Below are 72089 nucleotides of genomic sequence, written 5' to 3' on the forward strand. Positions count from 1 at the left end.
TTCTGAGGATCCCAACCAGCCAGCACACTTCCCTCAGTTCTCCTACTCTGCCAGCATACGAGAGTGATGCCCCCCCACCCACACACACACGCACACACACATATACACACACACACACACACACACACACATATTGAGGAGACATGGACAGAAACAGCTCTGATAAGATCACACACACACACACGCTCACCGAAGACTGGAATCTCCAAGCACCATAAACCGATGGATTACTGGTCACAGCGGGATCTAAGTGCCTAGACTGGCAGCCATCTTTATTCTGTATAAACCGCGCCCACACTACTGTCACGCACAAAGGCAGCCTGTACTGCACCTGCTGAGAGCGTGAGCACAGCAGCTCACAACCAGCACCACAGGAACATGGACAGCACTAGATCTAGCCCCCCCCCCCCCCCCCGGGCGTGCCCACGGAGACCTAGAACTAGCCCCCCCCCCCCCCCCGGGCATGCCCACGGAGACCTAGAACGAGCCCCCCCCCCCCGGGCGTGCCTACGGAGACCTAGAACTAGCCCCCCCCCCCGGGCGTACCCACGGAGACCTAGAACTAGCCCCCCCCCCCCGGGCGTGCCCACGGAGACCTAGAACTAGCCCCTCCCCCCCGGGCGTGCCCACGGAGACCTAGAACTAGCCCCCCCCCCCAGGCGTGCCCACGGAGACAACTACTGCTGCTCTTCTCCATATGGCTTCTCTCTCACACACACACTGATGGCACTCACTCTTTCTTTCTTTCTTTCTTTCTCTCTTTCTCTCTTTCTCTCTTTTTCTGTCTTTCTTTCTTTCTTTTCCTCTTTCTTTTTTTAGGTCTCTCTGTTTCTCTCTTTGTCTCTCTCCTGTCTGTCTTATCTGTTCTTCGCACCGTCTCGCCACCCTGCTGGAGAGGAAGGAACACTCTAACACATGCTCTTATTATTTTTTGAAACAATGTTGTTGTTGTTTTTTTTGGATCTTTCTACTGTGATTGTTATGGTTTGATAAGGAGCCATACGGTGTCTGTGTGACAGTTACCAAGTGCTCTTTCTTTTCTGGAACTAGCTGTTACCAATGGTGTTGGAATTGGTCCTACGAGAAGAGAGGGGAGGGGAGGGGAGGTGGTCTGGAGACCGTGTTCTAAATCAACGTGTGTGTCTGTGTGTTCAGACGAGACAAAAGGGTGCGGAAGAATCGAAAATGAATGTCAGCATTTTAATCTACAGTAAGTGAGACTGCGTGAGCGAATGAGAGAGAATGTTTGTGTGTGTGTGTGCGTGTGTGTGCGCGTGCGTGCGTGTGTATATATACTCGTGCTTAAATGTATGTTTGCCTGATGTGCGGTGGCGACTACACATGAATTGTTGACGACAAAAACACGGGCGTCTCCATCACAGAGGTGAAAGGTCAGCATCTACGGAATTTGAGATGCCATGCAAGAGAGAGGGCAGCCTCTTAACCGCATGCAGGGACGTGGACTAGTATAAGGCCCTCGTCTCGGGACTGTGACGCTCAATAGATCTAGATAAGTGCTACACAGAAATGAATGGGAATTGGGAATCCCACACTGCACAAGGTGTACAGGTAATTTTTTTAAAGAAACACGTTTTTAATTAATAATGAAGCGACGCCTCATTGGTCTTTCGAGCGAGACGCACACCAGCCATGCGATTTAGTAAGTGGGTCAAAATAGCACGTAGTTACTTAAACGGACCTCATTTTACGCAAAATTGCGAGACGCGTGCATGTTATCGATGTGATCGTTTTGACTCGCAAGGATTTTTCAATCGTCTCAAACATCTGCTGTACTATCTAAGATGGTGTGTGTGTGTGGTGGAAGGGGGGGGGGGGGTGGGGTTCTTAAGGTGGCACTGTTTGGGGTCACAACACCAGGGGTGTGGTGAATGTAAAACACACACCTGTATGCCCACCTGGCATCACACTGCTGACACTGACAGTCGCTGTAGGTGAGAGCCTTTCGGGGTGGGGGGGGGGGGCAGGTTATAGTACTCTGTTCTGTCATATATGTATACCATGTGTTTGAAATCATTTCTGAAAAGGAACTATTATGTTTTCGTCTTGTTTTTTGTTCTGTCGTTTTTTCATCATCGCCCCTCGCAGCCCCCCCCCCCCTCTCCCCCACCCACCCGTCGTCATGACGCCCTTTTGAAGACATTACTCTCATTTAAGAACATTCATAAAATGGTTCAAAGACAAATGCCTCTGTCTTTAATTCATCGTTCGACTCGAATGGTCCCATTTTATCTCATGTCTTTGAATGTTATTTTAAGACGATGAATGAACAGAGGCATGTCAACATTTACGTGTGTGTGTATATGTGTGTGTGTATACCTATCCATAAAGGGTTCTCTGTACATACCTCATGCCAATGCAACATTCAGAGAAACCCTGTCTGCCTTTTTGGCCATGTCGGAGTGAGGGAGAGACTGCAAAAGAAACAACAATCGAGAATGTCACTGAATTTCACACATACACACACACCCTTCCATGTGGGCTCTTCACATCCATTCATGGGTGAAAGGTCCTTGGTTAGGATGGATGGATACAAAGGATGGATGGATACAAAGGATGGATGATGCAACAGGCAGATGGATGTAATGGATGGATGGAACGGCACCCTATGCCCTTTACCTTCAGCAATCTCCAAAAGCTAGTGAAATATGACATGGAAACTCTAGTAATATTGCACTGTTGTGGTGAGGACCTGTTTTCTGGTCAGCAGCAGACTACTAATGCAAACCATTCATCCATCTGTTACATTAACCATCTGTTACATTCATCCATATAGACGACGGAGAATTGCCAGTTTGGGAACCTTTCAATGTCTAGCTGAGTCCCGACTGGAATGAGGAACTGATTACCACTGATAAAATACTGTAAGGACAAGCAATTACAAGAATCCCAATGTACATGTTCCTGTACTTGTTACACAAATAAACTTTCTATTCTAACGGAAATGGTCTGGTCAGAAGACTGAAGAAACTGATGTTTAGAAAAGTAGATTCAGATGACTTGTTATGAACAGTGTTAAAATTACACCTGTTTGACTTGTTGAACTTTGTTTGCTGTAGTCCATTTGTGTTTTCAACATTCATTGATAGATAGATAGATAGATAGATGGGCCATGGTCAGAACTTTGCCTTCAGCACTAGATTATGGCTCTTGTACTTGTGAGTTCAGGCAAGTAGCCTAGTAGTACATTGGCTTTTCCTACGTTAAATGCATAGTCGCTTTGGATAAAAGCGTCTGCTAAATGACTGTAATACATCGATAATTTGGGAGATTGTGTTACAGCAATAAGGACAACAAAAAGGCACGATCAGGGACTAATTACAACAGGCACTATTCCAAGTATATACAAAGTCTACAAGCTCAAACTGTACAAGAGTGCAATGCCTATAGTGTCAAATCAAATAAGGAGTGTATTGATAAACAATAAGTGAAGTATAAACTGTCCTGGCCAAGAAAAGAATGGGAGCCGAAACCAACTGTCTTTCCAAGCTGACTCAGATCCATGGTGCCCAGCCAGTGAGCGGATGCACTGAACAGTCTGACGGCAGCTGGTAGGAAGAACCTATGGAGCGGAAGTGCTCTGTGGAGCCCCGTGGCAGGATCAGTCTGTATCTGAAGCTGCTCCTCTGCCTGCCCAGTGTCATATACGGAGGACTTTAAAATCAAAGTCAGTCTTATTTGTCACATACTCCATTCATGTAGGCCTAGTGAAATGCTCCTAAGTGTGCTTAATAAGTAAAATGTAGAGTAAGTAAAAAGATGAAGTAAATACAAAATATAGAGGAAAAAAACAACAAATACAAAATATACAGAATAATGGAATGGGTTGAAATATTCTTTATGAGTCATTATTTCCATAGTCTAATAGCCTATCAAATTGTTGGCATGGTTCTGGCCATAGCCTACACTTTACAAGGTTTACTGCATTTAAAATGTTTATTTAAAACTGCATATGCACACTTAAATGGCGTTAAATGGCTCTCCACACTGATTAAAAGACAGTGCATGGTGAATTTAAAAGGACCCGTTCCCCAATTAGTGTAATTGAAAGCTAGCTTTGTCCAACATCAATTAAGACGGCTGACACAAACACGCACAACCTGCTCCATGCAGGAATATAGTGAAGGCTTTCTGCACAGTACTGCGAACATTTCTCACATGCTTATAAAACACACACACACCTGCCTGTTTTATCTCTAGGCTACTTCTCCCACTCTAAACTCTCTCTCACACACACGCACGCACGGCTTCTTCGCTTTAATCAAATTACATGATGTCCTTTCAGCAATATCGTGAGATCAATCGCTCTTCTAGAATCTGTTACTCATTCACGATCTCGAATTACGCAATGCTTATGGTGCGTTCGTTTAGAACTGGGAGGTGGCAAATTGCGACTTGCTACTAGGAATTATTAAATAAAACACCGCATGAACTCGCACTTCCTCGTCGCAAATTCGGATATGTTTCTCAGCCCCCAGTTGCTCGAATGCACTAGATATAACTAGGTAACTGTGATATAATGGTATATAGATATAACTAGGTAACTGTGATATAATGGTATATAGATATAACTAGGTAACTGTGATATAATGGTATAGATATAACTAGGTAACTGATATAATGGTATATAGCTCGAATGCACACAGGTCGGAGGTAGGTATTTTGCCACTTGCGACTTGCCACCTCCGACCACAAACGAACGCACCATTAGTCCCATCATCGGGCATGACGTCCAGGAGACACGAGCGAGCCTCACGCGGTGGCTCTTTACGCACTCACCGCGAGGAACATGTGCGCTTGAAGAGCGACCACGCCTCTATAGCCGTGTCACGTGTTGCCGCACACGTTGCCGCACACATACCGCTTCGACCTCCACAGTAGATGAAGCTGTCAATGGGTCTCTAGTGTCCACACGTGGGTCTGTCAGTGTTCCTGCGTCATGGTAGCCTACACTTGAGTGTGGCGAATGTGGCCGGCTGTTTCCACACTCACATTTCGACACGCATTCATGTAGGTACGCCTTCACGTAGACTTGTCCCCGAGGGAGCAATAACAAAACTCATATAGCCTATTTGTCGGCTATGATGCAGTCATTTGTCTGCATGCATTTCATTTACAGTCCTGTCTAAAGAAATTAGTTTTTAAGTGTATCCGTATGCCTACATTTGGATTGTAGAAGCAAATGTGGAGAGAGACAGTGTGTGTGCGCGCGTGGTCAGTGACAGACAGACACATGCACGAAAATACAAGCCGCTCTGATTTTAGCTTCGTTCCGCCTCTAACCAGTAGACCCTCACGTGGACTCCACAGTGTCGCCGCCCCCACACGTGTTTATGCACGGGATTGGCCACAATGCTGCCTGTCTTCGCTGGCTACGTCACTGCTGACCTGGGCAACGCCACTGGGCTATGACTATTCAGATTAGGGGGCGGGTCTATGCGTAATGCACATCATGGATGCTTTCTGTTCAAATCAAACGGGAAATGTTTACTTGACAAGGGCACACAGGTGCACCACTGAAACAATGTATCAACTTTATAATTTACTGGCAATATTTATGGAGTTTTGCTTAATTCTTATTATGGGCGAAGATGCCTTACGGAGCAGGAAATACATTTTTTTTCTATAGGAAGAGCTTGAACTAGAAACTAGAACTTGAATCTTGAAGAAGATATTTATTTAACCGATCCGGGGATAATATGGAGGGTGTCTGTGAAAACTAAACTTGTCAAATCCAAGGACGGAGTTTGACAAGGCAGAGAGGAGGACAGATTATTGGTACGTAGCCTACTCTCCAAGAGATCTCAAACTTTCTTATCTCCAAACAGTAGGCTAATGCGAGTCCTGAATGTTCATTCAATCATACATTTAGTTAGTGAGCAGTTATCAGTGAGATGTGAGCTGTGTTGTAGATAAACATACATGTTTTCTTATAGCATTTTTGTTTTGTAGCCTATGGGAACATTTAAATCTGCCAAACATGCTAGAGAAAAAAAAGTTATCCCATCATATTTAATCCACTGTAGGTATCATATAATACCTATGCATTATAATAGCCAAATGTTCTGGAAAACTGTCTGGCTTTGTTAGGCTGTTAGCATGTAGCAGTCATATAGCCAGCAGGCTATTACATAAGAGGAGGACTGGGGGAGGGACGCGACAGAGCCCGTCTAGCCGCAGATCATTTTACCACCAGGTTACTGTACTCCCGTCTCGTCCTGGTCTGCTCCCTCCGCTGTAAACACATAAGGCTGGGGTTACTGTGGCTTTGCAAACGCTTGGAAAACCCGTATTCGGCGGTGCTCACATCACTGCAGTAACTATTCACATAGTCATGATGAATGGAAGTTTGGGTAGCTCGTGAGTCGTGACATTGCTGGGATAGGCTTATATCGCCATTCCAAACTGTCAAAATGGATTGATAATGATAACAAGTGTGCCTTTTGCTATTTGTTTAGCTCAAACAAAGTATGTTGACAGGACAGGCTATTATTGGATGGACACAGGCGAAAACAATCACAATTGGCATATAAGATATCTTGACTCATGGTTAGGCATAGCCTACATGTTATTTTTTATGAATTTATTGTGGGATAAAAGTATGTGTTTATTCTCAACATTATGAATATAATTAATCACCCAATTGAGTGGGCATAAATTGCATTACGAATGTCATTTTATCTTTGCTTTTGCATTTTTCACTTATTTCCTTTGCCTGGATTCTCTGTGATGGCCTGTTCAGAAGGTGGACTGTTGGAAGATTATTATTTGATTATAAACTGGCATCTATCCAAACTCTCCAAAAATGTCCTCCCAGTTTCTCAGTTCAGCTTACTCATTATCCTCAAACTTTGGCCACCTTATGACCACTGGTTCTTAATTTAGATATGGGAGGGAGTCATCTAAATTGGCCAGTGTTTTACTCTGACCAACCAGGTCAAAGATTGAGTTTGGGTAAGAGATAGCTTGCGAACCAGTCCAAACAATAGACACGGGCGGGTTGTTTGTCCCTCTGGCTCACCCTTAGTCCCACACAACCTCTATAATCCTCAGTTTAAAAAAAAAAAATCATTAATAACACCTCGTCTAAATACACACATTAATTTCATTACATAACTGTCATTTAGCTGACGCTTTTATCCAAAGCGACTTACAATATTGTACTTCGTACTGATCATGAAATCAGGGTGGTGTTACACCTGTTGTATTCTTTCATCTCCTAATACAAGATCCAGGATGCCAAAGGAGCAGGACCACCACGGGGAGCGGGTACCCCGCGACACCTCGAAGAAAGCCAAGGATAAGAGCAACAGCGCCACCCTGCTGGCTTCCCAGGGCAAGGGCATGCACAGAGCCCCGCAGGGCATGGGCACCAACCGGAGGATATCGCGGTGTGACTCGGAGAAAGATTCTGGATATTCCGGTGAGCAGGTGTCCACTTCGGAGAGAGGGCGTGATGCTTAGTACTTGGTTAATTACAGCCAGCTGGCTGAACGCACACATGTGACCGAGTGAAACAAGAGTCCTCGTGAGTTCCGAGTAGGTAGCGAGCGGTTGGTCAAACTCACTGTGTTAGACAGTTACTTTCGGAGAGGGGCGGTGCTCCCTCTATCGCTGTCCCAGTCTCACCGTTTTTTTTCTCATCTTTTCTATCTGTCTCCCTTCTCTCTCTCCATCTATTCTTCTATCCATCCATCCATCCATCCATCCATCTCCTCCGCTTCCCCAGAAGCTGGTTCGGACTCCGTGCAGACGGATTTCGATGACCAGCGCAGCAGCGTAAGTGGGCGTCCTTGGGGTCACAGGAGCAGCAGCGTCGGCGGCGGCGCCACAGGCCCCGCCCTCCCCGCCTACGAGGAGATCACCCCCATCTACGTGATCAAAAACCTGGTGGTCAAGTCGGTGAGGAACGAGTTATTACAGAGTTATCACAGGGTTATCACAGAGTTATCACAGGGTTATCACAGAGTTATCACAGAGTTATCACAGAGTTATTACAGAGTTATCACAGAGTTATCACAGGGTTATCACAGAGTTATCACAGAGTTATTACAGCTATCACAGAGTTATCACAGAGTTATCACAGAGTTATCACAGACTTATCACAGAGTTATCACAGACTTATCACAGTTATCACAGACTTATCACAGACTTATCACAGAGTTATCACAGACCACCATCTGGAGTCTTTTTGTCTTTCCACGCATCCTGTAAAATCTGGAAAAGAGGTGACCAGTCATGGAAAACACATCATTCACGCATTTTAGCCAATACATATTTGGGTTAGGGTAGTCTGAATTCTCGGATGTAGGTTTTGGAGATAACCCTTGTCATCAGGAGGCGGGAGCATCTCCCTGCTCTTATTAGATTCTCACTAACCACTCCCATCGCCACTGATTGGGTCCGGGAGATTCAATCCAGACTCCTCCCCTTATGCTATCTGTGTTTAGGCCCAATCCCAATACTCCTCCTTAGCCCTAGCCCCTAGTTATGGAGTGCTCTCGACTGGGTAGTGGCCCTTCAGAACGGAGCCACAAGGCATAGGGGTTGAAATATTTACCTAAGAAATGGGACACCACTCACTACGTCTTCAATCAGAATTTTATTAGTTGCCTGATTTTCTGTTGAGTCCTTGGGATGTTACAGTATGACTATATACTATATATATTATATTACCGATTCCACCTATAAGGGTTTCAGCTTTGTCCAGAGGCTACCCTGATTCTTGTAAAGCGTCATTTCAATGCCTCTGTGGATTATGGGTATTTCCTGTATTTCCTGTCTCTCATCTCTGTGAATTTAACCCCTTTCCCTTCCTTTTGCTTTTCCAAAAAATCTGGCCCTCCGCTCGTTGCTCTCAAAACACCCCTGCGCACAACCTCCTGGTGGTACAGTCCGGACAAGAGCAGCTCCTGCAGAGCCCCCTGGCCTGGGGGGGAGGATGGCACAGTCTGTCCGGCTCCCAGGCAGCACCTGGCCAGCTCTTGCTCATCCAGCAGCCCGCTATACCGGGCCCCAGCCCCGCCTGCGTCACCCCGTCCTCCGGTCAGCCTGGTCAGCCTGGTCAGCCCGGTCAGCCCGAACCCCAGGGCCAGTCCAGACAGACGGTGGGGGGGGGAGGAGTTGGAGGAGGAGGAGGGAGGAGCAGCAGCAGTAAGAACCACAACAGCGGCGTGGACTCCTACCTGCCCATCCTCAACTCCTACCCCCGCATTGCGCCCCACCCCAGGAAAGAGGGCTCGGAGCCGGCCCAGGTCCGGGCGACAGACAGCGGCGCTGAGGGGCAGAGCCAGCGCAAGAGGGTGTGCACGGGGGAGGAGAGAGAGGCCGTGTCCACCACCACCACCCGGCCGCAGCGTCCCCAGAAGACTGGGAGACCCCACCCCCTTTACAGCCCCTCCCCCCAGCCCCCTCAACGCTCCCAGGGAAGCCACGCCCCCCCCACCTCCTCCTCCACCACCTCCTCCTCCTCCAACAACAAACAGAGGTCTCGTCACCGCGCCAGGCCCAGTCCCTCCGCCTTGCGCTCCGACAGCACGGGCTCTCCCTCCGTCTCCAGCTCCCAGAGGCCGTCTCCGTCCTCCTCCGCGGGCGGCACCTCCTCCTCCACCTCCTCCTCCTCCTCCTCGGCCGGCAGCCTGTGTCCCCCGACCCCCGAGGCAGCGCGGGGCGGGGACGGCCTCTCAATCGGCGCGTCGGACCGCTCCTCCGCACGCCGGCGCCACTTCCTCAACACCACGGAGCTCCTGAGCCGCTCGCAGCTCCTCGCCGTCACGCTGCGCACCAAGGAGCTGCTGCGCCAGAACGCCGCCACCGAGAGGGACATCGGTCAGCTGCGCCAGCACGCCCAGCTGCTCTGCCTGGCGGCCCGGGACCAGGCCGGCCAGCAGGGCCCAGGTGAGAGCACCAGAACCCTGGACACGCTCCTCGAGACCATGGCTCAGTCGGGGTCCTACCCCAGCCTGGACTGGGGCCAGGTCAAGCCCCTCAACCGCCGCCGCCGCCACCTGGGCCAAACGGGAGACGAGACGCAGCGAGAGAAAGACAGCGGCGGAGGTCGCGGCGGCGACGCAGAAGACGACGGGCGGCCTCCGGACCCCGCGGGCGAGCGCTACGACGGGACGACGTCGCCGCCCTCGCCTCTTTTTGCCCCGTCGCCCAACCCGGAGTGGGCGTATCTCGACCACGCCCTCTCCATCTCCCCTCCTCCTCCTGCTGCTTGGTTACTCCCGGTCCAAGAGCAGAGACGCAGGGGCGGGGCCAAGCCCGTGTTTGACCTCATCATGCCCCCTGATAGCTCCACCCACAAGCAGTATCTACTCTAGGGAGATAATTAACAGAGATGAGAGGGAGTGGTCTCTCGTGAACTGGATTGTGCAAAATGTGAATATCCTCTTAACTGTATTATATCTGAATGATTGTTTGAAAGGGTTTGTTTTTTTTATTCTACTGCCACACTAAAGCGATGATACAATACAACATCATGAATATACATTCTGATTCATTTCCATCATGCAGGCACTTTCATCATGTTTTCCTATATTTCAGGCCTTGCAGAGTACAGGTCAGGGTTCACCCAAGAGCACAATATTATTCATGGTTTTATTAGTATTTAGTAATGTTATTCGAATCCAGTATCTCTTTTACGATTGTATATAAATTTCATCGCAATTTCATCCCCCAGCCCTAACTTAAATTTTTGTTTGCTTTTAATTATCAGTCTCTGTAGAAATGGAAGGACAGTATCCATTGTTATTTTTTTTCCTGATAAGAGTTCCAATCATTTTTTTCAGTCTAAAAATTGTACTCAATAACAGGGCTAGGGAAATTAATATGAGTAATGTTTTGGCAATATATACTGTATAAATGTATGTATAGGCTTCTAGATGTTGCGCAGAAGAGAGTCAGGTAGGACATCGACACCCGAGTATGGGACCAGTCCCCCACTCAATGTGATGATCTACTCTTCATATGTACAAGGAAGGACATTACCGTTGCATATGAGCTTATGAGCGCATTGTGTTGCCTCTGTGTATGAAATGTGCTATACAAATAAAGCTTTGATTGATTGATTGATAAACTTGTTAGACTATCCCGCCATGAATGGCAGTGCAATCTTGTGGGCTATACGGTATGTTTACATTAGTTTGCTCTGTCAATCCAAACTTTATGTGTGTGTGCATGTGTGTGTGTATGTTTGCAATATGCTGCATCAAAGTGTTGTAGAATATAAGGGGATTTGAAGATTATATATTTCATGTAATTGTGTCAAACTCAGTGTTGTTTTCATTTGCTTCAGTCACATGAGCACAAAGGCAGTAGAGAAATTGACATTTTTAATATGTTGTAAAGCTGTAAATGATGAATAATAAACTCAACTACAGTAGGGTATATTGTGGAATACTGTGGGCACAAACTGTAATAGACCACAATAGAAGCTCTCATCCTAACTGTAATAGACTATGATAAAAGCTCTCATTCTAACTGTAACAACCTATGATAGAAGCTCTCATCCTAACTGTAACAGACTATGATAGAAGCTCTCATCCTAACTGTAACAGACTATGATAGACGCTCTCATCCTAACTGTAACAAACTATGATAGAAGCTCTCATCCTAACTGTAACAGACTATGATAGAAGCTCTCATTCTAACTGTAACAAACTATGATAGAAGCTCTCTTTCTAACTGTAATAATACTATGATAGGATATTCTAACTGTAATAGACTAACTGTAATCTTTCATCCTACCCAAAGTATGATTAACATAACATCAGTAATATTATGTAAGAGAAATGCAAAAAACATACTGTTGGGCACTCCTAACTATGTTTGCCTTTCATCCAAATAGTTTTCAGGGACAGATACAGGTCTTGTAAAGGGCTATGATTAGATAGGACAGATGCAGGTCTTGTAAAAGTAATATTAATGTACTGTATGAACCAATATGGATGGAAGACAGATATACATTTACCTTGACTGACACTGAGAAGCTAAGACATTTACCTTTACACTGAGACACTAAGACATGTCCCTTGACTGACACTCTCACACTTAGATAGTAATTTACCTTGACTAACACCGAGAGACTAAGATAGATTTTTACCTTGACTGACACTGAGCCACTAAGACATTTACCTTGACTGACACTCGCACACTTAAGATATACATTTACCTTGACTAACACCGAGAGACTAAGATATACATTTACCTTGACTCACACCGAGAGACTATATATTTACCTTGACTGACACTGAGACACTAAGACATTTACAGTACCTTGACTGACACTCGCACACTTATTTACCTTGACTGACACTGAGACACTAAGACATTTACCTTGACTGACACTCCCACACTTAGATATAAATCTACCTTGACTAACACAGAGAGACTAAGATAGATATTTACCTTGACTGACACCGAGCCAGTAAGACATTTACCTTGACTGACACTCTCACACTTAAATATACATTTACCTTCACTGATACTGCGACACTAAGAGAGATATGCATTTACCTTGACTGATACTGCGACACTAAGAGAGATATACATTTACCTTGACTGATACTGTCAACATTTTGATCTGAACCATTGTATATGATCATAAGTAACCTTAAAACGGGGCTAAACATGCATTTTCCCTTTACTACTCCTTTAAGGTTACAGCTAAAAAAAAAAAAAGGTTTAAGTAACACTAACCGAATCGATATTTAATCTAATCTAATCTAATTGAATCGTGATAATCGATTCTGAACCTTGTGAATCGGAATCGATTCTTGACATTCGAATCAATACCCAGCCCTAACACAAACACATGTGCAATGGGCGACACATGGTACAAACACAGACAGACACACACACACACACACGCATTTAGGGTCGCCGATGAAATGTTCTCTGCGCTTAACCCATCCCTTCGTCCTTCCTCCAAGGGCAGCCGGGAGCAGACATGTGTGCATGAGCAGCGCCCAGGGACCAATGTGCTAACCAGCGTTAGCATGTATTTCTTTACACCATTGCAGTGCTTATGCTGTATTTATTGAAGATTACACATGTAGGCACAAATATTCAGATAGCCTCTCAGATAGAGTGGGATAGCCAGTTAGCTCATGAGCTCACAACAACTAGCAGCAGCTTCCATAACATTAATGGTAGCGGTCAGTGGCTAAAGCAGTTACACTGATGATTCCTGTAACGTTAGCTATTTTGCTGCAATTGGTTCAACTTCTGTTCCTGGACAAAGGTTAGGGATAAACCAAGATAACACAAGGCTAGCGGACCTACAGCGGGTCCCCGATGGACGAGTTGGCGGACCTCTGGCGGAATATAACACAAGGCCAGCGGACCTACAGCGGGTCCCCGATGGACAAGCTGGCGGGTTCCTGGCCATTTGCACATCAAATGGCAAGCAGACCTCTGGCGGATTATTAGCATCAGGGACAGCGGTCCGCAGTGACAAAAAATCTCCCACACCAGGGCTTGAACCCTTGACCTTTGGTGTGGGAGTCAGGCACTTTATCCACTACACCACCAAGGATCTGGTAAGATCTGGTGTTCTGGGACTACTGCCTCTTGTGGTGGCAACATAGAACTGCAGGTCTACAACACAACAGAGAAAGGGAGGGAAGGAGGGAGGGAGTGACAACCGGACAAATGCTATCTATGGTGCGCTGGCTTACAGCCACGCACAGAAATGGAATAGGCCTATTTTGAAAAGTATGAAGGATATTACAGATATAAATATCTGAAAGGTACCCCGTAATTACCTTAAAGAGCTGAACATTTTGATACTTGAATGGTTTAAGTAGCTAAAAGTATGTTAAAGAGTTAAAGAGCAGCAAAAAACGTACGGAAAATAAATAAGAAAAAATACGAATAAAGAACTGGATAACAATAGTGTGAATGCTGACTCAGAATTCACACTAATAACCTTGTTTCTGTTGTAGCTACAAAGACCTTGCGGTTCACTTATTGTTTTAGCCTACAGCATAGGGTTACTGTGTAGGCCTACTGAATATAGCCTACAAGATAATAGGTAAATGTGGTAAATGTAGTCTTTATTCGCATTGTTAAAATGTAATTCAATAGGCCTACAGATGATTGAAAGCAAGAGCTGCATGGGTCATCTCTTTTCTTTTGCTATTATTTCCCTGTTTAAGGGCACAAACCCCCAGTTTGAAGGAACCACATTTGGAGGCATCACTGGGATGTTTGGCTTGAGGACTTCCCTGAGCTATAGGCTAAGTGGAACCCTCTCGTCGATCATCCCTTCAAACAACCCAGGTATTAGAGAAAATAGGTCGAAAAAAGCGGTCAGTGATCTTCAGTTGGCAACGTGTATCCTGAGGTGAGCAAAACTGACCACTAGAGGGCAGCAACGCACCAATCAAGTCAGAGAAACTTCATTTTACTGCTTATGTCCACTCTGATAAAATGGAGTGAATTTGAGAATCTGCAGCTGGAGGTTAAGGGAACTGACTGTAGAACAACTGATCGAAGTATGCAATACGCTTAAGGTCTCTGGACCAAGGAATGAACATGTGACTGGTAAAATTCACAGTCAATTAATTTCCTATGTCATAAAGCATCTTGAATAGGAAGAATTGGCATGTCAGTCAGAGTTCCTAAATGTTCAGGACATAATGTTCAGGATGAAGTCCAAGTGGCAGCAGATCTAAGAGAATGTGAAATTGTAAATCAAACTGACGGACAGGAAAACCTCCGGAAAGAGGTAGAGGCACTAAGGTTGTCATTAAAGAAAAATAGGATGCAATGCGTCACCTAAGCATGCACAAGCATGAATCCCCCCGCAAGTTCCAGCACTCCAGCAAAGAATAGGGCCCCACCGCCCCCTAATGGCTCCATGTGGCGCAAAGATTTTTAAATATCAGCCCAGATAGGCGAGCTTGGGCAAAAAATTGAGCTAACCTTTTGTGTGTGGCTGTAAGCCAGCGCACCATAGATAGCATTTGTCGGGTTGTCACTCCCTCCCTCCCTCCCTTACTCCGTTCAATGTTGACCTGCATTTCTATGTTGGCACCACAAGAGGCAGTAGTCCTAGCACACCAAAATAAATAATCACCAGGGACATTATTTTTTATTTTTTTATATGCCATTTTTTCTGCCAACACCCTATAAGAAGACATGCACCCTACATGTACATGGGCAATTTCAGACAGGCCGGACCTACGGCTGATTTTAAGTTAAGTTAGTTTTGCTCTAGTTTAGCCACATTTTTCACTTGCAGAAAAAAAAAATGGCGGACTTTATATTCTTGAGGCAAATTTATATATAAGCTATATATCCGGGCACATGTCCAGGAGCCATGTCACCGTTTTGTCATCCACAACCGTCAGGCCACGCATTCCATTGGGTGCCCAATATATCGGACAGTCCTGGATGACGTGGTCTGCGGTTTGTTCCTCGGTGCCACACTCGCACGCCGCACGGGATGCCAAGCCCCATCTGTGCATTGATGAGCGGAAGCATCCAACTCCGGTTCGGAGATGATTAAACCTCACCCCTGGGTAGGTCCATCCCGGTAGGGGAAAGACCGGTGGCCGGGATAAAATCACGGAGTCTGGAGGTGTTTGCCTCCTACTCCGCACGCCAGGTGGCGTCTACGCGTTTCGCAACCCAGTTAAGCCATAACACCATTGAGTTTAGGGTTAAGGAAGACCCTAACCCCTAACCTTAACCCTAACCCTAAACCTGACCCTACACCTGACCCTTACCCTCACCCTAACCTTAACCCTAAACTCTATGGTGTTAAACTGGTTGCAAATGAGGTATCAATGTTTTTATTATAAAACTAACATCTTCTGACGATGTGTAGCCAACTTTATGCATGCAATGGGACTACAGCCTACCATCAGAATCTGGGACCACACCATTACTGCTCAATAGATGAACCTAACCCGTGTGTACTCTTTAATGGTGGTTTGCTATACTCTTACCTTTGTGTGGACCAAACTATTCACATTTAGGATCACAGGGCCAGCAATTGGCAGGTCATGATTTCTGATAGCAGGATCTGTGACCACACCATACCTGCTTCATCAATGGGTCAAATCCTAATCTACTTTTCTAGGGTGGTTTGCCCTCCTCACACCTTTTTGCCATATGTATCTTTTGTGGCACTCCTTAACAGTACTAAAATAGGGGCATAGTTTGCTCATATGAACGCATAGAGAAAATCGATGACAAGAGTTAGAAATGTAATATTTAGAAGAAATAAGGAATAGTATGACTGTTAAGAACAAATAAATTACACTATAAAGAATATTAAGAACAAATAATATTAATAATATTGTGCATTGACAAGCACGTAGACTGTCAGTTTTCCTTCTTGCTCTGCTTTGACTCATGCCTTCGTTTGTAGCCTGCAATTGGCTATATAATAATATAATATAGCCTAATGTTATATAAAATATAATAAAGCTTAATATAATGTAATATATAATAAGCCAGATATAATAGAATAGATTGTGGCAATATACGCCCCCTGGTGGTCATATACCTGGCTTCAACCCACTATCTCGTTTTTTCCCATATTATTCATTCAGAAACAATACCATAGGCATAACACAGCCACAGGCCTCGCTCCATGAGTGATGGCATTATTGTCGCTGGTCACAAAATCCAGTGGTCATACTTTTCGGTGGTCACACATTTCGGTGTATTAATACACCGAAATGTGTGACCATCGGATTTTGTGACCGGAGGTCACACTTTTTGGTGGTCACACATTTCGGTGTATTTAACACACCGAAATGTGTGACCATCGGATTTTGTGACCGGTGGTCACACATTTCGGTGGTCACAGATTTCGTTGTATTAACATGCGGAAATCTACGGAAGAGCATTAGGGCCAACAACTGAGTTTATTATTTTTTTAAGCTTCTGAGTTTAAAGTCAGAATTTCTGACTTTAAAGTCAGAATTTCTGAGAAAAAAGTCAGAAATAACTTCTGACTTTAAAGTCAGAATTTCTGAGAAAAAAGTCAAAAAATAACTTCTGAGATTAAAGTCAGAATTTCTGACAAAAAAACTCGGAATTTCTGAGAAAAAAGTCAGAAATAACTTCTGAGAAAAAAGTCAGAATTTCTGATTTTAAACTCAAGGCAAGGCAAGGCAAGTTTATTTATAAAGCACATTTCAGCCACAGGGCAATTCAAGGTGCTTTACATGAGACATTAAAAGCATTAAAACAAAAAGCAAGACATTATAGACATTTAAAACAAAAGGCAGGACAAATTAAAAGCATTAAAACAAAAAGCAAGTCATTATAGACATTTAAACAAAAAGCAGGACAAATAGAATATAGGAATAAAAGTTACAGTGCAGTATACTGGTAAACATAGCTCCTCTTAGAAAGCAGTGGCAAAAAGAAAAGTCTTCAGGCTTGTTTTAAAAGAACCAAGAGTTGCAGCAGACCTGCAGTTTTCTGGAAGTTTGTTCCAGATATGTGGAGCATAAAAACTGAATGCTGCTTCTCCATGTTTTGTTTTAACTCCGGGGACAGAAAGCAGACCTGTGCCTCAGAAGCTTAAAAAAAAAAATTGTGACCACCGGATCTTGTGACCGGTCACAAAATCCAGTGGTCACAGAATTCCGCGGAATGTTTGGACTGCTCCTTTCAAGCAAGGCCCACCTTGGACCTAGACATCAGAATATATTCGCAGTCCAGTGGCAGTCCGGGCCAAATGGGAATATGGGCAGTTCCTAGCTTGCATGCCACGGTCACCTGCATGGCTGCTCTTGGAACGCTATGCAGCTTGGCAGGAGAAATGCTCTCAGTCTCCACCACCCTTCCCTTTGCTCCTTGCTTTGATGTCGCGCAGGAATTGTTGCTGCAAGCTTTCTATCCTCCGAAGGAAGATGCTAATTTGCACCTGTTGCTCCCAGTACATGCACTGGCACGGTATGTCGAGCGCACAGCTGCGGTCAGGACCACCCCCTAACTTGATTCGTCATGGCCCTGGGAGTGAGGCTGAGGCCTGGTATGTTACTGTGCGTAACCGCTCCCTGTCCAGTCCTCTCTCCACGTACCTTACCCTGCTCTCAGCTGGCAAAGTGTGGCGAGTTGGGCTGGTGCCAACCATGCCAACCATGGTACCTTTGATCTCTGGCCCTCGGCCTGGCTGCTAGTTCTTTGGAATGGGTTCAGCATGAGTGTATGGTGCGGTCGAGCGAGCCGTGTGGGGCAGAGCTCCACGAAATAGAACACTGGTTACGTTACATATTGGAAACCCAGTTCTATGAGTAGCCTAGAGCGAAGCCCCACGGGGCTAGGACCGTTTGCTGAACACCAGTCTGCTCGCTGAAAGTTTCAGTTCTAGGAGAAGATTGGTGGACTTGCAGCCCTTTTACATTGTATGCACGCACCTGACTCTGATTGGCTGCAGGTGCGTGCATGTGTCTCTTTTTTTTTCCAGAGGACGGTTGGTAATCCAATAAAATGAGCTTGTGGGGTTACAATACGTAACCATCGTTTCTCATTATTATGAGATTTTTTTTTTTGGTCTCGGTTAAGCATAATTTTTTTAGTGGCGGAAATGGGCTTCTATATAAGAGACTGAGGCGAACAGGAGAGAGAATCAGGGAGCTGGAGAGAAGATGGCCTGGGAGGAACAGGATGAAGAACACCATGATGTTGAAAAGAGGGATCAGTGGGTCTCTAAGACTGAGTATTTTTTAGCTACTGCTGGAACTATAGTTGGCCTGGGGAATGTATGGAGGTTCCCCTATCTCTGCTATAGGAACGGAGGAGGTGAGTAGGCCTATGCTAGATCCTTTGCAAATATGACTCTAAGGTCCTAAGATCCCAAATAAAGAGCGCAACATTGCGTTGGCAGTCCTTCAGATTGCACGTTTAGTTGGAATACATTTTGTAGGTGATCAAGGAAAATTGCGTGAATGACAACAGGAGCAAAAGTTTGAAGACAGCCCTATTTAAATAAGGAGTTTTGCGTGTTGTATCCCACAATTGCACCATGGAAGAGGAGCGAAAACGCAAAAGCAGTAGGCTAGGCTAGGCTTAACTATTAAGTTACTAACTATTTCATTTTCCAACACGCCAAAGGTGCGCTCAATGTTCCTCGTGCGGATTCGGGCCCCATTGTAGGCTATCTGCGCTCCCCGCGAGTGTTTGGGTACAGAACTGGAATCATGAAGAATGGCAGTAGGGGATACGCACTATCAACGCACTGTCACCTACTGTAAAAATAAACGAGATATGAACTGAGATGATGCTTTGGTTCTGTTTAAGGATAGGTTAGGTTAACCGATTAAACGTTAACTGAACCTAAAACGAAACACTTAGCAGGAGAGCATTGGCCTATGATACGACTGATTCCCCCTCCCTCGTCTCACACACCCATTCATTTATCCCGACCCACACCTGGGGAAAAAAGCATTGCATATAGGCCTATAAAAGTAATAGGCCTACTACAGTAAAAAGTCTACTGTTGCCTGAAGCCTGACTGGTGAACAAAAAGCTTTGCAAAACGATATAATAGTTAAGCCTGCAGCGCACAACCATAAAAATAATAAAATTATTCGATCTAGCATGACACCGTGGCACAAGACACTAGAAATAACCCAGAGCGTGGGGAAATAAAGTAAAATGAATCGATACAAAAATAGCACATAGTACACTTTTTTTTTACCTTATAGACTCAAATAGTTTCGAAATTGAGTTAGGCTACTAAGCCAGCCATCTCCTAAATTGCCATCTCGCAACTTGAAGAAGAGAGCACAGTTCTTCACAATGAAGGAATTAGTGCCTGCCCTTCAAACGTAGCCTATTAAATAGCAAACGCAAATACCATCACTGAAATTGCTTTCAGGATTGATAAAGTCACTGGGTCTCATTCATGAAACGTGAGCAGACCGAATTTGCGAGTAAACTGTGAGCAGGGGGAAGACGTGCACTTCGCCATTCAGAATTATTTTAGTAGCTCCGATCTTTTTGTAGCTATACAAAATCTACACCTACTTCTGACTGTGTATAGGGCTTGTGTAAATACCCAATGCGCATCAATAGTGCTTGCCATTATTAGAAATCACAATTTTAATTCGTATTGTGCTCTGTTAAGTTCACAATACGCAGATGTATTTGAAACACGTAGCCTAATTTAAACATGACAAATGATTAGACATATAACACTAAATTAATTGATAATAAGCAGGTTTAAGCTTTATATTACCACATTAAAAATGTGAATGGGTTGTTAAAATCTACTTGATGCATGTATTTTCTGGATGTTAAGTAATCTCTATGCACTCGAGAAGGTCTGCAAACTGATAGGCTATTGACCCGCTGTGTCCTGCACAACATCACCATGAAATGGGGACTTCCACTCCCTGAGGGCCCCCCATCTCTTGAAAGGTAACACTTAAATATCCAAATGAAAGAGAAACAGTAGCCTACATTTTGATTTTGGAAGTGGCCTACCCATTTTTCGTTTTCTACAGTTTTCAGTGTTCTGTCCAGTGGATACGACTGCTTGGTGACATTACAACAAGCCAGACGGCTACTTTTTCTGCAGGCAATTTGGAATTGCCTATTTGTCATTTGGCAAGTAGATTACTGCAAGTATTATGTAGCCTAATGTGAACCTAAAGTTACTAAAAAATAATAATAATAATAATAATAATAATAATAATAAAAATAAATATTCAGCTGAAGTATACTGATAGATTCACATGCTGTATCAACAACAAATTCTATCGACATTGGTCGTGGTGGTTAACGTTTAACGTCATTACGTTAAATCCATTATTAGGCTATACAACGGTTAGTTCTGGTTCTTGATTCTGATTGGCTGGAAGCCGTGTTAAAATATTTTGTAACACACCTGGGACCATATCATTCAATTTTCAGTATTAATGCGCCTCCCATTTGATCAGGCCCCCAGGATTCGAAATCTAATCTTTAAATTTCGAAGTTTTTTTCAAAGATGGCGTGAAGTGAAGCCCTATAGGACCGCGCTTTATCTTTAAAAAAAACGCGTAATTGGTACCTTTGACATGAGCAGTCAAAGGTAGGCTATCAATGACGCGTTCTTGTAGTCCAAGAACAGATGTGAAATGCAAATGCGCGTTCATGGCTCTCCCCGCTCTGAGTTAGCAATGAAAATCGGCTTGCTTATTAATCTACTTTTGTCAAATATATCCGTTGGAAAAGTTTTTTTTTTATCCAGGCATCTTAGTTTTAACAGTATAATTGTGACTGAACATGTTTTGTTTGCTAGTAGGTGGTATTCATTCTGTTCACAACATCGCGATGGGTAGTCAGGCGAAATAGCTTCAGGGGACCTGGTCCCAGGTGAGTTGAACAGCTGTCCACTCAGAGACGGGATCTCTCGTTGCAGCATGAAGTTTGCGGCTAACCCGCCGAGCTCGGGGGGCCTAAACGTGAATAAACCACGAGAGGCCGTGTGTTATAGTGATTTTATAACAGCTAGGGGGCGCTGTTAGGCACGACGCGAAGCGGAGTGCCTAAACCCCCCCTAGCAGTTATAAAATAACTATAACACACGGCCTCTCGTGGTTTATTGCTTAAATTGATTATGACTAGCACATTGACACAGCTGTAGCCGATCGGCTATTGCTAGTTTTGCGTCCAATGTCCCATTGATATCTTAGCCAAACACAACTATGCTTGAACTTTTCCACTTGCCAGCTTGTGCTTCTCGTCATTATCTTTGGGGGAGTTGCTTGTGCACTGGAGGGATTCTTTTGAGGGAATTAGCCGTTGGAATGTATTCAGACATAACGTAGGCTGGTACTGTCATGTGATGTCACAGCCGACTGATGCACCCTCCCCTCCCGCGACGGAGGGTTATTCGCCGGGCTGGAGTTCTGTCTCATCTCTGACCAGCAGCTGCCAACTTGGGCTAATGCTAGTTAGCTAGCTACATCGTAAATTCGTCAAACTGAATAATTACCACACATATAATAAAAAACAATACCGATAGCTAGTTCAATGATGATGTAACTAAGATATCTGCTAAAAATATTTTTTCCATCGACAGATTTAGCTACAATGTCCACAAACCATTAAGCTAGGTAGCCAAATTACTGTCGCCTCAATGCCCACCATATCTGTTGATAAATTATTGACCAACGTCACAGTCGCAAAGAGTTGTGGGAGCGAAGGGAGCAAAAGTGACCTGTTCACTTCAAAAATGACCATTATGAAGGGCCCTTCGAAAGGAGTAGAGGAGGCTCTTTTGCACCCTTCAGATTGGAACGCCCTTCAATATGGCTGAGGTGGGCGTGGCCCTGATTATGTTCTCTTAGGGTAGAGCCCTAGCATTTGGAATACAGCCAAATATTGAACAGGTATTTGTTCAACATTTGTTTTCAACATATTTGCTTCCAACGCTTCATGCTGTATTTCTCAATTATGCACTTGTCTTTGTTTGATGATATTCAGGGGCGTTTCTAATACCTTATGTGGTATCTGCTGTGGTTTTGGGCATACCTCTGTTCCTGCTGGACACAATAATTGGTCAGTACACCCAGGAGGGCATTGTCACCTGTTGGAGGAAACTTTGCCCACTTGCACAAGGTGTGTTGAGATCCTCATTAATCTTCTATTTGCCTAGAAAGTATTTTCAGTTGGTTTGAACAGCCATGAAGGCCCAGTCTTTATTTCTACTCTCAAACTTTCACTCGCAAACCGCTCCACTCTTTTCTCAACAAAGAACGAAAGTAGATCACGACCAGATAAGAACAAAAGAGAATATGTGATAAAATGCAAACGTTCAACTTGATCTACATCTGTTTTCATATCTCAAGGATTGGGCTATGCTGAACTACTCATCCATTTCTACGGTAGTGCTTACATCATCGTCCTAGCCTGGTCTCTCTTCTACCTGGTGTTCTCCTTAAGAACCGTGCTACCCTGGGCCAGCTGTGGAAACATCTGGAACACAGGTATTCCAGACTGAACAATGGTGCCCTGCCTCAGACGCGAACCCCTTACATAAATTATATAATAATAGTAATGCCTGAATCAATTCATAAGGGTTGATGCCCACAGTTACAAAATGCGAACAGAGACTGAATAGAGTAGGTTAACCCTATCCTAATCTCCCTGTTGATTCATGCTAAGATAAATGTGTGGACCTCACTGCAACCAATCACACAGTCAACTGGACCTCAGCAGTCAACACCACATCAGCTGCTATAGAGTTCTGGGAGTGAGTACTGTAATGGAAATTCTGTATTATTAGATCTTGGTTGAACCCCTTAATATATCATTATCATGGGAGTGAGTACATATCAGGAATGTGATGTGCAGCTGTTAACACCCTCGCCCAGACTCTTATTCATCCTTCCTTGTTAATTTTTACACACAACCCGCCTGCTCTCAACCGCAGGCGTCGGGTGTTGGCCATGTCTGGGGGCATAGAGGAGATGGGAAGTGTGAGGTGGGAGCTTCTGCTGTGTCTCTTAGCCTGCTGGGCTGTTTGTTACTTCAGCATCTGGAAGGGAGTCCGGTCCACAGGCAAGGTAAAGAACCATTAATTGAAAGGACTTGCGTTGTAAAGTGAAAATAAAAACATTTCCAAAAGTATAAATCATATCATCCTACAATGTGTCAAATGTCTGTAGCCTTCCTCACACAATTTTCTGTGATTCAAGCCTATTCTCTTTTTACTTGTAGGTGGTGTATTTTACAGCCACGTTTCCCTATGTGATGCTCTTGATACTGCTGGTGAGAGGGTTGACTTTACCTGGAGCTTGGGACGGTGTTTACTTTTACCTCTATCCTGACCTGGCTCGTCTGGCAGACCATCAGGTAACCCATCTGTCTGAAGGCACAACTGATTAAGATCTCAAATTTGGTACTAAAAACTTTTTGGGAGTCATGGTCTTGGCTATTAACTTTGCCTTGATGAACTCTAATCCCAATAGGTGTGGTTGGAGGCAGGAAATCAAGTCTTCTTCTCATACAGTGTTGGAGCGGGAAACCTACTAATTCTGGGAAGTTTTAACAAAAATAAGAACAACTGTTACAAGTGAGTGCAGACAACCATGAATGCACTGGAAAACACTGTAGGAGTTATGAGTCTGAACACAGATTATGTGTAGATATTTAGTGATTAGTTCGAATTTGAACAAGGCTACTGTCTTTTGTGTTTAGGGACTGTCTGTGGCTGAGTTTGCTGAACAGCGCCACCAGTTTTGTGGCTGGGTTTGCAGTCTTCTCTGTTCTTGGATTCATGGCCCAGAAACAGGGTGTTCCAATCGAAATGGTGGTCGAGTCAGGTATTGCAATACAATAACCTTGGATTTAATGTTCTGATAGGTTTAGAACATCTAGTGTAAATACTAAAGACATTTAGAAATTAGATTCTTCCACTTTATCGTGTAAATACCAAAAATTGGAGTGGCCATCCCTTGAGCTCAGGAGAATACAACATGGAGTCTTATTTACGTATAGAGCCCTCATTCCCAAATCACCTCTATACCTATCCAGACTCCTATCATTTCATGTTTCAAACTATTCCACTAGCTGCCATGTACTACAAGCATTAAACGTCCCTACAGTTAAAACAAATTGGGGAAATGCTGCTTCTCACATTATTGGCCCTAAACTCTGGAACTCGTTTCAGAAACAAAACAAGCTCCCGTCCCTTATTCCCCTGCAAACAAACAGGTACAGTAATACTTTACAATAAGGGTACATTAATAAGCATTAGTTAATGCATTATTAAGCATTAAGTAACAGTTAACTAATGTCTCTATTAACCATTTACTAATGTTATTTATGTTAACTAAGGTTAACTCACCTAACCCTAACCCTAACCTTAACGAAGGTATTAATTAACATTAGAAACCTAACCTAAACCTAAATAAGCATTAGTTAACAGTGTTTTTTGAGACCCTTATTGTAAAGTGTGACCAACAAACACATAAAGAGTTATTAACTGATACCTATCGGGACTGTAGTTTGCAAATGCCATTGATGCTAGTCATTTTCTTACTGTACTTTAATAATTATTCTACTCTGTACTAGGGCTGGGTATCGATTTGAATTTCAAGAATCGATTCCGATTCACAAGGTTCAGAATCGATTGATTCAAGGTTCAGAATCATTTGATTCAGAATTGATTAATCAATTTTTTTTTTACCCAGGCCTACTCTGTACCCCTGTACATTGTCACTATTTTTTGTTCTCTTACTGTATTACTGTATTCGTTGACTGTATGTTTGTAGATTGTCATGGATGTCTCCGCGCTGTCACTGTTCTTGTATTTTTCTGTACTCTGTATTACAGTATGTTGTCTGTAAGCAGGGCACATCTGTAAAAAAGACCTGGGCCCGTATCAAGCTTCTTAAAGTGCCATTTTAGTCTTAAGTGCTGAGAATTGTGTCTTAAGTGCTGAGAATTACACTGACCAATTATGTGAACCAAAATGAGACAGAATGCTTTTTTTCATTTCTGTGCGACTTTAAAGTGAGAGCTGGATGCTTGATAACTAACTTTTAAGCGCAGCTTTAAGCCACTTTTTTTACTCTCAAGTCAGTTCTTAGCAGTGATCTTAGGAGTAAATTTGAGAAGTTTGATAAATACGGGCCCTGGTCTCAGTATGTTCTTCCCTGTCTAAATAAAGGCTTCCTATCTATCTATCTATCTATCTATCTATCTATCTATCTATCTATCTATCTATCTATCTATCTATCTATCTATCTATCTATCTATCTATCTATCTATCTATCTATCTATCTATCTATCTATCTATCTATCAATTATTAATTGCAATAGTCACTGAACAGCATTACGCAAATGTAGGTTTTACAATTATACAATCAAATCAACTCACATCACAACGCACATGAAACTTATTGCTGTTGTCCCATTGTCTTAGAACAAAACATTGCCTTTGTTTTTTTAACATTTGTATACCATTCATTATCCTGTATACTCTTATTGCATAGGACCTGGTTTGGCGTTCATTGTATATCCCCAAGCAGTAGCCATGATGCCCCTGCCTCAGCTCTGGGCTGTTTGCTTCTTCATCATGCTTTTCCTGCTGGGAGTGGACTCACAGGTGAGAATGGCACATGACTTCAGCGGTCTCAACAGGGATTCAAATGTCTTGTTTCTTTCAATCAATTTTTGATTTCTTCTTCATCCTCAGACATTCAAGATAATAACCATCTTTAGATTTTTGTACCATTTTCATGAACCATTTGTACCATTTCCCCGTATATCACTGTCTCTCTCTCTATCTTTAGTTTGTGACTTTTGACTGCATTACAACCTCCATGACTGACTTGTTCCCCATGCTGCGAAGAAGAGCTTGGAGAGAACTCTTCATCCTCTTCTTCTGTGTCTCCTGCCTCCTCACAAACATGATTTACGTCACACAGGTTAGACGTGAAAACATAGACTTGAAAGGAAGATGTGTTTTTTGATGTGAGAACCAAAACTGACAGAGAAGGGCGGTTAAGTAAATACAGCAGATGTAATGAACTGTAAACAAACAGTCAGAGCAGATCAAGAGTTAACACACATGTCAATGCGTTCTCTCCAGGGAGGGATCTATGCCTTCCAGCTCATTGAATTCTACGCCTGCAATGGTGCTTGTATTTTCTTTATGGCTATGTTTGAGTCTCTGGTCATGGGCTGGATCGTTGGTGAGTTTTTTTCTAAAATACCAATTAAGTCAAAAGCACAAATGACAAGAATTACAGTGTGTGTGTGTGTGTGTGTGTGTGTGTGAGCGAGAGCAGTGTGACCCTTCATACCGTAACAACAAAGTGTTTTCTTGACATGTCACTAGAAAACTATACTCCTCAAAATAAAGTTCAGAAACATTATTTCGGTTGATTATTTCTCCCCTTTACTAATACCAATTGGTATTGTATTTTATATCGTTGGAAAGCCTGATTAGTCACCACAACGAGGTACAACTTGTAACGATCCTGCATTCGTGGAATGAGCTACACAGCTACACGTGTGGATAGCCCCCCAGGGGATTTTGGCACATTTTTTTGGCCGCTTCCCACACGTTTAGTTGTGTTGCTCATTCCACAAATGCATCTTTACAAGTTGTACCTCTTTGTAAAGGTGACTAATCAGGCTTTCCAACGATATAAAATATAATAACCTCAGTACCTCACCGACCTCCTCCACCCCTACACTCAGTCACGGTCCCTCAGATCCTCAGACATCGGTCAGCTCTCCATCCCCCGAACCAGACTGCGGACCTTTGGGGACAGAGCTTTCAGCGTGGCAGCTCCCACCCTCTGGAACTCCCTCCCTGTAGAACTCCGCAACGCCCCAACTCTGGACTGCTTCAAGAAACTTCTTAAAACTCACCTCTTTAACATGGCCTTTGACCTCTAGCTTCCGTTTCTTAATGTTGTGTGTCTCTGTCTACCATGTTTGTCTCTTGTCTGTTCTGCCCCCCATGTAAAGCGACCTTGGGTTTTATGAAAGGCGCTATATAAATGAAGAGAATGAAGAAAGTTATTATTATTATTATTATTATTATTATAATACCAATATGGTATTATTAAAGGGGAGAAACAATCGACTGGAATAACGTTTCCTATCTTTTATTGAGGAGTTTATTTCAATAGATGAGTGTGCTGTTTAGTCCTCTCCCTGCTACCATTAGGTGCTGATCGCGTGTGTGACATCATGGAGGACATGACGGGGCAGCGGCCGAATATTCTCTTCAGACTGTGCTGGCGTTACCTCACGCCACTGGCGTGTTTGGTATGTCTGAACTGTTTGTGTGTGTGTGTGTCCTTACTTAGATGACATTTTATAGATTCGATTTTTTAAATGTCCTCTTTTGTCAGGGCTCCATCATCTCCACCCTGGTGGACTACAGGCCTCTTAGGGTTGACTACTTGTACGTGTACCCAGACTGGGCATATGCGCTAGGCTTGACCATGGCTCTCTCCTCCATCCTTCTGGTGCCAGCATGGGGGATTGGCAAGATCTGTGTTGGCACAGGCAGCCTAAGGGAGGTTAGTGCTTTTGGATATGCTCATTTTGCAGTTACATTTTGAATGTCCTTGTCCTGCAGGTTGTCAATACATTTGACAGGTGAACAGGCAAGGCACCAGAAAGGAGGGGTGTTCGATACTGTCTGCTTTTTCAAACTATCAGACTGTAACTATGACGCACATCTCATGTACACATTATTGTTTTGTTTATGTTGACAGCGTTTGTCAGTCCTTTGTCGCCCTGAGGATGGGCTTCCTGCGATCCAGCCAGGAAGCGAGCCGAAACGCAGATATCAAGATCCCATAAGAATGGAGGCTGATCCACTCAGGATACAGGAGCTAGAAGCTGACGACAATTTGAATTCAGACTGAGAAATTACAATAGTCTGAATTCAAATCCAAGTAAAGGTGGCCATGATGAAGATTTAAAAACAAAAAACAAAGATAGATTAAACTAGAAAGGATGCTCAGACAGCACAGGCCTCCGTGCATTAATGCATTTTGTTGGTGTAACTCAGTTCAAATGGTTAAAATCACACCTCAGTTTATACGTAATAGCTTAACGCATGATCCAGGCTAAGAAAATGTAAATTTTCCTAATAGTGAATGAGAATAAGATATTTTCTTTTTCATGCCTAGAAAGCTGTTGGCTTCAGCAGCAAATAAATAAAGCTGATATATCTTAAGTTAATTTGACTTGGTCTGAATTTGTACCCAGGTCTACAGATCACTAGGCTACTGTGACAGCTTAATGCTCGGCTACCGCGCCAAAGCTAGGTAACAATAGTCTGTTAAGTGGGGGAAGAAAGGAAAAGAAGGGGGAAGAAGGGAGGAGAAGAAAAGAAAGGGGAAAAAGAGAGACCACCACTATCACCAGTTTTTAAATTATGTACGTCATAAATTATTTTAAAAACCTTATACTTCTATTTATATAATAATTCATGTGACAGGGGACTAGGATCCCAGTAGGGACCACTGGTTAGGAGAGGCTAACACAATAAGAGCGGGATAGCCAGTTAGCTCATGAGCTCACAACAACTAGCAGCAGCTTCCATAACATTAATGATAGCAGTCAGTGGCTAAAGCAGTTACACTGATGACCTTCTATCCTGGGTGCGCACATAAAACAAAAGGAGAAAAGCATACATTTTTGATGTGACTAAACTTGTATTTTCAATCAGCCTTTATTGTAGTACAACACAAAGGATAATGGCCGGGTTTCCCGATAAAGAACCTTCTTAAGGAACCCTTCTTAAGCAACCCTTTGGATGGGAGTTAAGAAGTACTTTGGAGTTAAGAAGCTTCTTAACTTGTTCGGGAAACCCGGCCAATACCAGTTTTTTTTCCGATTTGCTTCAACACTAAAATTAAGAAGAACACACAGTTAGTGAAACCTGACACTCATTGAGCAAAACCTCAGCCCAGATCTGTACAACTTTTAGCAAAGCCTCACACTTTTTGTATATCACTACACACAGTGTTTTGCAAAACACTAAACACACTTCTCTACATTAGACACAGTAATCTAACATGTTCTCTTTGCCATTGAAACATTACCTGTCAAAGACACTTTTATCTACAACACACAAAAAGAAAAGCATACATTTCTGATGTGACCAAACTTGTATTTTCAACTGTACCACACCCATGAACCAGCTGATCAAACACGGCCGTTAGGTGTCCAGAGACTTAGGTTTACTGTAACTGTAAACAAATGGAGAAAATCATGCATTTTTATGACCAAACTTGTGTATTTTCAACTGTACCACACCCATGAACCAACTGATCAAACACGGCCGTAGGTGTCCAGAGTAGGTTTACTGTAACTGTAAGCAAATTTAGAAAATTATGCATTTTTTATGTGACCAAACTTGTATTTTCAGCTGTACCACACCCATGAACCAGCTGATCAAACATGGCCAGTGTCTAGATACTTAAGTTCCCTCTTCCCGAGCGCGGCACCGCTGCTGCTCACCGCTCCCCCAGGGGATGGGTCAAATGCGGAGAACAAATTTCACACATTCAGGTGTGTGACAATCAGTGGGACTTAAACCTTTTTTTTTTTTTACTTTAGGTGAGGCTGGGTTTACAGTAACCAGACAAAAGCAGGAGAAGAGGGAGAAACACCATGGGCCAATAAGCTATTTTGAATGGTGCGAGCCAATGTGGTGGTAACATCACAATGTGCACTGCAATCTCACAGAATGGGGTCCTTCACCGCCATGCCAACTTACTGTAGGTCCGTACAACATGACGCACATGCTTACATTTATGTAACTTCAAGAGGGCTCTGAATGGCCAGAGCTTGACCCTCACTTAAATTTGAACATAATTAGAGTAGAGGAGTACTAGATGGATGTGTTACTGTTATACCACATGAGTTAGAGTAGATGGATGTGTTATTATTACACCACATGAGTTAGAGTAGATGGGTGTGTTACTATTAAAGTATACCACATGAGTTAGAGTAGATGGATATGTTATTATTACACTACATGAGTTAGAGTAGATGGATGTGTTATTATTACACCACATGAGTTAGAGTAGATGGGTGTGTTACTATTACAGTATACCACATGAGTTAGAGTAGATGGATATGTTATTATTACACCACATGAGTTACAGTAGATGGATGTGTTATTATTACACCACATGAGTTAGAGTAGATGGATGTGTTATTATTACACCACATGAGTTAGAGTAGATGAATGTGATATTATTACACCACATGAGTGAGAGTAAATGGATGTGTTATTATTACACCACATGAGTTAGAGTAGATGGATGTGTTATTATTACACCACATGAGTTAGAGTAGATGGGTGTGTTATTATTACACCACATGAGTTAGAGTAGATGGATGTGTTATTATTACACCACATGAGTTAGAGTAGATGGATGTGTTACTATTACAGTATACCACATAAGTTAGAGTAGATGGATGTGTTATTATTACACTACATGAGTTAGAGTAGATGGATGTGTTATTATTACACCACATGAGTTAGAGTAGAGGGATGTGTTATCCCTTCCATCTGTGCACTGCAATCTCACAGAATGGGGTCCTCCACCACCAATCATCAGCCAGAAGGTTGGGTCTTGGGCGCATTTGGGTCAAAAGTGGTATAAAAAGGAATGGCTAAATCAGTCAAGAATTAAGGTTTTAGAATGGCCTTCCCAGTCGTGGAGAATTTAAACCCCATTGAGAACATGCAGTGCTGAAGAAACAAGTGTCATAAAGCCAACAAATTTAGCTGAACTGCACTGATTCTGTCAAGAGGAGTGGTCAAAGATTCAGCCAGAAGCTTGTGGATGGCTACCAAAAGTGCCTAATTGAGGTGAAATGGCCAATGGAAATGTAACCAAATATTAGTATTGCTGTGTGTATTTTTTTGACCCAGTAGATTTTATCACATTTTCAGAAGACCCATAATAAATTCATAAAATAACCAAACTTGTTTTTTTGTGTTACAAAGAAGTAGGCCTATGTTAGCCTATATGGTACGGTACGACTTGCGCAGTTGAGCTTCTCTGGCCGACGCGCGTCCACGAAAAAGTTCACATTTATCTGAAATGTAGACGCGCGTTCCCGGCTCTCTCGGCTCTCCCCGCTTTGATTTAGCAATGAAAACCGGCTTGCATATTAACCTGTTTTTGTCAAATATATCAATTGGAGAAATTATTTTTTGATCCTGGCATCTTAGTTTTAACAGGTTAAATATAATTGAACATGTTTTGTTTGCTAGTAGATGGTATTCATTCCGTTCGCGATAACGTTATTGCAGCCAGGCTAAATTCCTCCAGGGAGCCAGTGACAGGCGAGTTGAAGAGCTTCACTCCCCGCCAGCAGGAGCATTGGCCGCGGCTACCGCATCTCGGATAACCCGCTGAGTTCCTGGCTGCTATTTCACACTCGCCCTTGATCAATCCCAATACCGATCCATGGTAATAATGAATCAATCGTTCAGATCAGATCGGCAGTGCTGCATGCATGTTACAACATCATTGTTAGCTTTATTAACATAACCATAGCCTACATTTATCTCTCTAACGTTAGGCTATCCATCTTACACCAGTCGGCCATTCGATAAATGGAAGCGGTCAACGCCAACGTTGACTGAAAACACCCAAACTCAGTGTATCGTTTCATCTTCATGCTACACATCAACTCCTTTACATTGTATGTGAATAAATTCCTGTTATTCTAAAAATATCCAATTTCTGTCCATTCCTGGAAAAGGCTAATAATTGCTGTCAAATGATCACTCCAGTTTATCACCGTATCCCACTACCATTTCAACTATGCACAGGAGGTTGTCTTGTGGTCATTTTCATTAAAAAATGATTAGCCTGATCAGTTTGTTGTATGTATTAAGCCCTTTTTGAGCGGTATGCTTGTATTAATAGCTTATAGCTTGCCATACTCACCAACCTTGGGACCTCAGAAATAGGGAGCATTTCCAAACCAAATTGCGGGGGGGGGGGGCATTAAAAGCATTACAAATTAGACATTAAAAGCATTAAAACGAAATGTGAAACATTATATATATATATATATATATATATGTGTGTGTATGGAGCAATTGTTTTTAATGTCCGACTTTTGTCTGTGCTGTTCAGTAAATGTGCATCTGTCCTAATTTATTGTAGCCTATCTATCTACTACACAACCTAGTTCAAATTTATGAATCTCCCGCGGAAGTCAGGAGGGTTTGCAAGTAGGCTATGGTCACTGCTCCCCAGTAAAATTGAATAATTGAGGGGTTACTTACAGTACAAAAAAGTACAGCATTTGTAGAACTCGGATGATACTACATAAATTGCCATGCAAAGCCAGAGACTGTTGCTTGTAGACGACAAGACTGCTGTAACCATTCAAATGTGGAGGCTACACTGCATTGAAGGTGGGTTGGCTTACTTGACACAGAACACAGAAAACGGACACCACAAAAAAGGGCTTAAAGCAGGTCCTAAACAGCAGCAGGTCTGGTTGAGGTGTGAACTGGTCTCCTAAAAATGGCTTGAGCTGTGAGGATAAGAGGAGGCACACTGTTTCTGTTATTACATTTCAATAATAGAATATGACACACAAACCACATACATACACACATACACATACAGCCCGTCTTGGTTTAAAGCCCACTCACCAACGTCAAGGTGCAAGCCTATCGAGTGGGAACACGAGACCAATCACGAACAGGACAAACTCAGACGGGACAACACAGCATACAAATAATCAAGGAATATGTATGTTGTCATGCTGTTTCACATTTCGTTTTAATGCTTTTAATGTCTAATTTGTAATGCTTTTAATGCCCCCCCCCCGCAATTTGGTTTGGAAATGATCACGCCGCGGGAGATTCATAAATTTGAACTAGGTTGTGTAGTAGATAGGCTACAATAAATTAGGACAGATGCACATTTACTGAACAGCACAGACAAAAGTCGGAAATTAAAAACAATTGCTCCATACACACACACACATATATATATATATATATATATATATATATATATATATAATGTTTCACATTTCGTTTTAATGCTTTTAATGTCTAATTTGTAATGCTTTTAATGCCCCCCCCCGCAATTTGGTTTGGAAATGCTCCCTATTTCTGAGGTCCCAAGGTTGGTGAGTATGGCAAGCTATAAGCTATTAATACAAGCATACCGCTCAAAAAGGGCTTAATACATACAACAAACTGATCAGGCTAATCATTTTTTAATGAAAATGACCACAAGACAACCTCCTGTGCATAGTTGAAATGGTAGTGGGATACGGTGATAAACTGGAGTGATCATTTGACAGCAATTATTAGCCTTTTCCAGGAATGGACAGAAATTGGATATTTTTAGAATAACAGGAATTTATTCACATACAATGTAAAGGAGTTGATGTGTAGCATGAAGATGAAACGATACACTGAGTTTGGGTGTTTTCAGTCAACGTTGGCGTTGACCGCTTCCATTTATCGAATGGCCGACTGGTGTAAGATGGATAGCCTAACGTTAGAGAGATAAATGTAGGCTATGGTTATGTTAATAAAGCTAACAATGATGTTGTAACATGCATGCAGCACTGCCGATCTGATCTGAACGATTGATTCATTATTACCATGGATCGGTATTGGGATTGATCAAGGGCGAGTGTGAAATAGCAGCCAGGAACTCAGCGGGTTATCCGAGATGCGGTAGCCGCGGCCAATGCTCCTGCTGGCGGGGAGTGAAGCTCTTCAACTCGCCGGTCACTGGCTCCCTGGAGGAATTTAGCCTGGCTGCAATAACGTTATCGCGAACGGAATGAATACCATCTACTAGCAAACGAAACATGTTCAGTTATATTTAACCTGTTAAAACTAAGATGCCTGGATGAAAAAATAATTTCTCCAATTGATATATTTGACAAAAACAGGTTAATATGCAAGCCGGTTTTCATTGCTAAATCAAAGCGGGGAGAGCCCGGAACGCGCGTCTACATTTCAGATAAATGTGAACTTTTTCGTGGACGCGCGTCGGCCAGAGAAGCTCAACTGCGCAAGTCAAAAGTCACCGGAAGGCCAGAAAAGCACAACTACGCAAGTCAAAAGTCACCGGAAATAGTCAAATGACTACAAATTTGCCAAGATGGCGCGGTTCAATAGGGCTTCATTGTTGATAGCGGCCAGTGAATGGAGTGGCTGTATCCAGTTATATTAATACATCCATGGTAACGACACACATTGGTCAAGCGGAAAGTTGTTATCGCGCCTCTAGTGGCGGGATATGGGCATTGCATTTGTGACATTGGCCATTTCCCCTCCTCTCCTATCTCTAGTCACGTTCTTTGGTCGCACAGCCCCTTGGTGCCCCATTTTCGGTTATTGCTCTCCGGCTGTACCAGAATTTCCCAATTTTGCCCCCCCCCCGGCCATTGAGCAGTAACACGTGACTGCAAACCGTCCTTCGGTCATATGACCAAAACAGGAAGTATTGTTGCTTGTCAAACGTGAGGCTGGCGCAGAAGAGGCGTAGGTGCTTGTGTGGACGTTACCCACAATAAATTTAGCTATTTAGTAGTCGACCTTTCTAGTCTACCAGTATTTACCCTATGAAAAGGAGAAGTCATAACTGTTTGATTGCGACAACAATGGGAACTATCTTTCTGCTAATGATGGTGTTGTATGGGACCATTAATTCAAAGGTAGCGACAACGTCTCCATTCTTTCTTTATTAATAATAATAATAGTAATAATAAGACTATGCTAATAGTCAGTACAGGATGTTTCAAATACTTGAAAGATCTCAATGTCAAGGTTTTTGGAGAGCCCCCCCCTCCCGCTATCCCTATGTAATACAGGGCTTTCTTTGAAATCTCACATTACATCTTCAGCTGGAGTGTAAACTGACCCACATCTGACAGAATATGCAAATTAGATAGAACTTTCTGTTCCATCAGTGTGTACACACATCTACATATTTCTCATGAATCTAGCCAACAATCTAGTGCTGGGACTTTGGACTTGCTGGGAGCATTCTCTATGTCATATGAATGTTTATTTCTACCATACTCTCTGTTCAGCAGTCAGAAACCTCAGGCTACAAACAGGATTACGGACTCCAGGGAAGACCTCTCTACAAGCTGGATATCTCCTGGCCCAAATTTCCAGAGCTTTTCAGTGGTGAGGTGTTTGGAGTGGCTGTGAACCAGTACGCTGGTGTGGTGTATGTCGCACAGGTTAGTAGTGAGAAGAGGTGTACCGGGATGTCATTATCTGTATCTATATCTGTTCATCCAACAAAATTATCTGTATTTGTATTCAGACATGAAATTGGAAGTGGAAGTGGTTTATACCGAAAGTCATGTTAAATCGGGCACACGTTTTATTTTCTAACCTAATATTCATTGGCAATGCAATTGTTGTGCCTTCAAAGCATCACATTGATTTAATATTGGCATGTAATGATAGATGCATGGCCTACAGCATGTTACTAGCCTACAAACATAGTTTATTTTTCAATATTTCGACTGGGATTTAAAATGGAGGAAATGAACACTTACAGCTAAAAACTACAGATTGTTAGCTTTATTTAATGTATAGGTTGTGGGGGTTTGGGAGACATCCAGGGTTGAGTTTGTTCAGCCCAGTCAAAACTTAGCAAAACGTTTATTGAGTTGAAAACGGTGGTGCGCTGTGACACTCTGCTTCTTCTTCTTCGTTTGGGTGTAGATGTTTCACTCCCCCCCAGGCTCGGGGCCGAGGGGCTATCCTTTTACCACCCCGAGCCTGGGTGAGGGGTCACCCGGGCTATATATCCAGACACACCTCCAGGAGCCATGTAACCGTTTTGTCATCCACAACCGTCAGGCCATGCATTCCATTGGTTGTCCGATATATTGGACAGTCCTGGATGACATGGTCTGCGGTTTGTTCCTCTGCGCCACAGTCGCACACCGCGCAGGATACCAAGCCCCATCTGTGCATCGATGAGCGGAAGCGTCCGACACCGGTCCGGAGGCGGTTAAGCCTCCCACTCACCCACGCCGGTCTGGGCAAGTCCATCCCGGGATGTTTGCCTCCCACTCCGCACGCCAGGTGTGGTCTGCCCATCCTGCCACGCTGATGTTAAGATCTCTGCATTGCTGCAGGAGATCCCGTGCGGCAGGCACAAAAGGGTGTCTCGACTTGAGACACCGGGGAGGCTCCGCTGTTACAGTGGGCCTGTCGTGGAGCAGGTGGTTAGGCTCCACGGCCCGGCAAGCGAGACTTAGGTAGGTTGGTTCGGCGCTGCATGGCAGGAGTGTTCCATCGATGTGCACTTGGAGCTCACGTTTGGCTTCCTTGTTGTTAAGGTGGAAGCCCGCCGACACCGTCTTTGCTTCGCTGAGCTTCAATCTCCATTTCCGGAGGTATGCCGCTAGTGTCTGTACGTCCTGGCTCAAGGTCTCCTCCACGGCCTGCCAGTCTCCAGCTGAGTGCACCAGCGCAAGGTCGTCTGCGTAGGCATACTTCCTGGAGACTGTGATCGGCAGGTCGTAGGTGTAGATGTTATAAAGGAGGGGGCCCAGGACAGATCCCTGGGGGACACCGTTCTTAAAGTGTCGCAACCTGCTTCGCTGTCCGCTACCGGTGGTGAGGGTGAAGCTGCGCTTTCGGACAAGTTCCATGATCATGCTGACCATGTGCCTGTCCGGCAGCAGGCGGAGCAGCTTGCAGGTGAGGCCGCGGTGCCATACGGTGTCGTAGGCAGCCGTCAGGTCTATAAAGACGGCTCCGGCCTTCTTTTTAGCCAAAAAGCTGTCCTCGATGTCTTGAGTCATCAAAGTGACTTGATCTACGGTCGATCTCCCACGCCGGCTTGCTCCTGCGGGAGCAAAAGGTTGATGATTAGTTCGACGCAGGCGTAGATGAGACGCTTGAGGATCTTGAAGGGGATACATAACAGAGAGATGGGGCGGTAACTCTTGGGGTCCCCTTCGGGCTTGTTCGGCTTAGGGATCGCAACAACTAGGGCTCTTCTGCAGATTTTGGGAATCTTGAGTTGCCGCAAGCAGGAAGAGAGGAACGCTCTTAACCAGGACTTCAAGGCAGGCACGGCAGGGAGTATCAGCTCTGGGCAGATAGAATCAGGCCCCGGGGCTTTCCATGGCTTAACATGCTGGAGGGCAGCAGCGAACTCCTCCGGTGTAAATTAGCCGGAGATGTTAGTGCCGCTAGGATTTGTAGCCTTCCAGAGGTCAGAAACTTATTTTGCCACGAGGAGTGGCATAAAGCTCTCAGCCTAAGGAATACAGCAATACCACACGTCTTGCTCGCATGCGTGGGCGGATGTCTGTGCTCTGTGTGCACCATTTCTAGTTTAACTATGTTGTACCTGTGAAGCACTTTGTGACCCTGCTCTGTGAAAGGTGCAATATAAATAAACGTACTTGCTCACTCACTCACTCACTCACTCACTCACTCACTCACTCACTCACTGACTCACTCACTCACTCACTCACTCACTCACTCACTCACTCTGATACGAGTGCATTTGTTTTTGTATACTGGTTTTCATGTTAATACCACAATGAAAAATGTGTCTTTTATGAGAGGGTAGAGAGAAACGGTTGGTCACACTCAAAAGATTTATTTATTAATTACCCACACTGCTTCATTTCTCAGAGAGGGGAGATTGTGCCCAAGGTGCTGGTATTCACAACGGATGGAGAGTTCCTGATGGCCTGGAACACTACCACCCTGGAGATGCCCCATGGGATCTTCGTGGCTGACGCAGAGGACAACCCCACTGTGTGGGTCACTGATGTCGGAAATGGTGAGCCTTTGATAAATGTTATATACATCGCACATGCTCACAAGTGCCATGCCAAAAGTATGTTTATACACAAACAATTGTACACATTTGGCACCTGCCTGTTGACTTTTTTTCTGGGAGTGATTATGTTGTCTCTGTACTTGATGATAGCACTACCTTCTACCCCAACGTCCTCTAGGCCCCTATGGTCATTCCATCAAGCAGTACTCCCCCTCGGGCAAACTGCTCCAGGTGCTGGGCTCCCCAGGGAAGGCTGGGTCTGGGGTGAACCCTCTTGAGTTTGACCAGCCTGCAGAGATATTCGTCCACCGCTCTGGAGAGATTTACATAGTGGACGGAGATGGAGGCATGAACAACCGTCTCATTAAGCTGTCCCAAGGTGAAGAAATAGGATGGGAAACTATCATATCTTATCAGCCTCAGAAATACCGTAGGTCTTTGAACTGTGTTGACGATCTTTTGATTTCTCTGTAGATCTGGAGGTGGTGTGGATGCATGGGGAGAAGGGCCAAGGTCTGGCACAGTTCTACATCCCTCATAGTGTGGCGGTGGATAACTTTCACAGGGTATGTAGTGTTGACTTTCACCGGGTATGTAGTGTTGACTTTCACAGGGTATGTAGTGTTGACTTTCACAGGGTATGTAGTGTTGACTTTCACAGGGTATGTAGTGTTGACTTTCACAGGGTATGTAGTGTTGACTTTCACAGGGTATGTAGTGTTGTAGTACATGTAGTGTACATGTAGTAGTAATACTGTAGGTAGTAGTTGTAGGTACAATATTGATCCCCGGGATCACTGTTACAGCATCAAAATAGAACAAAGTAACACAATTCGGACTAGATACAAAAATTTACAACAGATACAAAATGTACAGTAATTCAAGTGTACAATAGTGCAGGTAGGTGGGCTTAGTATGCCTAGATTGTGCAAACATGCCTAAGGTGTGCAAGACTTGAGTGTTAGTCAAGTAGGTAAGTATGCCCTGTTTGTAAAAGTTAATGTACTATGGAGCTGACTCAGCAGCGCTCCGTCGAACACTGTCGCAGGGTCAGTCTGTTATTGTTATTAGTGCTGACTTTGACAGGGTATGTAGTGCAGAGGTGTGTACTATAATCCAGTGAAGTGAGTTGCTGACCCATAAACGGAGTATTTCCAATTCTAACTAATTGGGAAGAAAAGGAAGAATGGATTTTTGCTGCATGTATGTGGTGGTTTGCAGGTTTGGGTTGCTGACAGAGGAAATAAGCGGATCCAGGTGTTCAACTCTGTGACAGGGGACTGGTTGGGGACGTGGGGAAGCTGTTTCACAGAAGATGCACCTTACTCTGTCAGGTATGTAATAGATTAGTACTCTTTAATTTGACTAAATGTTTTGTTTGTTTGCATGTTTGTTTATCATGTTGTTTTGTTAAAGGGTGACATTTACAGATAACATAATGTACTGTATGATGCTGTGCTACTTTTAGGTTGACTCCAGACCAGAAGTACTTTGTGGTGGTGCAGCTGAACACCAATCAGATCTCAGTGCTGGAAGCTCCACCAGTGGGCGTGATTGGTCAGTGCCAGGTGGTTAGTGTCATCCAATTGGCTGAGGATGTGAAGCCCCACCTGGTGGACCTGGACCTGAAGACCGGGGCTCTGTATGTGGCAGAGATTGGAGCCCAGCAGGCCCAAAAGTTCACGCCCTTTAATCTTTAGATGGTATGTTTGGAGTCTAAACTTTAGACAATGGCACTCTTATCTTTGAATAGTATACAGTATGTGGATAACATGCTGTATATATAAATTATATGTAAATAGGCACAACTTTTGAACCTTTTGAGAAACAAACAACTTTGGATTGGATTCATGAAGTATGCTGACTTGTTCTGGACAGTTGGTGTATACAATGAATAGACAACAGACGTGGTGCAAGAACAAGACAGGGCAGTGCAAATGACAGGACAGTACAAAATATGATACACAATTCTGAAACAGAATGCATGGCTAATGGAATAATTTCAATTTCAATGGGATTCACCGATCACTTAGTGATCAGATGCTAATACAACTATTTGATTATGTTGTTCAAATGCATGCAATACATTTTATTTCCAAGGCAGCTACTTTTAATAATCATCAAGAATGATATGAAGACCTCAACTCTTGATAATGAAGCACCTATTTTTCTTCCGTGTCAAATTAATCTTATTGTGAGTTTGGTACAGGATGTGTTTTGGTGGACGTATTTGTGTATGTGTTTGTGTTCGTTTGTGTATGTGTTTTATTTCATTTAATTTCAAGTTTATTTGGGAGGGACAGTGCAAGTTAATGAACGAAAGAATGTAAACAAGCCAGAGTGTAGCCAGAGACTAATTTCCATCTGTTGTACCTATAAAGATTAAGCAATATATGCATCACATAATACATGGTTAACATCACACAATAGTACAAATCACAATCAGGTATCGAAGGTGCACATCATACAGAGGAGCAATGCACAATGAGATGGATATCATTTGTGCTGTAGTTTGTGCCTATGTATTGAAAAGTACGGAAGAGCATTAGGGCCAACAACTGAGTTTATTATTTTTTTAAGCTTCTGAGTTTAAAGTCAGAATTTCTGATAAAAAAAAGTCAGAAATAACTTCTGAGATTAAAGTCAGAATTTCTGAGAAAAAAGTCAGAAATAACTTCTGAGATTAAAGTCAGAATTTCTGAGATAAAAGTCCGAATTTCTGAGAAAAAAAGTCAGAAATAACTTCTGAGAAAAAAGTCAGAATTTCTGACTTTAAACTCAGAAGCTTAAAAAAAAAACTCAGCTGTTGGCCCTAATGCTCTTCCGTAGAAAAGAGTAGGCCTGATTAGCGATGATTACTCTTTCTTTGGCTGGAAAGCTGTGAGTGACTGTAAATAATGATTATGCTTTTATGTATGTGTATGTGTGGCTCTTAATTTATTTCTTTTTTTATATGCAAGATCTAATTTACATTGTATTGTTCTTTATAAGATGCATCAAGATTGAAATGTATCCAACTTTAAATGTGTCATGTACAACAGCATTTAGCCTAATGTTTTTCTATGCTTTACTGTTGCATAGTGGGTCATTCTTTCATTTGTAGCATCACAGTGAATTGCTGCCAAAATCGGTAAATAAACTTGGTGAAAAACAGACGTGTCAGGGAAGTCTCTGAAAACAGAAATGTACGTAGGCACATCTGGGCAGGCCCGTGAAAGGTCGAGGATCGAAGGCATCAAACTACTTTCTCAGCTGGTTAGACGGCAAAAGAGTGCAATTGTTGGTGGCATAATCATTCGTGCCATCCAATATAATTTTTGGGTGGGTGGATACGTGTAGCCTACCATAATAAGTTAAACCTGCACCAAAGTAAAGAAAAAGCCCGTGCACAACCGAGCAACTGCACAAAGAATGTCAACAGTGACGTCAAGGGGTCTTAAGAAGGTTGGTAAACACACCGCCGTCTTTATTCACGAACATTCATGGGTTTATTCTTACTTAATTGGTTTAATTAATAATTTGAGTCGATTACAGTGGCTTGACTTTTAGCCGCCTATTTCAATATGCGACCCATACTACACTGGCATTTTACAATATATTTTACAATTTAGCAGGCTTATCTTTTGACAGCCCAATTTTAGACCCAAGTGTTTTGGCGTCGATTAATCATGGCGGAATTGAAGGTCTAGGAGAGATCTGTGTTGTCTCCTCTGTGTTAAGAAAAATAGCTATTTTCTCGTATTTCTAATGATCAGTTTGGCTGAGGGTTAGCTATTATGTGAGGAACAATCCATTCAGACGTTCAGGATTGTCACAAAGACTGCACGCGTCTCAATACTGCATGGTAAGAGAAAGCTACTCTCTGAATCTCCAGCTAGCTTGCTAGATAGCTTAGCTAGCTAGTAATAGGAAGCTAGCTAGCTGACTCCCTTTTTGAAGACTTAAGGAAATGTTTGATCGAAACATTGCAAGCCGTTAACGTTAGTCAAAAGTATCCTTCGTTAAGCTATGGGAATTGAGCATGTTACACCTAGTCGCTACCCAATATTGAGATGCAACTGTGCACTCTTGTTTGCACATTGGGCTCATTAGCTAGCTAGCCAGATAGGAATGTATTTGCAAAAACATAAACGAGGAAGCTAGCGTTAGCTAGTTAGCAGCCGGCCAGGTAGCAAGTGTTGGAAAAGATGTTTGCTTGCAAAGTGTGCCGCTTGTGGCTGGCAGTGCGCGTTTGTTGTCCGTACCACACATAGCCTACTAACGTTATGAATGAGGTCATTGATTGATTTAGAGTTTCCTATGGTTGCTGAACGTCTAACTAATGAAGGTTGCTGAACGTCTAACTAATGAAGGTTGCAGTCCAGTACTAGTATTAGCTAGTCTTCGAGGAGAACTGTTATTTACTATTTAAGACTCGAGCGTGAGGTTTACATGCAATATGCTCATTGCTCACCGTAGGAAGAGAGGGAACTATGATATTTGCAAGCACTTATAAAGTTGGTGATAAGCATGTTTTGTGAATGTGATAACATTGATCCTGTCTTTCTTTGTTTCTTCCTGCCTCTCTAAACATAGTTCATGATTCAGCAGGAGAAGCCGCAGCTGGCCGGCACCATGCCTGTGGTGTGGCCCACTCTGGTGGACCTGGGTAGGGATGAGTGTAAAAGAATCCTCCGGAAACTGGGTAAGACATGACAGCTCCTCCCTTTCCCCTAAAAATAAATGGCTCCTCATTTGCACAAATTCAACCATGTCAAATAATGGTATCCCTCGGTTTCTATTGGTGTGAGGAATGAACTGTATTTTGTCGGACATCCTTTATTTGAATGTGTTTTCAGAGCTGGAGGCGTACGCTGGAGTAATCAGTGCTTTGCGAGCCCAAGGAGATCTCACCAAGGACAAGAAGGATCTTCTCGGAGAGCTAACCAAAGTCCTCAGGTAAATTTCCTTCATACTCTGCTCCTTTCTGCTGTATATATCCAACTGATTTCTCTCCAATAACCACACCGCTTTTCTCCACAGCATCTCAACTGAGCGCCACCGAGCTGAAGTCCGAAGGGCCGTCAATGATGAACGTCTCACCACCATCGCCTATCAGTGAGCGTTTTAACGTTTAACGCTCATCACATCGTCTTTCCTCGACAGGACAACGGCAAAGACCTGAAGTCACATCATTTCCTCTTTTAAATGTAAAAGTGTAAATGATGCCACTTTTGTGTTGTCCTCTCCCAGCATGTCGGGTCCTAACAGTTCCTCGGAGTGGTCCATAGAAGGCCGCCGCCTCGTCCCTCTTATGCCCAGATTGGTCCCCCAGACGGCATTCACTGTGACGGCCAACGCGGTGGCCAGCGCCACAGCCAATCAGAACGCCACCCTCATGCTGCCTACAGAAACAGGAAACAAAGAAGGTAGTCTCACCCTCACCCCGGGCCACAAGCAGCTTCACCTGACACCAACCCCAAACGGAGAGAGCATCATTTAACACTCTTCCTCCTTTTGATGGAAGGGTTAATATGTGTTTTCTTCGCAGTGGTTGTTTGCTATTCCTACACGAGCACCACATCCACCCCTACCAGCGCCACAGCCCCCAGCGGCAGTGTAGGAGCGACGGTGAAATCCCCCCGGCCGGCCAGCCCTGCCTCCAACGTGGTGGTGCTACCCAGCGGGAGCACTGTCTATGTGAAGAGTGAGTATCTAATCACTCTGTAAAAAGTTTCGTGCGCTTAGTATATTAACAAGACAAAAGTAAAACTTTAACCCTGACTTAATCCATTAGTTTAGATATCTGGTCCCTAATTATATGCAAATGTATGCATATTTACTGAGATATTGCATAATCTGCATATTTAAATAGTTGTGTTTTTTTAAGACAAAATATAATAGTTTTTTTCTCTCTCAATGTTAAGATTAAACTAAAATCATGAGGATATCTTTGAAGAAAAAAAAAAAGTCCTATTCACCATTGGTGTGGATAGATGAAATGTTGAAAAATAACAGTTTTTAATAAAGTCTGGGCATTTGTGTGTTAACATACTGATAGTATACATCGTAGAAGAATGAGCAAATATCGGAAAATTGATGAGTTGAAGAAAAAATGCCATTTTGCCTGCAGTGTCTCACCTTAAAGGGAAATGGATCAACTGTTTAGTGAAGCTAAACCTGTGTGTTTTCAACTGAACTTGTCTACGTCTTCCTCCTGTTCCCTCTTTTAGGCGTGAGCTGCTCAGACGAGGACGAGAAGCCCCGCAAGAGGAGGCGGACCAACTCCTCTAGCTCCTCCCCCGTGGTGCTGAAGGAGGTGCCCAAGGTGGCCCCGCCCATCTCCAAGACGATCACCGTGCCGGTCAGCGGCAGCCCCAAGATGAGCAACATCATGCAGAGCATCGCCAACTCGCTGCCACCGCACATGTCCCCGGTCAAGATCACCTTCACCAAGCCCAGCACCCAGACCACCAACACCACCACCCAGAAGGTGAGCAGGACCACACCTGATGTGGCACAGTGTACACAGCCTGGGATTAGTGTTAATGATCGGGAGGTTGGATGTATCATCTAATATAAAAGATGGAATGTGAATGAATACATGCTGTGTGTCACACAAGTAATTCTTTTGCATTAAGTAATGCTTGTGTGCGTAGAATTGTTCAGTTCTTTTATGATTTTTTTTGTCATTGTCTATTGTTCCAACAGGTGATCATTGTGACCACCTCTCCGAGCTCCAACTTTGTGCCCAACATCCTGTCGAAGTCTCACTCCCACAACTATGCGGCCATGTCCAAGCTAGTGTCCACCTCCATGCTGACCTCCTCCAGCCAGAAACAGACAGTGGTCATCCCAGCCAGCTCCAGCCCCTCCTCCACCCCCACCACGGTTGCGGTGACCTCCATCGTCTCCTCCAACCCCTCTGTGGTCATGTCAACCATTGCACAAGGTAGGGGTTTCACAGACTGGTCGAATAGTTGACTATCAAACCACTAGTCAACACTGCATTGCTGGTCGACTAGTCTAGACTAGACTATAAAAAATATATAAAATTGTCCCTCTAATATATTGGGTTTTTGCCATTGTGGGCGGCTGTGGGTATTTCATCTTTGTCGTTTCATCGTTTTTTACGATTTGTTTGATTTCGCTGTCTCTGCGGTTTTGCCCAAAACCGACCATCCTTGTCATCAAAAAAGCCAGCCTGCAATCTAGCCCAAAAAGTTCAATTTTTTTCAACTGCAAAGCTTAGAGCTCACGGCGCTGTAGCGCTAAAAAGCTTTTGAAACACAGCTCTCGTCTCCATAGCGCCCTAGAGCTCATTACCCATTGTAAACAATGAGAAAACAGCGCCAGCTCTCAAATGCAGCTGGTGGACACGCCTTCTAAAGTCACTGCTCCTAGGGCCCTCATGTAACTAATAGGGATGGGAATCAGTAGTGATCTCACTACTTCGATTCTTGGGGTCACAATTCCATTTCAAAACAATTTTTGATTATTGATGATTATCAATGCAATCGATTATTATTTTCATTTACTTTTCCACCATTTGACTACAGTAACCCATTAAATACACCCCAAGTGCAAAATGATTGCACCTCTGCTGGACTGCCAGCAAACGTACAACATTTGGCAACAAAATGTGTGTAACTTCAGTGCAAAAAAAGAGACTGAAAAAAAAAAAAAAAATTGGGTGAAAATGGGATAAAATCTGAAAATAAATATATTACATTTGTGTGTGGATTTTTTCTGAATTTGTGAATCAATTGATAATCATAGAGAATGGAATCGCGATTCTCGAATCAATTTTTCCCACCGCCTCTTATAACTAATACCAGTGAAAGGGATTAAAGTCACTGTCGCGTGTATCACATGGCGTAGTCTCTAGTGTAACTAATATTTACAGTACACAGGGAAATAATCCCGAAAAATATGTTTTTTTTGTAGCCAGTTGACTGACCCCTGTCTTCCTCTTTTTTCCAGGCGGCTCATCTGCCGGTGTGAAGGTGGCCTCTGCCAGACTCCCCTCTCCCAAGACACTAGTGGGCTCTCCCACCCAGATCCTGGCCCAGTTCCCCAAGCAACACCAGCAGTCCCCCAAGCAGCTGCAGCAGGGTGCCCCCATGGGGGCTCCCTCCATGGGGCAGGCCCAGACCTCCACCACCCCCCCTGGATCCAAGCCTACCATCCAGATCAAGCAGGAGTCAGGTGAGGATGGAGGGAGTGGGAGGGGGGGGCATGAACCTACTGGTTCCCAGAGCTGTTATTTTCTTTAACCAGTTTTTCTTCACCTCTTCTGTCAAGACTTGGATCATGTATTTTTTTTGTTTCTTGTCCTGGTGACCCCCCCCCCCCTCCTCCCCCTCCTCAGGAGTGAAGATCATCACCCAGCAGATGCAGCCCAGTAAGATCCTGCCCAAGCCCTCCTCAGCTGCCATGTCCAGCAGCAGCTCCTCTCCAATCATGGTGGTCAGCAGCAACGGAGCCATCATGACCACCAAGCTGGTCTCCCAGCCTACAGGTGCGTGAACTCGCAGCAGCACATTACTCCAGCCTGCACTTCACATAGATGGCCTGTAGAAGGCAGCACCTGTTTGGACAATGGACAAAACATTTGAAAAGTGATGTGACTTGGGTGATTTTTTTTTTTTTTTTTACATGAGCCCAACTGTTGATATTCCTACTGCTCAACTGGAAGGATATGTCCTATTTAATTGATTATGAAGTTGAAAAGAACGTTTTTTTTATTTGGGTGTGCAGGCACTCAGGCTACCTACTCCAGGCCCACGGTGACCCCCACCATCGGGGCCAGGATGACCACATCACCCGGCGGGGCCACTTACGTGAAGACCACCAGCGGCAGCATCATCACCGTCGTCCCCAAGTCTCTGGCCACGCTGGGCGGCAAGATCATCAGCAGCAACATTGTTTCTGGTGAGTCAGCAGGTTTTATAGGACACGGCTATGTTCAAAGTCACTCAGCAGCAGTTTAGTTATTGCCCTTACAATACGACCACGTCACCGGCAACATTTAAAAAATATCTAACAAATATTTAATAATATTTTAAAAAATATCTAACAAATCTAAAAAATTCCTCACTCCAACACTTGCTGAAAGATGAGAAACTGCGCTTTCTAGTATTATAGGGAAAATCCAATTAATATTTGAAATTTTGTCACTGTACTTTCAGGGTTTAAAGGGTTAATTAACATATGGTTGTAGAATGCTGCTGCGTTGCAGCTGAGAAGCTATTTTATGGTAATTTTTACTATATATTTTTACTATTTTTTTTAATTTTTTATAGGTACAACAACTAAGATCACCACCATTCCTATGACGTCCAAGCCTAACGTCATCGTAGTGCAGAAGACCACAGGCAAAGGAACCACTATTCAAGGCCTGCCGGGGAAGAATGTCGTCACCACACTGTTGAATGCTGGGGTCAGTTTATCATAATCATTTTCTGATTCATGACGATTTTTTTTTCTTAAAGAAGAATAAAAAAAAATCACTTTTTTTGATAAATTATACAGAATTAAAAACGAAATGTTTATCTTATTCCTGTAGCTTTGCACAACCATCCGTCTCTTCCTGGACTTCCTGATCTCAGGATGGTTGTACGAGGCTACAGAAACCAGGCTAAACATTTTGCTTCTGGGTGCGATCAGCCCTCTGCTATCCGCTTCATGTTTCAAAGTCCGAGAGACTAATGAAAAGCCCTCTCTGCACCAGGGTGAGAAGACTCTCCAGGCTGTCCCTGGGTCCAAACCGGCCATCATCACGGCCTCCCGACCCATCACCAAGATGATCGTGACCCAGCCCAAAGGCATGGGCTCAGGGGCCCCGACCTCCACAACCACCAAGATCATCCCCACCAAGATAGTCTACGGACAGCAGGGCAAAACCCAGGTCAGCGTCTCGCCTTCTCACCCAGAACCTGCTGACTCTCGGTTCTCATACCAGCGTCGGCCTATGGCCGTAATAATAGCTTCCTGTCATCGCCAACAGTGCAGCAGTTAACGGCAGTAGCTTCCAGCAGATGGGTTAGCAGCCATTGTGAAAGAGTTGGTGTGCTTTGACCGCATACTTGGTTCTCCGTGTAGGGCAGGTTTTTCATATCAGACCGGGGCCTCTCCTCAAACCATATTGATCTGTCATATCTAGGGCTGGGTATCGAGTCGAATTTCAAGAATCGATTCGATTCCGATTCACAAGGTTTGGAATCGATTATCACAATTCGATTCGATTCAATATCGATTCGGTTAGTGTTACTAAAACCTGTTTTTTTTAAGCTGTAACCTTAATTACATGACTGCTAAGTTATGCAACACATCAGTACTAGGGCTGGGTACCGATACTGATTTCCAAAAATGAATGAATCATTGAATGAATTAATGAACTATTCATTCCTTCATTTATTCATTCATTCATTAAATAAAAGATAGATTTTGGGATTAATGAATCAATTTAATTATTCTTTAAATTAAATTAAATTAATTTAATTTAATTAATCAATTTTTTAAACCCAGCCCTATGACTGTCGACCGTTTAATATCTTAACACCTCAAGACAGGGTTCTGGTCCCCTCCAGGTGCTGATCAAGCCCAAGCCCATCTTCCAGGCGGTGGTCAGCGAGCAGACCAGGCAGCTGGTGAGCGAGACGCTGCAGCAGGTGTCACGCTCCTCGGACGCAGGCCCGGCCTCCGGACAGGAGGGGGCGCTCAAGGAGGATGAGGGTGGCGGATCCCCCCCATCGGAAGAACCCTCCCACAGCGGTGCTCACGGTACGCTGCTTAGGGCGCTATAATAACGATCCGGAGAGGCGCTATGATGTAATTATACCCCCCCCCCCCAACACGCAAATTGTGGACTTTGTTGTTATTTTGCATTGTTTTGTCTTGTCTCCCCTCAGACTGCCAGCCGGTAGTGCACGTGTTCTCCTCCAGGGGGCAGGAGTGGTCTGAGCACGAAGTGTCGGTGGAGTCCAGCCCCACCATCATCTACCAGGAGGTGTCAGAGTCCCAGTCAGCCACCTCCACCATTAAAGCCCTGCTCGAGCTGCAGCAGACCACAGGTGGGCCGTTGTTATGGCAACCACACACACACACTCTCAACCTGCATCCCGTTCGCCGTTATCAGCTGCTGCGTCGCTTCCCAGCAACTCGGATGTTTACGTCACCTGTCGGCGTTGGCCTGCAGCACGGGGGGATGGCGTTGCAGTGGAGGAAGTTTGCGGGGTTTTCCCACACTACTTCCCCCCTCGGTAGTAAACTGACGTAACTGGAGTGTGACGGCGGTTGTGGAGAGGCATAGAGATATGTTCGGATCCGGACATATATATATATATATATATATATATATATATATATATATATATATAGTGGTACTATATAAATACAATTTGATTTGATGATTTGATTCTACCGTATGCAGACAGATGACACATTAAAGGGAAAACCTGAATAAGTGAGTGGAGAAACATGCATCCATACAGGTGTGCTGCGTGATACAATTAAGCAATTAACATCCCATCATGCTCTGTGGCATGTATGCTGAGCAGGCCTGATTTATTGTGAAGAATCTTAACAGCTCACTTTTCTGGCCCCCGGGTGATACTGGTTTTTTGCTTCCCTCTGGAATATGTAGGGGTGGGTCGTATGCCCACCTCCCTTGTTCTCTGTAAAGCGCATTGTGTTGCCTCTGGGTATGAAATGCGCTATACAAATAAAGCTTTGATTTGACCCTGATTCTGGATCAAGATGGCAGGAGGGAAAGATTGAAGCGTCTTTGAAAGAGGGTCCATTATCGGAGCACGGATGGCAGGAGCTTCAGTCACAAAGACTGCTCAGCGGCCGAGTGTTTCAATAGGAACAGTGCACTGCAACCATACCATAATATCCCTCTCTCAGTTCTCGACGGACTGTTCTCGCGGATACGGTCTGATCACGTACTGCATTGACGTTCTCAGTCCCCTGAGGAAGTGTTGCTCTTCCGTTTTTTCCCAACATATCGCACTAATGGGACGCTTTCCACCATCGTTACCGACCCATGTCACTTTAAGCCCCTCGTTACTAAGACAAATGAACATTTGAGAGTTAAAATGTGGAAAAAAATTGATAAGGTCAAGATGGTCAGTGATGTTGAAAAGTGATACGGTCAAATGAGTCATCCTTCACCATAATCTCGACAAGTGGGCGATTGCGTGTGGTACAGCGCACCAACAGAACGGTACAGGTCTAAATGCCTGACCCCTACAGGGGTCAGGGGGGCCGGTGACTCTGTTATGCTGTAGGAGGCATTTTCCTGGCTTGGTTTGGGTTCACTTGTCCCCTTATTCCAGGCTCACACTAGAGGATTTTTTGGGGCTGATTTATCCCTGATTCACCCCTCCTGACAGTTGGAGGAGGCATCTAGTCTGGAACGTTAGTACGGATGTTTGGCTCAGATTATTTTATTATAATAATGTAACAGATCCAATCTTGTCGCCCCATTGGAGCTGACCCCATAATATCAACCATGTTTGATATTTAGATTATTACGGAACTCACTACTTTACAAGCGAGACCAGTGGCTTGTTGATCCCTCGGGCACAATGATATCCTGTAGTGTGTGATGAGCTGTTATTTTCAAATCTTGTAGTGTGTGCTTCTTTGAGATTCGCCAGAAGAATATTTTAAGATTATCCTTATGTGTGTGATGCAACCCGATTTTGAAATAGGTTAGGATTTTTAAAAATCCCGTAGTGTAAGCACGGCATTAGAGGGAGGGGTCACTGCAAATCAATACAAAGGTATTCTGAGTGATCACCCTTATCCTATGATGAAACATTTCTATACTTTATGGGAGTGGTCTCTTTCAGGATGACAATGCCCCCATCCACAGGTCACGAGGGGTCACTGGATGGTTGGATGAGTAGGAAAATGCTGTGAAGCATATGCTATGGCCTTGGTAGTCAATGGATCTCAACCCAGTTGAACAGCTATGGGCGATTTTGGACCGACGTGTTAGACAGCCCTCACCACCATCATCAAGACCCCAAATGAGGGAATCTGTTTTGGAAGAATGGCGTGCCACACTCCAGTAGAGTTCCTGAGACTTCTAGAATCTGTGAGTCATGATATCCTCTTATTGTCATGCTAGAAGGAAACATAACTTGGAGGTGTGTGTGTGTGTGTGTGTGTGTGTGTGTGTGTGTGTGTGTGTGTGTGTGTGTGTGTGTGTGTGTGTGTGTGTGTGTGTGTGTGTGTGTGTGTGTGTGTGTGTGTGTGTGTGTGTGTGTGTGTGTGTGTGTGTGTTCCCCCCTCACAGTGAAGGAGAAGGCTGATGCCAAGCCCAGGCACACCATAGACCTACGTCAGATGGCGCTGGCCGTTCATATGGCCCCGGACAAGAAGCCCGCCCCCTCAGAGCCTGACCCGGGAACGGACGCCGTCACATCTGGTACATACCCAAACACACATGGTATTGATGGAACAAAACACTGTCACACCTGGTACATAACCAAACACACATGGTATTGATGGAACTGACACTGTCACACCTGGTACATACCACAACTCTTTGACAAACACACACGGTATTGATTAAACTGAATTTGTTTTAAAGAAAACGTTGAAATACTTTGTTAGTCCTTGAAAAGGAAATTGAAGTCCTTGAAAAATAAACAACATAACAAAAGCATTCAATGGCTCTAGGCACCAGTTAAATGTGTGCTCCTCTCATTGGGATATGTTATCTGTCATGATATCATCACTCTCAGTGGTGATAGTTTTATGTTAGTTAACCAGCACAGTGAAAGTACAACCATGTTGACTGCTGTCTTCCATGCTGCTCTGAACCCCGTTTTCTCTCAACAGGTAAGTCCGTCAGGGCTGCTGCTGCTTCATCTTTCGGCCATTCGGGCGTGGGGGATTTGGTCATGTACTCCCGCCAGCAGCAGGGGGCGCCCTCCCAGAGCACTGGCCACACCCCCATGGTGGTGAAGTCCGTCCCCACCTCCTCCACCGTCTCAGTCACACACCTCCTTCACATGGTAAGAACCGGTCAGAGTCATGTTACAGGAAGCACCTTAGTTCCGTTAGTTAATACCTGAGACAGAAGGCTATGACGTTCTGATTAAATGAATAGAGTATGCACATGTACATATGAGCTGCTCCAGGTGGATATTTGGATCAAGACGCAATCTTTTACCTTAAAGACGCCATGAAATCAAGAATGTATTTTTTTTCCCATTTTGCATCACATCCTTGGTTATAGTGTTCAGTGCACCTATTTAACAGTATAGGAGAAAAAAAATGGCAGCAAATTTAAGTTTTTTTTAAATCTTTTTTTTATTATTTTTTTATAAACAATCTTGTAAATCCTATGATTTTTTTTCTTCCTGTAAAACTTTGGAGAGGAAGAAAAACATTTTTGCACATTTGCACGGGCAGATGCGTAGGAGAAACTCACAAGGACTGAATAAAGAAAAAAGCTTGCACACACTGTCCTCTTCACTAGCAGCAATTTTAATTAACGTTTCGGCACGAGGCCATCGTCAGATTCAAATTCAATTCAGTTTGAAGCTGATGATGGCATAGTGCCAAAACGTTAATTTAAATTGCTAGTCAAGAGGACAGTGTGCCGAGCTTTTTTCTTTATTCCTCCTGTAAAACAAAATCTCCCAAGTGCCTACAGTACGTCAACAATGCAAGAGCAAGGTCAACCAATAATCTCACGACATCCACCCGTCAATCACCGCTATCTGTCTATCGAATCTGTCTTAAGTTGTTATAATCCGCCCACTTCTCAACGTTCCAATCAAATTCCTCTAAACCTTATATCCCACCCCTATAGCCTGTTTGAGTCGGAAATACATCCAACTACAGAAGTTACAGTAGATGATCTCAAATGTCCGTTTCAGCTGGACTTGAACCGGTCCAGCAATGTGTCACTTTGGTCTTCACCGGTCTCCCTGTGTGTGTTTCCGCTCCAGGCCGCCGAGGTCCACAGTAAGCAGGCGGAGGGCGTCCTGGAGGAGGGCGAGCTGGAGGGCGACACCCTGGACCCCCAGACGGGGCTGTTCCACCGCTCTGGCCAGCCCGCTGCGGCCCCCCAGCAGCACGCCGCCAGCTCCACGCACCCCCCAGCCGAGCCCCCCCAGCCCGAACCCGGCAGACACGTGCCCCACTCCACCCAGCCCCCCGCCCCCCCCACTGCCTCCGCCGCCGCCGCCCCCCACTCCCCCACCCCCGCAGCTCCAGAGCAAACCCCAGCCCGGCCCGCCTCCCTCCTCCACCACCCCCTCCCTGGTGAAGAAGCCCCCCCAGCTCCAAGAGCAGTCCCAGCCCAAGCCCCTGTCCCAGGCCCCGGGGCTCGCCCTGAAGGAGAGGCCGTCGTCCGCCTCGGGGCCGGCGGCGGCGGCGGGGCCCTCCCTCCTCCTCCAGCCCTCCGTCCCGACGGGGACCCCCGCCAAGCCCCTGGTCACCCTCCAGCTTCCGAAACTGCAGCAGGCGCCCACCTCCTACCACCGGCCCATCCACACCCAGCTGTCGCAGCCCCCGCCCCTGCAGGCCCACCACCCAGTGGCCGCAGACAAGACCCCCCCATCGAGCCAGGTGAGCTCTTTCTCTCTCTCTCACTCTCTCTCCCCCTCCCTCTCTCTCTCTCTCTCTCTCCCCCCCTCTCTCTCTCTCTCTCTCCCCCCCCCCCCCCTCTCTCTCTCTCTCTCACTCTCTCTCCCCCTCTCTCTCTCTCTCTTTCTCGTTACTTTTTATAATAAATTGTTTGTGTAAATGTTGTGTGCTTAGGTCTGCTTTGAAAACGCTGTGCGCAGCAGCTGCTGGCCCTTTATGGCTTAGTGAGATAAAAGAGATAATGGTTTGGCCCTTCTCCAGGGCCAGTCAATCAACAAACGTGTTCTTTGTGCAACAGCACACAGAGCGCTTGGATAACTTTCAAGTCATGCTCTGAGAAAAAATATTTGCGGGGGGTGGGGGAGAGTCCATTGATTGAAGTTGAAAGAGATTGCTGTTGACGTTTGGGACGTGTGGTTTACTGAGCTCCTCCCCGCGTTCATACCGCTGGTCTTCCTCCTCGCCCAGCCTCCGATCATCACCCAGGGTGCCAGCGTCACCAAGATCACCTTCGGCGGCGCCCAACTGCCCCCCCCGGTGTCCAGCAGCGGCGAGGCCGCCGCTAAGCTCCTCCCCGAACCCTGCGCGGGCCCCTCCTCCTCCACCTCCTCCTCCTCCTCTGGGGACAAGCCCTCCGTGTCTGACATCCTCAAGATCTCCATGATGGAGGCGGAGATTGACCCCAGCGCCGAGCCCATGGTGGTGGACTCGTCGAGCGACTGCAGCCCGTATGGGAAGAGCCTGGCTGGGGCGTCGGCGGCGTCGGCAGGGGGGGGGATGGCCTCGGTGGGCCCCCTCATAAGCAGCTCGGGGGCCGGCCACCAAGCTCACCCCTCCAAGCCCCCGCACGGCACCTTCTCCCGCCTGCAGAGCCTGGCCAGCCAGAAGAGCAAAGACGACCTAGACGTCATCGAGGTACGGTGGAGTTACAGCATTACTGAGCGATGGCCGACCTGGTTCTCACTCCGTGATCCACAAGCCCGTGTGATGTGCGTACTGTACGGGCTGCTTAGTTTTGCTAGGATTAAGGACTAGTTTATGATTGGTGAGAGCTTCTTGTAGTGCATTAAAAGTAAGCTGCAGGTTAACAATGGTCTTCTAGAACAGTCTCCGCAATACAATAGACAATAGGGTTGGGCAATGTGTACTCAAATATGACATCACGATGTGCACATCCAAACATCGAGATGAAGGATGACATCATCCTATTGTGGTTTAAAAAATAAAAGCCTAATCCTATAAAGTAGCCTACTGATTTTCATTATTTTATAGGCCTATTACCTATTACTACAAAACGACAACCGGGAATTTCATAATATTCTCTATTTTTAGGTAGGCCTATACGCTTCTAGGTAGCATTGGCAAGGTTCTGATTGGCTCTTTCTAGGTTTATAGCGTTAGTATTTTACAAATCAGTGTTTTTTTACATGGGCACTGATACACGAAAATGAACTTAATGTGTTCTAAAAAAGCAACACAACGATGGGCAAGCAGGCTAATGGGCTATGCCCCAACACCGAGACACCGGTAACAGCGGCAATCCAAGCACTCACCGAGCTCAACAGAGGCTGACAATCATGTAGGCTACTTCAATGGAGGAGTCTGATGGATGAGACACTTGTTAGGGAGCCCAGTTCCATAGGTTGCCTATTCTACATTAGTCTATTGCCTAGATTCTTCTATTGCCTAGATTCTTCTATCACTTGCATTACTTTTTCAGGTAGCCTACAGTAAGTAGGAGAACTCTGTATTGAAACTCTTGCCTTGATTAAAGTGGAATATTGCATTTAAAACGCCACATTCAGACAAATTAAAACAGAAAAACAGAATTTGGGAAAGAATAAAACTCATTACATAGGCTTGCCCCTCAGACCAGCCATCTATTTTTCTGTAGCCTAAGGTCCGGGTCATGTCTGTCATAATAGCTTTTTATTGCAATGAAACAAGTAATTTTCTGTTCAACAGATGAACGACCTGTATTCTACGGTAGCGTCATTTATTGACAGCTGATTCGTTTAGGAGGTAGCTAACTGGACTTATTAATGAAAAGCCATGTGGCAGTTTGCGCGGAGGAGGGTTGCAATGTCATATCTGTCATGGAAAAAAAGGTAAGAAACCACACCTAATAATCAGGCTAATACTATATTATTGTAACAGCACGTTATTCATTTTGCATTAGGCTAATCATGGTGGGCTAAGTTTGATAAAATCGTTTAGATAAAGACGGTCGAATCTGAAGGCGTGGGCCTAGTCTTAATAGGCTAATGGAACATTACGCACGGGCTGTTGAACGGCATCCGATAGAGATCATGTAAATTTAGCTATAGGTAAATTCTAATCTGTTAAATTTTATGGCACATAGATTGCAACATAAAATATGTTAAATTGGAAAATAACTTACAGGGACTAATTAATTGCCAATTAATACCCAACTGTTAATTTTGACAGCCTAAGTGTTTAAAAAGTGTCCTGCATTTATTTGAACGATGTAACAATGTTTTCTCAACCATAGTATTTGGCTATTATTTATCTATTAAACATTGGCGATGGACAATGACATTGTTCACCCTAATCATCAACATATATATAAACATGACAGCCAGTTAGTGTAGAGACAGTATCATTGAAATAGATGGTGAAAAGGACAGGACCCAACACTGATCCTTGGGGCACACCTTTCGCAAGAGACAGGAAATCAGATTGGATGTTACCTGATTTCACACACTGACACATTGACGACAGATAATCCTGAAACCAGTCACAAGCACCTCTATCCAAACCAATACCATATGGTATATTTAAAAGCAGATGGTGATCGACTGTATCAAATGCCTTCTGCAGAGAGCAGCACAGTGTTTCCTGTTGTCCAATGCTGAGATTATTTCATTAGTGACCAGAGTGACAGCTGAAACAGTACTATGATTAGCACTAAATCCAGGTGAGGACTTAAAACTGAGTGACTTGAAAGAAAAGATTATAACGCAACAGAATTGTTCCGCTTCCCCACGTTCTCAACAACAATGCCACTAATGATCGCCCCTTCTCCTCCTCTCCTCCTCCTTTCCACCTCCCCCTCTCCTCCTCCTCCTCCCCTGATCGTCTCCCTCCTCCTGCTCTCCCCCTCCTCCGCCTCTCCTCCCCTTCCTTACCCTCCTTACTCCCCCTCTCCTCCTCCTGCAGGTGATCCCCCAGTACTCCATCATGCCGGACTCCAGCCAGTCCAACGTGGTGGTGGAGCCCAGCGGCTTCCTGGAGATCAGCGACTACACCAGCCAGCGCCTGGACGAGGACAGCGGCATGGAGCAGGAAGTGGACAGCAGCAACGACGAGGCCGCCGCCGTCAGTCCCATGGAGGAGGGAGCCGCCGATCAATCCCAGTGACCCCCCGAGTTCTCCCGGATGTCACGGGACGGACGAGGATTTTCCCACCTTGTCGGATTATGAGAATGACAACGTCGCTTCAGGAACTGATTTGATTGTAAAGGGGGTAGTGAGTGTACGCGTCCCTCAGCATCGTGGCGTCTGATTGGTTATTGCGGTCCCCATCTGATGATGTTTGAACCCTAAAGACTTTACCTCAAGTGGACACATTCTTTTGATTTAGTTTTTCTAATTTGACTGAGGGGTTATTTCATGGATATGCCCGGATATGGCGTCAGAAAAGATCTGACGTTAATAACTGAACGTCTGGAAAGAAGGATGGTTTTGACAGAAAAAAAGAATTCAGATTCAGAAAGAGTCAGAAAAGGGAAAGCAATAGAGACCAACATGAAGCCGAGCTCTGAACCGCTGCCTTGTTTAAAGGTGAAGTTGAAGAGGAACTGCATCCAAGAAAAAGGAAAAAATAGGTTTTGGATAACTTTGAAGAGGACATTTTTTAGGCACAGAATCACCATTTTAGTAAAACAATGCTTGATACATTGCTATGACTCTTGTTCATTTGTATATTCAATTCTTTAACACTTTTATAGCAAGACAGTATAGTGTTGGAATAGGTCTTGGTCTGAAATATATCAAGCTAATCAACTTATTTTGACAGCTAAGTAGTACTACAGTACTATAATTAAGAATTTTCTCAGACATTGAAATTATGCTGGTTTCTGATAAAAGAATAATTGTATTCATTAGGTTTGATCCATTGCTCTACAGTTTTTGCTTTAATTTGATCTTGTAATGTAAAATCTTTTTTTTAAAGGCCTTGTCAACATGAGAGAAATGTAGAGAGAACAGCTTGAGTTACTGGTTCCAGGCATTTCGGTCAGGTTCAATTGAGTGCCAGGATCAATTTACACCCTTTCACTAATTGTCACGGACAAGGCTTGCCTATCAAGTACTGGTAGTGTGAATGAGCCTTGTATATCTAGCACTTTGAAGTTGGAAGAAGTTGGTAAGAACACAAGAGAAAGACATTTGTTAACTGCCCCAATGCAGCGTTCGCCCGTTTTCCTTCAATGGTGTTTGTTTTGTGTTCTCTCTTTGTGTAACGTTTAGAATTTTAACTGTATAAACCTTTTATACAAAACCTCAAACTCGGTCTCTCGCCTTACCTCGACTGCTCTAATTTCAGAGGTCGCACAAGGACCCAAACGTTCAGCATTCCCCTGCAGAGAACTTTGTTATTCACTTTACAGCCCTGAGGTCTTTAATGTCCATGATAACACACAAAAGGAAAATACCAGTGTTTCTCTGGTGTGTTTTTATGACCCAAATGAGTTGCTCCTATAAGAAAATGTGAAAGTGAAAGCAAAGCTTTGTATGGGCTTATGTGTGTTTGTGTATACACTGTCTAATCTATGGCTTGTGTGTGCTTGGAAGTTTCGGTACATACCCCTTCTGTCTCAGCTGTCCCAGGGTAGTGCCCAGGGTAGCGGATAATGGAAGCCTATACTGGTTTTATGGGTGTGTTAGCCTGTGCATTGTGCACACCGTGTTCGCTCAAAGGGGCATCTGTTTGCCATTGAGTCAATGTTATTTTGCCATCTCGCTGGGCTTCTGTAAATCTTCCCATGTAATTGTTACACACTCAGGCAGGGACTTTCTGTATCCGGATACCATTGAAGCGTATTCCCAAAGGGGGATAGGCATGCTCTGGGGAAGGTGACGCAGCACTGTTTTTTATCCAGCCAGCTCACACTCTGCTGTTGCACAGCTCGTCTCAACGGTGGTTAGCAATGCATGCTAACAACCCACATGGTCATCCAAAACATTATTAGACACTTCACTTCAGATGAATACTAGGAAATTGGGGAGTTTGGCGTCTCATTAGGTTTTTTCCTTTACGTGATAAGCATCTGTTGTTTCAAATTCAAATTGAAAATGATACTTTAAAGCCTAATGTTTTTTTTCCTGTAAAAGCAAATGTTTGAGCGTTCAAGGCTTCATTGGAAAAACACTGTTGGTTTACTCACAGGTACACTTGACCACACATTTGATTGCTTTGTTTTTAAGATGAGGGGTCTCAGGCAGTATTTGGAACGGGTCGTTTAGACCTGTTAGACTTTGCATAGGAAGAACTTGTCACAAGCGTACATACAACATGCTTATTGCCTTATTAGCCATTGCCTGTACTATGATTTGGCATTGGCGTTCTACATTTCATTAAACTACCACTGTACGCCACTGTCATCTTATAACAAACATTGGAAGCCTAGGGGGACATGGTTAATTACACTATGATGTAATGTTTGAAGTGTACACTTAAAGGAGTAGTAAAGGGAACATGCATGTTTAGCCCTGTTTTAAGGTTACTTATGATCATATACAATGGTTCAGATCAAAACGTTGACAAAACTAGCACTTTTTAGAAAGTCTGATAATTGCTCTACCACTGTTTTGGTCATACAATGGATGTGGATGGGCACCTTGAAAAATCTTTCAAAAACATGTTAAACTCTCAAAAATGCTAGTTTTGTCAACGTTTTGATCTGAACCATTGTATATGATCATAAGTAACATGCATTTTCCCTTTACTACTCCTTTAATTACGTGGAAAATCACTCAGTGGTACTGTGTCACCAATAGAGGCTTGACTTTCTCTTTCAATATAATAACCATTAGAGAAGGCAGTGATGTCATGGGAAGCCCCTTTGTAGGAGGTCACAAAAAAGCTGACATCGCTTCTACGTTGGCAGTTTCCACACAGTGTGATGACGTATCCCGGTTTCATTGTGTCAAAATGAACCTGAAAAAGGTCACAGCTGTGACGAGGGTGTTTTGGTATGACAAATTGTTCAATTCTCATGAATTCTCTTGGTGCTTTTTCAGATTTTCAACTGAAATCACTAAGAAAACTAAAAATAACAGGCGAATGAAGGTAAACCCAACCAAGTGTCTGTGGCACCTAACAAAAAACACATCATACACCCTTGAATAAATCATTTGTTTTTGTTTCTGTTCCTTTCATGTCGAGACTAACTGCAGCTTCAAAATCGTCACTAGCTTAATGCTGTAAGTTACTATAGCAAATGAGAGAAACGATGTGTGTGTCTGCCTGTATCACAACCACACAACCGGGCCACTGTGTGTCACTCGCATGCGGGCTCAGAATCAGTGCTGCCAGCCAGCTAGCTTTACAAGATTCATGATTCCTTTATCTGTTTGATGTAATGTACGTTGTACAGTCACAGTGAAAAGTTGCCGCCGACTCCCAAGACTATGTTCATTACAGAAACTCCTATACTTAATTTACAAATGACAAATATACAAATTACACAATATGTACCATTTCTATGAGTTACAGATATAGGTCTTTTCCACTGACCAGCACGGTACAGTACAGGACGGCAATCATTTGTATCTAATGATTTGGGGGGCAATATCTCTATGTAATGCTTTATGTCCCGCGCAGTCTCATAATGACCCGATTTTTTTAATTTTATTATTCCATCATCTCACTCCCAGTCAGAAGATGTCCACTAGCCGTGATGCTAAATTTCCCTATGTTCAACTCCATTGACTTATGCTAAAAATCTTAGCAATCAGAACATGTACATTAAGGTACAGTAGAGGGTCAATTCAGGCAATCTGACCCTGGTGTTGTGAGTAATGCTTTGCTACAGTTTGCTGTGTGGGTCACAAATGTAATCACTGATATTAGGCATAAAGATAGATAGATGGATAGATAGATCATTAAGCTCTAGGAGGAAATTGTGTTGCATTTTTTTAAATATTTTATCTGGCTTCAGAACACACCACAGCACAGAGACCGCCCTCATCAAGATCTCCAACTATCTCCTGATCGCTGCTGACTCTGGCCACATCAGAGCATACTCATCCTCCTGGACCAATAGTAGCCTTCAACACAGTCTCCCACTCTATCCCAGATAGCAAGCGGATCTGGTCCATATACAGGCCAGATCTGGCCCTTGTGGCTTAGTTCCGGCCCATATATGGCCCAGAATCATTACACATCCACTTGCTATCTGGGATCCGCCTCCCCTGTACAGCTCTCCGACAGTTTGTCACTATCGATGGCTCCAGCTCCACCCCAGCCCCAGTCAACCAAGACGGGCCTCAAAGATCTGTGCTTGGACCCTTCCTCTTCACAATCTAAATACCCCTCAGTCAGATCACCCACCACCACGGTCTGAACTTCCACTGCTACGCCGATGACACTCAGCTGTATCTCAGCACCATGCCATCCACTCAGCTCCCCCCACAATCTCTTGTCAGCTGCTTACACAAAATAAAAATATGGATGTCTAACCTACTCAAACTCAACTGGGAAAAAAAGCAGAGCTCATGGCTGTGTCACCCAAGGCGCTGCTCCAGAAAGTTGGAGATTTAGTCTTCTAGGTAGAAGGCAGCTCCATCTCCCCATCTCATGAAGTCCAGAACCTGGGTGTCATTCTTGACTCCACCCTGTCCTTCACACATCAAATCCATATCACCAAACCGTCTTCTTCCAGCTCAAGAACATTTCCAGACTCCGGCTGTCACTCTCGCACTCCGTTACTGAGACCCTCATGATCCATGCCTTCATCACCTCCCATTTCGAATACTGCAATGGAGACCTGTTTGGGGTACCCAGGAAAGCCCTGGACAGGCTCCTGTATGTGCAGAACTCAGCTGCCAGGGTTCTCACTCCCACCAAGCCCTGGCAGCACATCACCCCCACCCTCATCCAACTCCACTGGCTTCCGATCAAGTCCCGCATCTCCTACAAACTCCCCCTCCTCACCTACAAATCCTTCCAGGCCCTTGCCCCCCAGTATTTGACCTTCTCCACCAACATACCCCATCCTGGTTCCTGCGGTCCTCAGACACGGGTCTCACAGGTCCCGCCCCAGCCTGCGAACCTTTTGGGACAGAGCATTCAGTATGGCAGGCCCCATCCTCTGGAACTCTCTCCCCACAGAGATAATGCCCCAACCCTGGACATCTTCAAATCAGGCCTAAAAATCCACCTGTTCACCAAGGCCTTTGGCCTGTAGTCAGTCGGTCGGTCGGTTGGTTTATGTGCCCATTTGTTTGTTTTGGTCTGTCTGACTGTCTCTGTTGTCTGTCTGACTTGTTTATCATTGTAAAGCGTCCTTGGGTTTTTAGAAAGGCGCTATATAAATGTAATTTTATTATTATTATTATTTTTATTTTTATACTATTATGGCATTGAAGTAACCTATTGTATGAATAAGTACAGTATAGTATCTAGAATCTAAATTAATTTACTTAGAGCCTCTAAGAAAAATGTAACAATGAATAGCATTAACCTTTCTAGGGAATTTGTAATGTGTTTTATGGGCACGGGCACACTCAGAATGGCCCCGGGCCCCAATGGGCATCATATTATAATGGAAGGGGGGATGCAACTATATGTCATGGCAAGTGTATTTTGAACAGGCACTGTGCACTACTTGTTATAACTGAAGACTATGCCCTTCCTCATACCTCCTTGCACATACTTTCCAAAATCTACAAGATACATCTGAAATCCACCAGCTGGCTGTTTTTGGATGAGATCAAGCAGGGAGGTTTTCCCCTGTCTGTCTAGTTCTCAGAGTGGGCAGGCTTCCAGGCCAGCCGGGTCTGGGGCCGGAGAGTCGGGTTAACCTGATCCCAGAGCCAACGCTGGCGTAGCTCGGGGTTGTTTACACTGCGGTATGTTCATGGAAGGCACATCCGACACCCCCCCACCCCCTCCGCTAGACCGTAGGCGGCTATCTGACTTGTGGGTTTTGGGGAGTCTCCCGTCTTTCCTCAAGTTCACTAGCCATATCGATGTAACTCTGGGCTGACGTCCAGAAGAGGGAGGTCGCTCTGACAGCTTTGCCCGTGACTGGGGTCTCTGGGTAATGCGCCGTCTCCACCCGGGCACCCCCTCCCCCCCCACCCTCCCCCTGCTTTGGAAGTGATACGCCGGGTTGAAAGGTGCCCTCCTGGGGCTGAGATCCGGCAGCTCTCCCTGGATGTGGCCACAAGACATGTGGCTCTGCTTAAGGGCATGCTGACTTACCGTCCCCCGTCCTCCCAGCCCTGCTCAGGGGCATGCTGACTTACCGTCCCCCCCCTCTTCCGGCCACCACTCGTCAGGCCGTGATAGATGTGCCAGGTCCCAATGTGTGACATGGCATCGCTCTGCTCATTCACCCAGCAAAAGAGACACTGTAAACTCTCTCCCTCTCTCTCTATCTGTCTCTCCCCCTCTCTCTCTATCTCCCTCCTCTCTCTCCCCCCTCTGTCTCCCCTGCTCTCTCTCCCTTCCCCCCGCCTCTCTCTCAATTCCAATTAAATTAACTTTATTGGCTTGACAAATTTGTACATTTGTTTTGCAAAAGCTTTTTAGATACATGGCAACACACACACACAATTTAACAGTAAAAAAAATCTCTCCCTCCATCTCTCTCCGTCTATTTCTCATCTCTTTCCTTCTCTCCCTCTCCCTCTATCTCCATCTCTCTCCCTCGCTCCTTATCTCTCAATGTCTCCATCTCTCCTCTCTCTCCCTCTCTCCTCTCTCTCCTTCTGTCTCTCTCTCCCTACATCTCTCTATCTCCTCTCACTTTCTCCTCCCCCTCTCTCTCACGATCTCCCTCTCTCTCTCTCCTTCTTTCTCTCTCTCCCTCTGTCTCTCTCACCTTCACTTTCTCCCTCTCTCTCCCTCCTACCTTCCTTCATCGCATGGTATCACAGGGGCAGGAATTCCTTTAAATGGAAATGGATCCCAGACCTTCTGTACGTGTGTGTGTGTGTGTGTGTGTGTGTGTGTGTGTGTGTGTGTGTGTGTGTGTGTGTGTGTGTGTGTGTTTTGGAACACTAGCAGCTCTTTGCTTTACGTAGATTAAGCTTTCACTAGGGTCAGCATAGTTTTTTTTATTTATGTTTCCCTTCCGAAGGAATTTCTAAAATATACCATTCTTCTGATCCCAGCTGTAACTCATGATCTCGTAGTTGTGTAAGCGTTCTTTTTTTGTCTGTCACAGTCGGTCTGGTGCTTGAGAGGATACAGTATTAGAGCTCACTTAATGTACTTGTTAAATGGAACCAAAAAGCAGTGAAAGATTATTAGGGAGAATTTCTGGCAAAGGTTTGATTTAAAAAACAACATTTTATAGTCTACTAAATGTAAATCGGTTCCAGCTTGAGTGTCTGACCAGCTCCTGAGTAGAGTAGTAGTTGGCTGTGTGTGTGTGTACGTGCGTGCGTGCGTGTGTGTGTGTATAGGTTTAAGCCAGGTTATTTGTCACCACCACTCCCAAGTGAGGAGACAGTGTTTGTAGTGTGTGTGTGCGTGTTTGTGTGTGTGTGTGTGTGTGTGTGGGTCAGTGTGGATGTGAGAGTGTGGGTGTGGACGTGCTGCATGCCCCACACAGCAAAAGAACACTAAGGCTCTCGTCAACATCTTACGTGTGTCAACATCTGTCACCAATATGGACTCCACTTCTGACGTAACCATGACATTAGGGCATTTTCAAAAAGCTGGTAAAGCTCTTTTCAGACCTTTCAACAATTTACAGCTCCAATAAGGATTTATTGTTCTAGAACATTCTGAATATGATTCCAAAGGAATGAGACATTGTTGGACAGAGAAGCCAACGCCATCAAACACAATGTGAAAGGCATCTGAGGAAAGGATCGAAGTTGTTTCTGGTGTTATTGTAACTTATCAGCACAGACGGCTCAATGAGGGTGTCCGTCTATAACAGATAAGGGTTGGCCATTGGTAGAGAGGCTACGTTCACACTGCAAGCCTTAATGCTCAATTCAGTTTTATTGCTCAGATATGATGTTTTGTTTGGCTGTTCACACTGAGGTCGCCTTGCAAAACATCTAATATGTATCTGATTTAGGACCATGCATAGAAGTGGCCCAAATCTGATTTTGACCTGAGTCACATATGAGCAAAATAAATTTGGGCCACTTTTGACTGCAGTGTGAACAAAAGTGTCAAGGCGTTTTCCAGGTCTCACCAGACAGCCTGGCTCTGTGCTCCTCCCTATGGTATGCAGTGAGCGTATAGGCCAGTTTCCTACGTGGGCTTTGAACTCCTGACCACAAACACCCTTTTCTGAGGGTCGCGGTGTGGGGGAGGGATGGGGGGAGAGAGACAGAGAAGGAGGAATATGGACTGACCTCTGGCACGGGCTGAAAAACCTCAGAACGGCCGAGCTTTTGGTGCCTGGGAAGGAACAGAACAGAGGCCATAAATAACCAGAGCTGAAGGTACCCTTTGACCTCTCGCTTTCTCATGTTCCCTCTCGGAGATGGAGTGTGATACCCTGATCCAGCGGTGTTGCTGTTCACAGGGGCCGTGTTTTTACACGTGGAAGAACCTAGTCATGTTGCTAGGGAACTGCTGGGTGACGTAGAAATCTGACTCTGACAGTATGAGTCAGAGTAATAAAATAATCATATAAAACATCATTGACATTTGATTGAGCCACAGCAACCTCAGGTCAGGTGCAGAGATCATGCAGCTATTTCCCAATTTCAAGCAGATTCAGCAGAGGGACAAATACATTATCTCATGAAACTTCAAGGAAACCTCCTCCAGAGAAAGAAACTGACAGAATAGCTTCAATATTTAATTATTTTGAGTCCTTGAATTCCACCTTCTCTCAGTGACTATTTGAGTAATTTACTATCTCACCTATAAATTCACACAAACAACATTTCCGACTATCCTAAATATCATTAAATTACACTGAGGGAAAGGAGGACAGCAGGATTGTTGCCAAAGAGGAAACTATTTAATCTAATGTACTTGACATTTTATCCTCATACCATGGTAGTTCATCAGTTAAAGGGGAGAAAACCTTAAGGGGGAAATCCCCTGTCTAGTCTACTCCATCTCTCGTCCTTCTCTATCTGAGAAATGCACTGGGTATCAGGTTCTCCACTCCCACACACATAACACAGAACGCTGCTGGACGGACAGGTAGCGGGTATAGATTTCACTTCTGGCAAAATCCAAGTTAGGGGACAGTACACATGAGGGGGACCGAAATGTCAGTGACGTCTCACTTCTGTGAACTACTGTAGGTACAGTATGATAAAGTGAGACATACAATACTACTTCGGTTTTACCCTACAGTATGTCATGTGGATGTGGAGTAACAACATGGCTGGGATTCATTTATTAACAACAACAATAATAATAATAGTAATAATAATAATAATAATAAAAAATAACATAACTAACTAACTAACTAACTAACCAAATAACTAACTAACTTACCAACTAACCAACTAACCAACTAACCAATCAACCAACTAACTAACTAACTACAGGCCAAAGGCCTTGGTGAACAGATGGGTTTTGAGGGCTGATTTGAAGAAGTCCAGGATTGGGATGTTACAAATCTCCAGAGTTTGGAGAGATTCCTTGAGGAAACCAGCCAACTGGGAACTATGACCCTACATATCTGGCTATTGTTAGCTGTTATTACCCCTCTGAGGCCTGTCAGCATCAATTTAGGCATGTATTCAAAACAGATCTGGTGCTCTCATTAGAACAGTGACACTTCAGTCAGTTTAGATCAGAGCCAGGCACTAACCAGTGATGGCTGACTGTGGCTGCTGTGAGTGTATTAGCTCAAATAAAACCAGGGACTGACATTTACGCTTCATTGAAGCTTCCAAAATACCCATCCTGTCTTTTGAGCAGGAAATTTATTCACTCGGTATTTGTTCACTCGTAGAAGAAACAAGCCTGTCGCATGTAAAGATTTGAAGTTCCTTCTCCACCCATTGTGGCCTGTTGAGCCGAGCAGCCAAGCTCTGCAGACAATTCTGAGGACGGGGATTACTGTACGTTCTGTCTTGCAGGAACAACCGTACAACCATGATGTGAGAGCTCAGTTTATTCAGACATGGTCGAGTGAACGTAATCAGGCATCGCATCGAAGGGTTATGGCCTTAAAGAGCTGTTAAGCATTAGCATACAGGACATATGTAACCTCCTCCTCAAAGACACAAAGTAGGCCTAATAGCACCATTGAATGCTTGCTTTTCCATTACAATGACTGACATTTGCTTGGCTCAACCTGGAGCCAAATTGACCGTGCATTTGACCCTTAAAGATCCCCGGTGCTAGTTATTAAAATACCCCCTCTTTTGTTATGATGTCATTACCATGTTGGCTATCATTTCGAAGGGCGTTCATGACTCAGTCGGTCTGCTTTGTTTGGTATGGATTGTCGTTGCCAAATTGTCTCCGGCAGAAGGAAAGCATCTGTTTCCTCTTACAGCTCCAGCTCGTTACATTAGCGCGGGGGCACCTACAGGATCTGTCCGTTGGTCAGCGTTCAGCGCTGTCCAGACAATCAGGCCTTCGGAGAGTGAACAAACGTGCCCAGTAATGGCCGCCGGTGATTAGACACTCCCGTTTCCCTTTCCTGTCCGCTCCGTCTAACCGAACACATCGCCACCGTCCAGTTTGATATACGGTACTGGTTCTGTGCACAGCGTCGTATCTCAGACAGCGAATTGCACCATGTGACGCCTCCCACACTGTCTGGAAGATTACAGAGCTAATAAGTGAACGTGGGAGAACTTTCTGGAACCTGGTGGAACAGTGAGTGAGTTCAGTGCGGGGGTGCGGGGGAGATAGCTCGGGTAATAGAGGGCAGCCCATCACAGCCCTCCAGGGTGGGTTCTGATGAGTGGGCCTCTCTCTTTCCCTGGGAGGTCTGCAGACCTTGGGGGAGGCTGGGGAGAAATACACACAAACGTGAAGAACGGGGAGGTCCAAGGAAGAGAGTGTGTGTGTGTGTTTATTATGCCTGTGTGCGTGTGTGTGTGTGTGTGTGTGTGTGTGTGTGTGTGTGTGTGTGTGTGTGTGTGTGTGTGTGTGTGTGTGTGTGAGAGAGAGAGAGAGAGAGAGAATGTGCGTGACCGGGAGCAGGTACAACGTCTGTGACTTATGATGACTCGGCCGAATACCCATCTGTATCACGTCAAGAAGCCCGCAGTATGCGAGTGCGAGTGTGTGTGTGTGTGTGTGTATCTCAGTACGTGGGCGTGGGCGCCTAGCCCGGGCTGTGCCTGGCTCCTCGTTCTCCGAGCCCCCCGGCTCCGTCTCCGGCTCATAACGCTGGCAGTCTGAGGGGAGACGCCCAACGCCACGTTCCTCACGCAGAGTAACGCTACGGCTCCTTTATCTGCCGCGGCCGAGCGGCCATGTTGTTTCCCCCCTGGCCGTTATCCAGCCGGCCCTCATGCCTGCTCCGTCTGTGAAGAGCCGGGGAGAGGTCAGGGTTGACCTCATGTTCGGTGGGGCCTCCTCTTCAGTCTCCTCACTCCCTGGCACATCACACACATTAAATTGATGCGTCTTTGAGGGTTGAGACTTGTTACAATTAGGCAGCTGTTGAATGTCAAGGCCATGTTCAAACTTTGCACGGGAGGGGTGGACAGAAAACAAACAACACCATATGCTCTTCAGCTTGATGAATCAGAGTTTGTATATAAAACAAAACTAAAAAAACAAAACAGAAGAGCACAATTCCAAACATTAGGTTCATGCACCTTGAGGTGTATCCAAGAACATAATCCTTATCAAGACCAGGTGGAGTCTGGGTATTGTTTGCGATTTTTTAGACATTACCAGGGTTACAGTATGAATGTAATGTCTGCGGAAGGACTACAATATCCTGCCAAAATCCGTCCCGGGATTTCATTTAGTCGTTCAGCTTCAGAGTAACAATGGAGCTTATCAAACCTCAAGTGTTTCCTGAATTGAGTTACCTTGATTCTTTTAACCTTCATTTTTGGGGGGGATAAATGTACTGTTTGGGATGACAGGGAAAGTTCCAGGTTAAGGCTTAGTTACAAACAGATTGCACCTCTAAATCTAAAAACATACAACATATGATTGTGATTCTAGTTATATAAGGCACCAACCCAGATAGCAAGCGGATGTGTAATGATTCTGGGCCATATATGGGCCGGAACTAAGCCACAAGGGCCAGATCTAGCCTGTATATGGTCCAGATCCGCTTGCTATCTGGGAAGACACATCTTGAGCTTCAGGGAAGTAAACTGGAGATGAGTGTCTACTGAAATGAGACAGTTGGACCCACTAGAGAGAATGGAAACAGTCCGCTGAAGTTTTATTTACAAATCACATGCACATCATTATTTATATCTTTGAGTGGTTGGCTTGTCCATATGTTCTGTGGTAGCCCATACTTTCAACAACATGGGCCACAAAAAATAAATGAAGAATCTAGAAAACAAATTAGACATGATACAGGAATGTCCTCTTAGATAACCTGGTTCCTTCAGAATTCCCACTAACTGTCTAGAGGGAGGGTTAAGGCTTGATTTGAGGAAGTATATTTGATAGCAACATCCTGTATAGTCAATATTAAGTCTGATAAAGAGAAGTCACATTGAGGGAGAGTATGATGGGGTGTACACTGGTCTCTCCCCTGACTCACAGGGGTCTTGTGTTCAGTGACTCAACACCTGGCCGCGAAGTAGAGGAAAGTGACTGGGATCTGCTTCCAATTAGGGAACCACAAACATATCCCGTGCTCTGCTCTTATCTCCGGCTGTGTCATAAACAAAAAAAAATGGCCGAAATGTTTTTGTTTTTTTAACACAGGAAATGTGCGTCAAAGGAAATGGTGCCTCTAGGTGTGGTGGCATGGGGTTGCCAACAACATCTGTGTTCTGAAGGAAAAGTTGGTGAGAGGGGGGCTTTGTTTTCTACTGTGTGTACCTGCGAGACACTTTCATTTGGAGCTTCAAAGAGTCTCTGTTCTTCGTGCCGCCAAATGTTAACTTGGTACAATAAATAAACCCATTTTACAATAATAATGAACAGTCTAATTGAACAGGGCAGGGTAACCTTCAGTTTATTCATAGCGGCCCCTGTGGATACAGCAGTGGAGGAGCTTTTAAAATACTCCAGGACCTTCCCACTCCCAAGATGCTTTTGGCAGATGGAAAAGGCATCAGACTGGTGTTGTTTGTGGGACGCTCTCTTATGCAATGGTTTGGCCACATGTGTAGTTTCAGTCATGGATCCCCAGTGACGGGGCCACGGTTTGTTCCATGTCAGGGGAGGGAGCCTCTTTGCTACTCTGCCCTTCAAGTAATCCATGATAATTACTGTGCAGAGTTTAAACATTGCCTAATTCTGTCCCCCACCCTCACTCGTAACAGAGCCAAGAGAACGTTACGAGAGGGCGACAGGCTGCTTGGTAATAGAACCATATGACCCTCTAGAAATACAGTACGTATAGAACAGTCACGAATGGAATTTTGACAACAGCCAAAACAAGAGTTCCAGAGATACCTGATACACTAAAAAAACAAATGTACTTTCCAAAGAGACTTTCTACAGTATTTAACATGCTATGAGAATGGCATTGACTGTGCCGAAATTCCAGGTCTGCGACATCCCCTCTGATATGTAGCTGTGAACAGACAAACAAGATTAAATTCTAGGTTTTGGTTGATTGTTTTAGCGCAGGCTTTACTCCTGGACACCTGTCAAAACAGAGGGGTCCTGAGGAGAATGTGTTCATCTGAGCGAGGCTAGGAGAAAGGGCTCTCTCTTGTCTGACTGTCTGGGCTCAGCCCCGGGGAGGTCATGTCATGGAAGAAAAATAAATCTTGCTGCCAGGGCAAGTAGTCCTTTAATTGATTCCACTTGTGCTTGTAAACTTGCTAACACCACTCTATACAGCAGGAGGCCTTACTGTAGTGAGTGCGTGTGTGTGTGTATGTGTGTGTGTGTGTGTGTGTGAGAGAGAGAGAGAGAGAGAGAGAGAGAGAGAGAGAGAGAGAGAGAACGAGCACAGGAGTCATAGCTCATCTGTAACATTTTACAAAACATAGGAAGGAAGACTACTACAGCAAGACCCCATAGTGAACAGGCAAGAAGTTAGTCTGGTTTGGTAGTCCCATATTGTATCTACATCAGAATATTAAAAAAGAGTGAAAATGACTTGAACTTGATTGTATTAATATACTATTTGATATCAGATGATTGATTGATGGTATTGACTCAATGGCCAGAAAGGAAAGTAGTTTGCCGGAACTGAATTGTCGATCAAATTCAACATTTATTTAGTACCATGGCATTCGGATCCGGGTCAGTTACAGAGAAACGCTTTGGCAGTCAACGTTCCTTGATCAGACAACACAGTTTGGCCCCCACCTTTATAGCCGATGGCCTGTACGTATACAAAGTTTCAGTCCAATGGCTACAGTTCTCTCCAACTATGACCTTATACACCAGTGGGTAGTGAGCTTCTAATGGATGTGTACTTGATCTCCTCCAGACCCTTGACCATGACCAACTAAGGCACCCAGATAGCAAGCGGATGTGTAATGATTCTGGGCTATATATGGGCCGGAACTAAGCCACAAGGTCCAGATCTGGCCTGTATATGGCCCAGATCCGCTTGCTATCTGGGTTGTGACAGAAAAACCTCTCATCAATATTAAAAAAGAGCATTTCATGACTTGATCTCGATTATATTAACAGAACAGAAACTAGCCATGTGAGTCTGGGTCCAGCTACTGTAACTGGTGGCAAATGGTTAACATTGACGAATTCAGAGAATCCACTCCCTCTTTCAATTTATGAAGGTATTTTAAAAAAAAAATGCTGGTAGTAAATGCCCATCACTGTATGACATTTAAAGGTTCAAGCTGTCAAAAATTAATGGCATAGTAAAAAAAACAAAAAAACAGTATGCTATAAATGTAAAATGTAAAATTCATTTTGAAGAATTTTCAGTCAAC

At 44.4% G+C, this 72089-nt stretch overlaps 5 protein-coding genes across 6 annotated transcripts in view; all 5 read left to right on the plus strand.

Moving 5' to 3' along the window:
- The window catches only part of akt2l (v-akt murine thymoma viral oncogene homolog 2, like), a 9072-nt gene extending 8625 nt beyond the window's left edge, over positions 1-447 (plus strand). The window contains exon 14 of the mRNA XM_084442708.1: positions 1-447. This exon is cut by the window's left edge and continues 13 nt beyond it. Coding sequence (XP_084298834.1) covers positions 1-67 — 67 coding nt within the window. The 3' untranslated portion in view covers positions 68-447.
- Positions 448-5521: 5074 nt separating this feature from the next.
- LOC311314374 (CLOCK-interacting pacemaker) lies at positions 5522-11407 on the plus strand. The gene is made up of 4 exons (XM_084444710.1): positions 5522-5796; positions 7248-7441; positions 7748-7920; positions 8913-11407. The coding sequence occupies exons 2-4, from the start codon at positions 7255-7257 to the stop codon at positions 10341-10343; spliced, it is 1791 nt and encodes a 596-aa protein (XP_084300836.1). The 5' UTR covers positions 5522-5796; positions 7248-7254; the 3' UTR covers positions 10344-11407.
- Positions 11408-18638: 7231 nt separating this feature from the next.
- Positions 18639-28376, plus strand: LOC311318063 (sodium- and chloride-dependent GABA transporter 2-like; the record flags this gene model as incomplete). Its single annotated transcript, XM_084449264.1, has 14 exons — positions 18639-18792; positions 22465-22599; positions 22830-22967; positions 23146-23233; positions 23414-23546; positions 23701-23835; positions 23952-24055; positions 24181-24305; positions 25980-26092; positions 26280-26414; positions 26579-26681; positions 27668-27768; positions 27855-28025; positions 28224-28376. 14 exons carry the CDS (start codon positions 18639-18641, stop codon positions 28374-28376), a joined length of 1788 nt encoding a protein of 595 aa, XP_084305390.1.
- Positions 28377-35021: 6645 nt separating this feature from the next.
- On the plus strand, positions 35022-41341 carry LOC311309540 (NHL repeat-containing protein 3-like). Of its 2 annotated transcripts, none has more exons than XM_084438867.1 (7): positions 35022-35184; positions 35563-35718; positions 38147-38297; positions 38476-38676; positions 38772-38863; positions 39519-39631; positions 39766-41341. In XM_084438867.1, exons 1-7 carry the CDS (start codon positions 35092-35094, stop codon positions 39995-39997), a joined length of 1038 nt encoding a protein of 345 aa, XP_084294993.1. In that variant the 5' UTR covers positions 35022-35091; the 3' UTR covers positions 39998-41341. The 2 variants fall into 2 exon arrangements, with proteins under 2 accessions (XP_084294993.1, XP_084294994.1); XM_084438868.1 differs by having other exon boundaries at positions 35566-35718.
- Positions 41342-41613: 272 nt separating this feature from the next.
- Positions 41614-58325, plus strand: emsy (EMSY transcriptional repressor, BRCA2 interacting). The gene is given in 21 exon segments (XM_084440146.1): positions 41614-41741; positions 42873-42981; positions 43136-43235; positions 43320-43394; positions 43530-43705; positions 43828-43983; positions 44510-44769; positions 44988-45228; positions 46260-46484; positions 46648-46797; positions 47037-47210; positions 47582-47718; positions 48010-48186; positions 48869-49061; positions 49190-49351; positions 51586-51717; positions 52134-52309; positions 53252-53499; positions 53501-53873; positions 54360-54806; positions 57072-58325. Coding segments are annotated over 21 exon segments (3945 nt in total). The 5' UTR covers positions 41614-41708; the 3' UTR covers positions 57273-58325.
- The last annotated feature ends 13764 nt before the right edge of the window (positions 58326-72089 follow it).

This window comes from Borostomias antarcticus (assembly GCF_949987555.1).
Source record: "Borostomias antarcticus genome assembly, chromosome: 1".
Classification (NCBI taxonomy): domain Eukaryota; kingdom Metazoa; phylum Chordata; class Actinopteri; order Stomiiformes; family Stomiidae; genus Borostomias; species Borostomias antarcticus.

Bases quoted from the DNA above. Each gene is read 5' to 3' on its own strand.
- LOC311314374 (XM_084444710.1), top strand. From the start codon at position 7,255: ATGCCAAAGGAGCAGGACCACCACGGGGAGCGGGTACCCCGCGACACC. The intron at 7,442-7,747 runs GTGAGCAGGTGT...CCGCTTCCCCAG, and splicing joins GAAAGATTCTGGATATTCCG to AAGCTGGTTCGGACTCCGTG. The intron at 7,921-8,912 runs GTGAGGAACGAG...CTGGTGGTACAG, and splicing joins AAAACCTGGTGGTCAAGTCG to TCCGGACAAGAGCAGCTCCT.
- LOC311309540 (XM_084438867.1), top strand. From the start codon at position 35,092: ATGAAAAGGAGAAGTCATAACTGTTTGATTGCGACAACAATGGGAACT. The intron at 38,298-38,475 runs GTGAGCCTTTGA...AACGTCCTCTAG, and splicing joins GGTCACTGATGTCGGAAATG to GCCCCTATGGTCATTCCATC. The intron at 38,864-39,518 runs GTATGTAGTGTT...GGTGGTTTGCAG, and splicing joins CGGTGGATAACTTTCACAGG to GTTTGGGTTGCTGACAGAGG.